Below are 72,089 nucleotides of genomic sequence, written 5' to 3'. Positions count from 1 at the left end.
GTATGGCAGTTATATCTAATATCAGCTTACAAGCATCATTTTTTTTCCCAAGATGCCACATATAGAACACTCAAAAGTATAGAGCCAAAACAGATGCTTATTTGTGTCTCTGCTCATACAAGCCTTTGAAAGCTTTGCAGGTATGTTGCTGTAGGGAACGAACCATTTCTGGTTAATTATGGAGATCAGTTTCAGAACTACACATATGCTGCCTTGAATAATATGTATCAGTCAATTGTAAAAGTTGGTCTCGGCAATCAAGTGAAGGTGACAGTGCCATGTAATGCTGATGTATTCCTGAATACAGTACCCTCAAAGGGGCAGTTTCGACCTGACATAAAAGACACCATGACGCAGATAGTTACACTTCTGAATCAAATAAATGCTCCCTTTATCGTGAACATCTACCCCTTCCTGGACCTGTCACAACAGTCAACTTTTCCTGAAGATTTTGCTTTCTTTGATGGAACCAGCCACCCTGTGCAAGATGAAGGAATCACTTACACAAATGCATTTGATGCAAGCTTTGACATGGCAGTGGCAGCACTAGCAAGTATTGGCTTTTCTAATGTACAGGTGTGGGTTGGAGAGATCGGCTGGCCGACAGACGGTGCAATCCATGCCAATGTCAGCAATGCACAGAGGTTCAACCAAGGTCTAATAAAGCATATTACAAGCAAACAGGGTACACCACTACGACCTGGCATAATGATCGAGGCCTATTTATTTGGTCTGCTTGATGAGAATCAAAAGAGTGTGCTACCAGGAAATTTTGAAAGGCATTGGGGAGTGTTTACATTTGATGGGCAAGCCAAGTATCCATTAGACCTGACAGGGCAGGGACGGAGCACTAATTTAGTCAATGGGGACAGTGTACCATACTTACCAACGCGGTGGTGTGTTGCTAATCCAGCTGGCAGTGCATCAAACTTGTTTTCAAATGCACAGTTTGCATGTTCGACTGCAGACTGTACAGCTCTTGCAGATGGTGGGTCATGCAGTACAATCGGTGCTCCAGATAATGTTTCGTATGCATTTAATAGCTATTATCAGCTGAACAACCAGGATGCCAGCAGTTGCTCTTTTAATGGGCTTGGGGTAGTCACTTTTGTGGATCCTTCAGTAGGGGACTGCAGGTTTTTGATAGGGGTTTCAGAAGCCTCGGAAAGAGTGTCATGTAGATTTTGTGTTTTATTTCTTATGGTGGCTCTCTCCTTATCTTTACTAAGACCCTTTTGAAGCTTCATTCTTTCAATGCCACATTCATGGCATCCATTTTTATTAGGGATCTTGTGCTTTCAATATTACACCGGCTTTGTCAGACTGCAGGCCGTTATTGTCTTGCCACATACTAGTTTTAGGGTGCAACTATCGTCTTGCTTGCTGGTTGGATGGCATCTACCTACATGCATTTGTGGTGCATGGCTTGGAGTCTCAGTCAACTAAAATTGGCCAGTTTGCAATCTGAGTGTTGTCACCGGAACTGCTCAGAAACAATGGCATTGCTGGCAATTTTGATGATGGAAATAAAGCTACCTCATGGTCACCTGCAAGACATGTTATATGTGTAACATGTGGTTTATACTTCCCTGGGCTGGGTTATTATTGCATGAATAACATCTGATCTTCCTCAAACTAGTAAAAGTCCATGTCTACCCCATGAAAGAGGCTCTACAGATGTGTGTTAAAATCTCATGCCATGTCTGCTTTGGAACCACTTTTGATATGTCAGACCGAGGCAAATGTTATTTCCTTGAACAAAATAGTGAAGCTTGTTGAGCCAGTTTATACATGATTGATGGAGTGAAGCTGTTTTTAAGGTCCGAACCTAATCACCTTATAACCTTTGACTATGATTCTTGTGTGCCTTAGACAGCTCAATCAAAGAAGAATTTCTCTGCAAGGTCTTGCCATTGTTGTGGGGTTGGTGTGTGTGTGAGGGAGAGAGCTGTGTTTTTTTTAAAAACTTCATAGCTTTAATTTGTTATCATTATGGTTTCTTTTTATTCTACTAATTAACTAGTAGGGCTGTGTGATTGGGTTTAGCTTAATCTTGGAGTGGAACATTTGATTTTCTATACAGGAAGATGGAACTTAAGCCATCACCAATATACTAAAACTCATGCACTTTACCACTATAGCCAAACAAGCTTGCTGTTTTTAATCCTTCCTTATGATCCCTTTTCACCTCATGCCTCTCCTTGTGTATCTTGGGGACCCTTATGAAGAAAGATATATTTTAGATGATAGGTTGCACTTAGTGACATGCTACAAACTTAGTTTGAATAATGTTATGAATTGTGAACTTGTAGTCTCTTTTCCTAGCTCCATTCCAAAGGTGTGAGGGCATGTGAAAGTGAAAATCATCACGAAATCTATTTCATGGCAAAAAAACATCAATTAATTGGATTAATTAGAGTCTTAGTCAAGACTTAATTAGCCAAAATCAGCTCAATTAATATTCCATTCAGCTCATTAGTGATTCAATTGAGCTCAAGAATCAGATTGTAAATTGACTAGTTCTTTACTACTTGAGCCCAATTGAATCACTAATGAACTGAATGGAATACTAGCTGCATGTTAATCATTTACTTTTGGATCAATCTTTGATAATTTCAACAAAAAATTAAGCTTCGTTGAGAAAGTACTTACTAATGGCGCTTAATTGTGTCTAATTAACTTAATTAGAGTGCAAAATTGGTTAGAATATTACTAATTTTATTTAATTGGATGTTGATCGAAGTCAAGTAAGTCGAAATTTGAGTAACCTCCACGCCCCGGAACCTTGCGCCGTTGCGCGTCTACCCCCTCGACCTCCCTGGAAGGCAGCCCACAACAGCTGTGTTGTTCGACAGATAACCACCGGTAAAGAAGATTGCAAAAACGCATGGCACGCTGATAAGGTTATAAGAGAGAAGGGAAAGAAGACAGAAGAACAAGAGGGAGAAGTGAGAGAAAGATTAAAAAAAGGAAAGAAAAAGAAAGCCCAGAAGAGAGAGAGAGAGAGAGAGAGACATTTAATTTAAGATAATTAGACTAACTCTAGTTTAATTTAGGTTAGCATATGAAAGTAGTTTTGCTCTAAAACTAGTTTAATTTAGAATAATGAGATTAAATTTCAACTAGTTTGTATTCAATTTAGACTTAGACTGGCTTAATTAGGTCTAAACTAGGATCAACTTAGCTTAAGTGTATGATTTAGATTATTAGATTTAATTTAGGCTAGTTTAAGATGAATTTTGGATGAGTTATAAATGTGGTTTACATAAGGTGCTTCAATTTACTCTTGATATTGATTATGTATAATTTAGTTTAGATTAAAACTTGTTTAGAAATAAAATTATGCTAATTTAGCAAGGTTTAAAATTAGCTTGATTTTGATATTAAATTAGAAATTTATTTAGGTTGATTTAATTTAGATATTAGTTGGTTAATCATATTAATTAAAATTAAGAAACTTATGAGTAATTTAGGTTAATTTGGGTTAAAGGTAAGTGAAGTAATTAAAACCAACTAAGATTAAATTAGACATCATCTAGGATATATTAATGTAGCTTAGGTTAGAATTAGATTATAACTAGGTTTAATTAAGCTCAAAATTTAGCTTAATTAGTTAAAATCAAACTTAGTTAGCATAGAATGAGGATAACTTAGGTTTAATTAGCTCAAATTTAGTTTAGATTAAATCTAATTAGCACATACTAGGTCTCATTAGGTCTAAACTAGCATTGACAAGCAGATTAGCATAGATTAGTGCTCATTATATATATAGTTAGTGCCATTGGTGGCAAGTAGTTACCCTGCCCCCCCCCCCCCCCCCCCATGTGGTTCACTCTCTCTTGTGCCAAGTACCCTTCCTTTCAAAAATTTGAAGAAGACACTCTCTTTTGCATCAATAATTGAGCACCCTTTCTTGTGCATCAATAATCGAGTATCATTCCTTTCAAAAACTCAAAGAAGACACTCTCTCTTGTGCATCAATAATCGAGTACCGTTTCTTTTCAAAATTTGAAGAACACAGTTCTTTGCTTCCACTTTTCATCACATCTACCATGGTTTAAATGGTATTAAACCATGATAAGTATCAAAGGTATCCTATCCTTTGTTGAGGCAATGTGAATATTGGACACTCACCATTACGGATAGGCACATTGGCTAATGCTCTTTTTAATTCATCACGTTCTCTTTGAGATTTCTCAATCCACTAAAAAACTATGAGAAGTTTATATAGTGGTTTAGAAAATTTGGCATAGAACATAATGAATCTCTGGTTCAACATGTCCCATAAAGCATTGTACTCCTTGGTAATTTGCTAATGATGGAAATTCTAGAATCAATTTGGCCTTCCTCTCATAAGTTGAAATACCATTCTTGGACATAATGTGGTATGGAATTACACCATGATTAACCTAGAATTAGCACTTCAAAGGATTCTTTGATTTTTTGATAATTTGCTCATAAGTTGAAATACCATTCTTAGACACAATGTGGCCAAGAATTACACTATGCTTAACCTAGAATTAGCACTTCAAAGGATCTTTAATATTTTGATATTTGCTTAACCTAGAATTAGCACTTCAAAGGATCTTTAGTATTTTGATATTTGATATAATCAACATCTTAAAAACACCTTCCTTTAGAAAGCCAAATTATCTTTCCATCGTGAATAATATCGTTAATGAAAATCTCAAGCCATTTATAAAGATAATCATTAAATATTGTGCACATCAATATTTGGAAAGCACTTGGAGAGTTAGTTAAGCTAAAAGGCAAAACCTTCTAGGCATATGTTTTCCATCCTATAGTGATTTCTTTTTTATGTTGATGTTCAAGGGGCTATGGATACTTGATTATATCTTGAGAAACCATCTAAGAAATTGTAAGCTTCTTTTTTTCTTGTGATGCTTTCCAATACATGCTCTATGTATGGAAGTGGGTAATTTACTCTTTACATAGTGACATTGACTTTCTTTAAATAAGTCCACACACACTTTGAGCTTTCCATTCTTTTTAGCACAACAATAATGGGGGATAACCAATCACCATGCTTAATTTCATAGATGAATCATGTCTCTTCAGATAGTGGCATTGACTTTCTTTAAGGACACACACACTATGAGTTTCCCATTCATTTTAGTATAACAACAATGGGAGAAACCATCTAAGAAATTGTAAGCTTCTTTTTCTCTTGTGATGCTTTCCAATACATGATCTATGTATGGAAGTGGGTAATTTACTCTTTACATAGTGACATTGACTTTCTTTAAGTCCACACATACTTTGAGCTTCCATTATTTTTAGCACAACAAGAATGGGGGATAACCAATCACTATGCTTAATTTCATAGATGAATGATGTCTCTTCACATAGTGGCATTGATTTTCTTTAAGGCCACACACACTTTGAGTTTTCCATTCATTTTAGTATACAACAATGGGAGATACTCACTCTGCAAGAAAGAAGATTGGGGATTAACTGGTTTACATGGAGTTGGACATGGATGAAGATCACCATTAAAGCTTCCTTGAGCAAGAGAATTGATTAGTGAAAATATTTAGTCATAATTAGGGAATTACAATTAATCCTATAATTGACTTCTATACTCTTGGCCATGTTCACACTCACTTCTGCCTTAGCCTCTACACTTGACCATACCCATGGCTCCCTTGTTTGCCTATTAGCCTTCTTATTTTAGTCAATATGTACATGGCCTCATTATATGACCAAGTATTTGAACCTGCTTCATTACAAACCATCCCCACCCATGAATGGTTTTGTCCTCAAAATCAAGATAATTGCCGATACCAATATCATGAGTGAAGAGGTTCAAATCTGTAATTTTGGTTTAAGCAAGTATTCTTGAGCATATAAGTCCCCAAATCCATATGTAATGCCCTCAGATTGATCTCCAAACCATAGTACATGATAATATTAGGCTTACAAGAAGTGCATATACCAATTGCATGCAAAATCGGCTCTCCCAAAGCCTTATAACAAAATGAATAACATAAATTTTCAGCAAGTGTATTTACTATTATTCCACTCATGTAGCCTCATCAAATGCATCCAAAAGAGCTTCAAAGCCTTCCAACATGAAAGAGGGTTGCCAAGTTACTTCATCTTGAGTCAATCCTTTCCATTTGATAATATATTCTTGGAAAGTTTGATTGTTGCAAAGCACCTACTCTCTCATACCTAACAATTTTTCCGGCACACACTCAACCATTCCATCCTCATTCATGGGAGGTAGCTCATCTAAGACTTGTACTTCCAGCCCAACATAAGCTTTCAAAGTGAGGATACATGAAAGACATTATGTATCCTTGTGGTAGTAGGTACTAGCAATTGATATGCCACCTCTCTAACTCTTCTCAAAACCTTATAAGGACCATAATAACGGTGAGTGTTGGTGTTTCCCTCTTGAGAGAACCATACCTTGTATTAGGTATCCTCAAGAACACATAATTGCCTCTTTTTGAACTCCAAATGTCTTCTATGTGCATCTTAATAATGCTTCATCTTTTCTTGAGACTTCTTGATATTATCTTTGCATGTTTGCAAAAGGGCTTGCATTCTTTCCACTTTATCCTTGGCATGAGGGCTCATATTATCTTGCTTAAAAGCCATAATAGGTACATGCACCTTATAGCCATACATAGCCTCAAAAGGTGACATCCCAATGCTCACATGATGGGTGCTATTGTAGGCACACTCCACCAAATGCAACCACTCATCCCATGCATGTTACATCTCTAATAGCAATAATGCCTCAAGTAAGTCTCGAGCCATTTGTTGACCCTTTTTTTTACCCATCAATGTTTGGATGGTAGGCCATGCTAGGAGTCAATTGGGTGCCCATGCTCTCAAATAGTGTACGCCAAAGAATGCCCATGAATTTTTCATCTTGATCACTCACTATTTGATGCGGCATACCAAGAAACTTGAACACAAACCACATGAATTAGCATGTGCAACCATAGATGCCAAATATTTCACCTTTTTAGGCACAAAGTGGGTACCTTTAGTCAAGTAATCAACTACCACATACACTATCCCATCTCATATTGGTAAGAGGAATTTTGGTAATGAAATCCATTTCAATATGCATCCACTTACCCTGTGGAATAGGTAGAGGTTGAAGCAAACCACATCGGGTTTATGTGTGGGGTCCTTGTTTACGTTGATAAGGCATAAGCTTGGAGACAAAGTCACGCACATTTCCCCATAGGCCTTTCCAATGAAAACTCTTTCTTATTACATTATAAGTCTTAAAGAGACCCAAATGTCCTACCATGGGAGAATAATGCATCTCAAATAAAACTTTTTTGCTTGAATGCTAAATGAGTTACACGGTACTCTCAAATGTCCTACCATGGGAGAAGAATGCATCTCAAACAAAATGTTTTGCTTGAATTCAAAATGAGGTACAAGATACACTCTCTCCTTGAAGTATAAGATCCCATATTATGCAATAAAAAATGAGGTACAAGATACACTCTCTCCTTGAAGTATAAGAGCCCATATTATGTAATTAGAAATGAGGCAAATCATCACATATACCATGTTGTAATTTTTGTACCATATGTGATGTCTCTTCATCTAACATATACTCTTCTTGGATATCAACAATCCAATCCTTATGAACTTGCGTGATTGGCTACAAAGATCATGTCCACATCCTTGAAAGTGAATTGACCACCACATTATCCTTCTGCATCCGCTTCATATAAGTGCTCGAAATCATAATTTTAAAGAGTTGCCAACCACCTTCTTTGCTTGGGAGGGAGATTGGGTAGAGACAAGAAATACTTGAGAACCCTCTCACAAAGAACTTACTTTCATAGAGATACTTTTTTATTGCACAATCATCTCTTGGTCATATACATGCACCTCATTCTCTTTGTCATCAAGTTTGCAACTTTCACATGTAATCAGCCCATGAGCTTGATACAACACATCACTAATGTCTCTTCCACATGTATCCGCCTTTATAGTAGTAAAAGGCTTAGAAAAGTCCCATCATACCAAAATAGGAGTGGAAGTAAGCATAAAAGATTTTTTTATATATATCAAAAGTGTGATTTTCATCATAAATGATTTGTATGCATAAGCAATCATCTCTTGGTCATATACATGCACCTCCATCTCTTTGTCATCAAGTTTACAGCTTTCACATGTAATCAGCCCATGAACTTGATACAACACGGCACTAATGCCACATGCATCCGCCCTTAGAGTAAAAGGCTTGGAAAAGTTCGATCATACCAAAATAGGAGTGGAAGTAAGCATACTTTTCAGCTCTTCAAAGCTCTTATGGTTGTAGTATCCTAGAAGAAAGCTTCACGCTTAAGCTTATCCATCAATGGAGCCGTAATGTGAGCATACTTCTCAATAAACCTTCTATTAAAGGAAGATTAGCCCAAGAATCCCCTCAGTTATGTGATATTAATAGGAGTTACACATTCCATCTTCTTTGGATCCACCCTTATGCCATCTTTTCCCACAATGTGACCAAGGTACTCTACTTCACTTGCTATGAATGTATTGCTCTCCTTGGAATACAATTAGTTGGCTCTCAATGCATCAAAGACCATGTGTACATGAACCAAGTTCTCCTCTTTACTCTTGCTATACATCGATATATGTTGCTAAAGAAGACCAAACCAAACTTGAAGAGGAAATGTTGAAGCACCTTATTCATCAAGGCCTGAAAAGTAGCAGGTGCATTACATAATAACATAAACGGCATAACCATAAAGTGATAGAGACCCCTTATGGTCCTAAATGCCATTTTATACTCATCACCACCACTATTCATCCTTATTTGATGATAACCAGACCTTACGTCAACCTTGGTAAAGAATCTTGACCTTTTGAACTCATCCTTAAGAGATCGTCTATCCTTGGGATTGGATAACTCTTCTTGATAAAGATCTTATTGAAGTCCCTATCATCAATGCACATTTGAAAGGTACCATCCTTCTTCTTCACCACAGAAGCACAAGAGATGCAAAAAGAATTTAGGTCCACCAAACTTATGTCCATTAATTCTTGGACTTGCTTCATCTTTCTCCACCTTTGATAATCTATATGGAGGCTTGTTTGTCAGGCCTAGCACTAGGCTCAAGCTCTATCCCATGATTAATATCCCTTTTAGGTGGTAAACACTTAGGCATTTAAAATACATCCTCATATTCCTTCAACAATTTATCCATCCCTTTATGTGTAACTGCTCTCTTCCTATCTCATCTCCAACAATTAAGAAATCAAGAGGCAAAATAGACAACAATAGGTGGCAATTTTTGAAATGAAGGAGAAGCCTTTTCTGGTCTTCTACAAGATGAGCACATGGATCTACTACTTCAAGGCTTTCCTAAGCATTGGTAAAAGTGATTTGGAGGAATTTGAAGCATCTTTGGTGATTTTCTCTCAAGGTTTCTCTCTACTTCTTACAAACCCTGGAGTCTCTCTTGCAAGCTTGGGAGATGAAGCCAAAACCATGTGATTATTGAAAGATTTGGCCAAGATTCACTTATTTCTTGCTTGCCTTGATCTCACTTACACAAACCCTAGCTATGGAGTGTGTATGCAACTATTAGGAAGGGGATTTTGAAAAAGGCATGTTCTTACAAAGTTTGTGGCTATGGTCATTGGAGAGCAAACCCTAGCCCTAGGGTTGCTTAATCAAAGGGCTTTGTAAAATTATTGGCTATCATGCTCATAATGGTGATAATCTTGTAAGATTATGCACCAGTTGCTTGATTAGCATTGGATCTGCAAAATGGCATTGAAAAGGTTTTATGTATGGAAGTTTGACATATTGGTTAGACACATGTATGTAGAAAGTACTACCTAAGAGCTACAAGATGAGCTATCAACCTCGCCAATCAGAATGCTAGATCAATCATAAATGAGAGATAGTTGACATAGTCAAAATGTGTATGGATTGAAGTTGAATGGTTTACGTGGTTCAAAAGCCTCATTAAAGAGTTTTCATTCAAGCCAAATACCTCTCATTTTCGATGTCATTTAATGGATCAACTTGAAGCGGTAAACTTTTCTTAGAAGTCAAAACAGAGGCATATAGACCTTGACTGCAACAAAAAATAGTATATATTTGGAAAATAGGTACCAAGAACTTTACAACAAACCTTAGATCTCTAAATTCTAACAAGCTTACATTGGCCATTTGGGAAATAAAAATTTGCAACCATGCCGGGAGGTAGAGCTCACAAGAATCTGGACATACTTCAAGAACCCATGGATCATGATAATGCAGAGAATGTGGATGAAGTTGTGGTTGTGAAATATATGTTGAAAATGAAGGTGAGAATGTATGCATAAATGCTTAGCATATCAATGAAGGCAATGCACATGCCAATATGGGTGATGCCAACCATGAAAATGAAGGCAATGTACATACCAATGCGGGTGTACAAAATGCAAATATTGGTCCTTCCATGACAATGATATGCAAATGGTCATGTTAATAATGCGATCTATGATGAATTCTATGATGGAGAATTTCGATCTAGGCTTCAAGAGGAGGCACTACTTCTCTGCAAGGCTTATATAAGGAGAGAGTTTGGGATGCACCAACCCAAGAAAAACATAGGAGATTATGCTAGGCCATCAAAAAGCTTAGTGTTTGGAGACATGCATGAGGTTGATTATTGGCAATAAGAAAAATCAGTCACATCTACTCTCATCCATGGGAAATTTACATCACCAAATGTATCCTTCATCTCTAGGCTATGCTAAGGGCAAAGGCATTGCCTTTGATTCTTCTTGCTATGATGGCAATCGGAGTCACAAAGGACACTTCTCAAGGTTGCATGGGGATGATGTATATCATAATAGAATGCATGAGGACAACGCACATGATAGGAGAGATGAGTTCAAAGGAGGAAAGGACAAAAGTTTTCTGGCAAATTTCAAGGGTCAAACCACCTCAAATGAGGAATTTGAAGGGTGGGTGAATAAATTGGACTTCTACGTTGAAATAAATCCAAGAAGAAAGCAAGAAAAAGTTTACTTTGATACTTTGCATTTGGAAGGATATGCCTATGCTTGGTGGAGGAACCTACAATCTCAAGGATATGACATTACAACTTGGAATACCTTCAAAAATGAAATGAGAGAGGCTTTTATCTTTCAATTGCATAAGGACAAGTTTGTGTGTGATTGGGATGACTTGGAATAAAGACTAAATAGTCTCAAGGACTACATACACAAATTTTCGAAACTCATGCTACGTGTTGATGGGTTTAGTGAGAACTTCAAGGTTGTTAAGTACATCAAGGGGCTGAGACTGACCATTGGGGCTCATGTGAAAGCAGAAAGAGGCCATGTTATTAGCAGAAATAAATGAGGAGAAGTATGCACACACTTGGTCAAATAGAGGTAGTTATCGAACTAATTTCCCCTCTAATACATATGGGAAAAGCAATGAAAGCTCTACCCCTCCCATACCCAAGTTTCCTAGGTAGTGGTGGGAAGTCAAATTTCAGATTTGGTAGTGTTTCTCACATAAGCCTTCTAGGGGTGATGGAAAGCCCCCCAATGGTGTTAACAAAAGCAAATTGGTTAAAGAGAACCATATTATGAGTTGAGGAACAAAGGACTATTCTATAAGTGTGGTGAAAAATGGCACAAAAATCATGCCTTGTAAAACGCAAAATGTAACTCTTAATATGGTGCTTTTCAAAGTCCTTGAGGAGGATATTGAAAAGAAAGGAGAGATCTTTGATGATTTTCTGAGACTTTGTGGAAGATGACCATGATCATGAGCTAGATGGGGAGTTTGCATTTGATCCTAGCGGTGCCTTGCTTAGGCTATGTAGTTATGATGAAGGTTTACCCACACCTATGTGTACTTAGGATGATCCATGCATAGAGCCCACTTTATATACCTTATCTCATGATCGTATGCTGGATGCAAGGGTGCATGTAAATTGAGACTTAAGGCATTCATTATCAATGGAAGTGTGGCTCATGTATTGGTTGGATAATGGGTGTACACATAGTTTTGTTAATAAGAAACCTGTGTAGTCTCAAATTGCAATCCACTTCTTTGGCAAATTTGCATAAGGCTCAAGTGGCAAATGGGGCTAGAATGGATTGCACAATGATATGTTCCAATGTGGACTTTTGGAGCTCTCATCACACAGGAGTACACATGCAAAGCTAATTTACTAGCACTTGACATGGACACTATTGATATCATTTTGGGGTGTGATTGGCACTCTACACTTGGTGCTATTACCATGAGTTTCCAGCAAGGTTATATGAATTTTATGCATGGTAACAAGGTGGTAATATTGTTGGGGAACCATGTGTCAAAATTAAGCTTGATCAGTGGCACTCAATTCAAGAGAGAGCTCAAGAAAATGGGGTATATCTATGTATTACAAATTTGCAAGAATGAGAACAATGTTGATAATTCTTTAAAAATGCTCATACTTAATGTCCAAGATTGGTCAAGATTGTGGGAAGCCTAGGATTTGTGAAAAAACCCAAAAAGATGCATGAAAATTTCAGCACAATTAAGGGAAAAATAGAAAATGATTGTTGGCTTATTTTTTAACAATCTAGGTCAAAGTAGGCTCAATAATGCTGACAAGAAATCTTTACTAAGCATTGGAAAGCTTGTGGAGAGCCAGGGCTAGCAAATGATTCAAGAAAATTATCATAAATCAGGGAAATTTTTGAAAATTTGAGTTTTATAGAATGGATCAAACATGATTGACAACAAACTCGGACATTAACTATTAGGTGTGTCAAATCAACTTCATCTCCGAATAATCCTTCACTGATGGAATGTGTCTTCCAACTTCCCTATATGGTCAAAAAGGAGATAAATAAGCTATTGAGAGTGGGGTGCACTAGCTCGTCTATTGCATCCTCACTCCATTGTCACACTGGAATGCTCCTCGGCAATGGGGTGAAGGTAGGGCTCTCTATGCCTAGATGGAGGCAAAAAGAGATGGTGCTTTGCGATGGTTATCTCTCACAAAAGACGGGGGATGAAGAGGAAGCTAATACAAGTAGAAAACCTACAACCAATCCTATCTAATAAGCATCATTAAACATGCAAGATTCAACAGCATAAAAGCAAGCAACAAGAGGGAAGAGGAGAGTTCACAAGTATTCTATTGCAAGGGATTGATTATGTATTGTTTATTGTCAAAAATAACTTATATACAAGAGACTAATTTTCACACTAGGCCAACCAAACTTAAAAATGGTATGGCCTCTATTACTAGTCTGAATCAAGTATGTACGTGAAGTCCTTAGACTTTCCCTATTTGACATTAAGCATAAGGCAAGGCCACTTTATATGTTCCAGTGCCATTTTACAAAAGATAAGTTCCCACTCAAGTGGGTAAGATGGAAAAGCACCCTTACGGTAAGTTAGTGGAAAAGCACCCTTACGGTAAGTTAGTGGTGAAGTTAATACTCACTCAAGTGGGTAAGATGGAAAAGCACCCTTACGGTAAGTTAGTGGAAAAGCACCCTTACGATAAGTTAGTGGTGGTAAAGTTAATACTAGGGTGCAAAGGTGTGGATAGTGATCCAAGATATGCCATTAAGTTGGCATGCGAGGTTAAGGGGTATAGTTTGGGACTGATCCATAGCTGAAGGATACAAGGCATCTTGGTGAAGCTTTGGGAAGTCCTAGTGGTAGAGGTAGCTAGCTTATCGAGGTGGCATGAAAGGTATGGGTGATGTAGAAGTTCTTTATGCAAGGCCTCCTTCTATTATAGAAATGGCTATGACTCTTCAAAATTAGATAGTTGGTAGAAGCAGTCCACACCTTGTGATTGTCGAAATTAGTGCAAAGACCACAGCTGAAGGATACAAGGCATCTTGGTGAGAAGCTTTGGGAAGTCCTTGTGGTAGCGGTAGCTAGCTTATCGAGGTGGCATGAAAGGTATGGGTGATGTAGAAGTTCTTTATGCAAGGTCTTCTTCTATTATAGAAATGGCTAGGACTCTTCAAAATTAGATAGTTGGTAGAAGTAGTCCGCACCCTATGATTGTCAAAATTAGTGCCAGGATCACCATGAAATGATTTGCATGGGTAGGTGGCAATTTGGATCTTTGTGCGACATGAAATTATACCACAAGCTTATAGCGTGATGCTTAGAGATTGGGATTCTTTGTGGCATATACATCGATGGCTAGGGTGAGGTTTTTTTGATGCTGAATCGAGGTCAAAGGCAGAGGTTGCGTGCATTGAAGCTCTTTGGAGGTACCTGCAAGGTTGAGGTTTTATAGGTGATGGGTCGTACCATGGGAGGATTATGCACACCATAATTCCCCATATGGAGATATATCTCTAGAGGATGATGGGGTTGTACCAGGGGATGCTTACGCATACCATGATCTACCCATCCAGAGATATATCTTTGGTTGGGTTAGTTTTGAACGAGGTTAGGTACTACAAGTGCATGTGTTTGTGTGTTTGTCGTGAGATGAAAGATATTTAAAAAAAAGTGATGCTCGTATTAGTAAAATATGCAAGTGATGTGCATGGGACAATGGGTAAAAGAGGTGTCCCTATACAAATACTCCTTCAACTTAAGATTTCTCCAACTCAATTGTTTTCTTTGACTCTTGTTGCTTTCTTTGACATTTTCTCAATATCCCTTTTCTTGGAGAGTCATGATCATTAGATTGTTGATGCATGCACCCCAAAGCCATGCAAGCTCTGTCATACTTCACTCCTTTCCATCGTCCATTGCCATGCTTCATGAAAATGGGCCAAGTAGCCATCAAGTTTTCAAAAAGAGCCTCAAATCCATTCAGCCATGTTCAACAAGCCATCACTCATAGTTTACCAATGTACATGCCATACTCTATGTGCTAAATTCTTTCATTCTTATGGACAACCCAACCTCATTCATACTTGCCTTATTATTTAGCCTATCAACACTCAATTCCCTATCTTAAACACTTGTTGGAAATTTCATCAAAAGGAGACTCTACATGGGCTCACCGTTTATCCAATGTCCATGCACGACACCTACAATATAGTGGTTGTTAATGCTAAATCTCTCAAGCCCCACAGAAGTTGTCCAGCTTCATTGTAGCTATGGGAAAAGTGGGTTGCAGATTTTGGATTGCCAGACAATGCCTACCATGGGATGTGACCTCTGGGGCATCTCTACGTCACTTGATTTTAGCATGGTTGTAGGTATTTTTTTCGCCTTGGAGGGAGAGAGGGTTTTCCCTTGCACATTAGGGAAACACCATGGATAAGGGCATGAAGCTTTCCTTTGTAGGTGCACTATCTTCTCACCAAGGAAACCTCCCACCACAAGGGAGGTTTTAGGGTTTTCACTTGCACATTAGGGAAACACCATGGATAAGGGTAAGAAGCTTTCCTTTGTAGGTGCACTATCTTCACCAAGGAAACCTCCCACCATAAGGCGTAGTGAATGGGCTACATACTTCTAGGATGAGATTCTCAAACCACAACGAGAGAATTGAGAATAAGAGAGGCTCCAAGTTGTTGAACACCATCTTGGGCTATAGTAGATTCCCACAAAAGTACAGATTCAACATCAGACAAGAGGTTCAGCTCAACATCAACAACACCATGGAAGTCTTGAAAATGGAGGTCAAAACTCATGCCAACGTAGTTTCATAGGTAGTCACTTACCCAACTCAAATAACAAAGGTGCAAAGAAGCCTTAGCCCTCTCACTCCATGTTGGGGGACTACCGGATGGTTGGAATGGGCCTACATCTCTTTGACCAGTGATCAAAACCACACCCCAAAATCTCATGGGATGTAGATGACACTACTTCCATTGAAGCAAGTACTAAGGTCCATGCGATTATGGCCTTCACCTCAAGAAAATCGAGGCTCAAAATATCTAAACAATCTAAGTTCTTGAAAGGTACCAAGTTTTGGATAGTAGAAGGACTCACACTGCCACCACAACTAAAGCATAAGGGAGTGGACTCGGCCAAGGTTCATGAGGCCCGCAAGGCAGGCAAATGGGTAGTGTCATCCTCGAAGAATTGCATACTCCCAAGCCAACTTTGCGTCTTCAACGTTGCTACAGGGGTTAGACTAGATTAGTAGGTTTTTTTTCCCCCTTTTATCTATTCACTCTCGGTCCTTAACTTGTGTTATGGGCTTGTAATGAATGAGTGTGCTTCTATGGGTTCCGTAACCCATATTCTGCCTCGATGGATGTCTAAATTTCTTCTTGGGGTTAGGATGCATAGTGGTTGTTTGGCAGTTTCCGTGAGAGCTTTGCACAAGATTAGCTGTTTTTATGCGATTGTTACATGGCAACCTACTCTGCTAGTGGAGTAATCTTTTTCACTATTAGTTAGTTTGGTTAAATTAGCTTGAACTTTTGTGTTAGAAAAAACCAACACACTACTCATATAGCGTTCAAGTCACAGAATGAGTCCGCTCGTCTCTGACCCCGGCTCGAAAAACAAAAACAAAACTACTAGTATAGCGATTGAGCGACTTCTCTAATACGACGAAGGAACCAAGGCGTCGACGTTTCACACACTGAAATGGGTCGGATTACGCGATGGGCGGGAGTGAACTCATGTCAGTTGAAGACCCTCCAGCCGTGCAGAAGAAGCCATTGCTGTTGAAGCGCTCAGCTGATTTCAGAAGACTCCTGGGAATTCTTCCATGCTGTAGGTAGTTTAAGCAGAGATCGAGTCCAGCGATGGGATATCCATTTGTTGTTGTGATATAATCTTTGAAGTCTTGGTGAAGAAGAAGAAAATTCTGGTGGTACATGCATATTGAATTCTGCAGAGGTGGAGACTAAGGAGGTGTTCATGCATCAGAGATGTAAGCCAGCGATGGTTGCTCACACCCTGATTTGCATTCTCTGAATCATATCTCTGTGAAGAAGCAGCAGCAGAAGGAAAACAAGGAAGGAGGTCCATCCTGTTGCTATGACTTTTGCACAGATTGATAGGGTTGTGCAGAGATGGAGACCTGTCAGGTTTTTCCATGCCCTAATTTGCTTTCTCTAAGTCATTGATTGTCTTTTAGGTGAAGTCTTGGTGTACAGACATGGTTTACAGATGGAGGCAATGGATTGGGTGCATGCCAGCCATGGTGGTTTATGCCCCACTTTGCAGTGCTGCATGAATCATCGGTAATCTTTGCTGGGAGAAGACACATCTCATTGTCCATACATGGCAGATTTCACAGAGATAGAGGCCAAGGATGGGGTTAGAATGACATGGAATGTTTGGCCAGGAAGCAATGCAGAGGCCGCGAAATGCGTGGTGCCCACAGCAATTGTGTACACACCTCTGCATCCATCTCCAAATTTGCCCATCTTGCCATATGCCCCCCTTCGCTGCAAGTCATGCCGATCAATTCTCAATCCGTACTGCAGTGTGGATTTCATTGGCAAAATCTGGATTTGCCCTTTTTGTTTCCAACGTAACCATTTCCCAGAGCACTACATGGCCATCTCCGAGAACAATCTACCAGCTGAGCTCTTTCCACAATACAGCACAGTAGAATATGTGCCAACGGAAAGCCCAGGTTCGCCAACCGTTTTCCTGTTTCTGGTGGATACTTGCATCATTGAAGAAGAATTAGGGTTCCTCAAAATGGCTCTCACCCAAGCCATTGACTTGCTACCACCCCATGCCCTTGTTGGGCTCATCACATTTGGTACCCTGGTCCATGTACATGAATTGGGGTTTTTGGAGGTTCCAAAATCTTATGTTTTCAGAGGTTCTAAAGATGTGACGAGGGATCAAATTATTGATTATCTTGGACTTGTTGATGGAGCTTACAAGGGAGCAAAGCCTGCAGGAGTGATTGCAGGAGTTCATGATGGGCTTTCGGCTAAAAACATCAGTAGATTTCTTGTACCCGCATCCGACTGTGAATTTTCTGTTAATTCTGTAAGTTTACTAGATTACTTTCTTTCATCTCTGTTGGTATTTTGATAGTTGTGTTGAATCGAGCCAATTCAATTTACTTGAAAGCATTTCTATGAAGGTCTTGGATGAGCTGCAAGGAGATCCATGGCCGGTTCAGGCGGACCAAAGAGCTACTCGCTGTACCAGCACAGCACTCACTGTTGCCGTCGGTTTGTTGGGTGCTTGTGTGCCTGGCACTGGGGGGAGGATTTTGACCTTTCTTGGTGGTCCATGCACAGAGGGCTTTGGCATGGTAAGTCTGATCTGCTCAAAGAAAGGCTGAAATGATTGGATTTTTTCTTGAAGTAGAATATAGTAGTTGCTTGTTTGGGCCTACATGGGTGCTTATTATAGCTTTGAGACACTCTTGAGGCCACTATCAATTAGGGTTAGGGCTAAGGTTGGGCCACTAGTAAGGGTTACGGTTAGGATTTTGTAAAGAATCAAATCAGCCCATGTTCTAAGTCCTAGTCCAAAAGGAGGCAATAGAGGCTGTGTGTGAATGCATTTAACACAGAACAAAGTTTAACACAACTAACACAACTTAACGTGACTTGATGCAAAGGATCAGTTGGTCTAATTTTCTTATGAATATTTCCTCATTTTACACATCTTTTACGAGGCTTTTTAGAGCAGCCAAGAGAAAGAGATTAAGTCATAAAAAGCAGCAGAATCAGGCCAAAAAGAGGGCTTGTGATTCGTTTTGCTTTGTTTGGAGTGAAGGTAGTAAGATGTTCAATTTAGCAAGATTCATTGTAAATATTTGGGCTTTGTAGTATGTAGTAGGTTAGGTTGAGGGAATAAGTCTTTTGCTGTCATGCTATTTCCTCTCTTCCTATTCTTTGTATTTTTTTTTAGCTTTGTGCTTCAAAGTAGTTCAAGAAGCATGGTTTCATACGTGCTCTTTTGATATTGGGATCAAAGCATGGTTTCTCTTTGCTATTTGACAAAGATATTTGTCAGAACCTTTAAGACCCTTGGAGAAGAAATTCTAATTTCTTAACACAAAAATTAGAGCATAACATATACTTGCACAAATTAAAAGCATAAACCTTAATAAATAAAATTAAATAAACAAAGTGAGATAGAGAATAGAGTAGAGGTTATCGTCGACACAAGATTAGGTTGAATCTTTCCTGGGATGAGTGTGGTCCTTGTATCACTCACCCATATTTATATGTATTAGAAAAAGCTTGCTTTTCAAAAAGACAACTTTCAAAAAAACAAAGTACAAGTACTTTTGAGTTTATGAGTGTAAAAGCTCTACAAAAATATAGCAAGCAATAATATAAAGTCTTGGGCCTACTAGAAATATAAAATATTATTTGGTATATTCAAAGGTATGAGGCCTTAGCTTTACAAAAATATCGATGTCTAAGTATGAAATCATATAAGATATTCACATGTCTTTCAAAATATCTCATAGTGATCTAACACATGTTTTACTTGCGATTAATACATAATCCATTACTCAATCATTGCCTTCATCCAAAATAATATTAGTTAGTGCACGCAGTTGATTAAATACATTAATCTTGACCATATTATATCAACACACACAGTTGATTAAACACATTAATCTTGGTAGACACCATACCACCGTGTATAATACATTAATCTTGGTAGATGATGTAAATAAAAGGCGCATCCAAAATAATATATCCCGAAATAAAATAATGGGCATCTCCATAGAGGTTACATTCTCTCTTACTCGGGTTGTAATTGATCTTAATTGCATGGATGGTATAGCGGATGAGATTTTGGTAAGAATGGAAAAACTTTTCTGGCATTCATTTGGCATCGTTAATGATAGACTCAAGCATAAGATGTTCTTCTAGAAACTTACTTTAGTATAGGTTACTTAATTTGTCCTTTCATTTTTATCATTATTTATTATTATTTATTATTATTTTAGAAGCATATGAGGCAAAACTATATTTTCAATAGGTTTAAGTATATTTGGATTATCAGAAATATCTTTATGTTTAAAATTACCCTCTTGCTTGAGAGAGAAGTCGTTGTCTATATATATATATATATATATATATATGTTTTAAAGATTTAAAGTTTGATTTTTAAAAATATATTTTATTTTTTTCAAAGCATTAAATAAGCAATAGATTATAAGCTTTTTAAAGCTTTATAATATAAAGCTTTTAAGCTTTTGAAGATTAAAGTTTTAAAGGTTTTGAAATTAAAGCTTTTAAAAGACCAAAACATAGGCAAGGTGTTAAGCTGGCAGCACTAGAGAGAGACCAATGAAGAGAGAAAAATAATGCAGCCGGTGAAGAGAAGAAAGAATAAAATTGGCAGGCGATTCAGCGCAAGAGGAAGACAAATTAGAACAGTTGGCAACAATAAAAATTGAAAAACAGAGAGAAAAAGCTGGTGGGTTTTAGCGCAAATAAAAAAGAAAGAGAGGAAAAATAAAGTAGAGAGCAAAAAGCAAGGAGAGCGTCGCAACAATGAACGTAAAATTTGTATACATACATACATACATATATATATATATATTGCGTAAGCATCGTAAAGTAGGGAAAATTAATGAGGCTGGCGGTGCCATTGTGTGCATCAAAGAGGGAATCTCTTAAATGAAAGAAATAAACCTTTAAATATTAAAGCTTTTAAATGATTTAAAAGCTTGAAAGCTAGCAAAATGGACTGGCAACGCATAAAGAGGAGATAGAAGAAATAATATGGCAGCGCATAAAGAGGAGACAGAAGAAATAATATGGCTCCTATTTGTGCTAATGTGGTAGCGAAGAGAGGGAGAAAGAAAGAAAGAAAGAAAGATATATTAACGTCCACGAGAGGCCAAAGTCGGCCTATGAGACAAAAAATAATACAACTGTGTTCTTCCGGTCATCGGAAGAAAAGAAAAAGAAAGAAAAGGAAAAGAAAGAAAAGAAAAAGTGTGCATGTGTCTGGATACAACTGTGAATCATCATGGATCGGTGGAGCCCATATACAAACAATATAAAGGGGGGTGGGGATATGGATGGAGTGCTAAGGCAAGATGCATCTCTATAGGCTGAAGGGGTAGTACAAGCATGCTATGCAGATCTATGTCTAACTCCATCCAGTGCCATTTGAGGGATATAAGATATCATACATCGCCGATGCTGAGGCTGTGAGTGGCGTGAACATGTATCCTGATTTTGAATGAAAGCGAGCTAGCCTCTCCTGTGTCTCCATTTGGTGTCTCATCCGGATAGCTGCTTTCTCTCGGTGACGGAGTCAGGGTGCTCTATGTCCAGTCTGTCTAGGTCTCCTCCTGGCTCTCAATTCCTTTGCTCTCTGTGCGGTCACCCCACGTGGTACATCAACTGGCACTGGCATAGCTCTCTGGAAGAAATCTGTGAGCTGGGACTATCTCGCACCCCTAGTGGGAGCGGGTGTCTGGAGGAGTCTCTCTTGAGAACTATGAAGCTCTAGTAGTAGTCTGCCAAGTTGTCGCTGGTCCGAGGTCTCCGTCAACTGATGTAGTGAAGAGTGCTCCTCAAACAATCCTGCTTATTTATCTCTGACCCCCTGGTGGGCTCTACATCTACATACAAAGTGATCCTCAGTCTCCACCTCCTCGCGGCACAATCTGCATATCCGCTCGGCTCTGGGAACCCGTGCCGCTCTCCCAGCCTCTATCTCTAGCTGATGTGATGAGACTTGTAGCTGTCCAATAGCAACGCGAGAGCTGTGTGGCATGTATACATCCATATACCGCGGTCGCTGTATAAACCCATCCCTTGAGATGCTCATAAAGTGGTCTCTGTAATACAGCATCTTCGGTGGTAGTGGGCTCTCTGGTGCTGTCCATGTCTCCTGTATGTAGCGCTGCCATATGTCCTGTCTCATCACTCTGTTCCTCTCATTGAGAGAGAGGTAACCCCGTGGAGCAGACTGATCATACTGAAAAGGTGGCAACCGCTCAATGTCTATCCCATGATGTGAGAACCACTGTAGCATGTGTGCATACCAAGATCCAGTGTGTCCAGCCTCGGCCAGCTGTCTGGATGCCTCAAAAGCTCGGCGGGATAATCTCTCCGTGGGCATCTCCCTAATCCTGTATATAAAGGAGATCGTTTGGAACAATGCCTCCACTGCCATAGGTGGTGCAGCAAACTCAGCTCGAACAATGTCGTGCGGGACGGATGGTTTGCTGCGTATCATCCTCGAGAGCATCAAGATCTGTGGTCTCTCCAGCTGTACCCATGTGGAGGCTGCAAGCCCTGGTGCCCAAACCACTGCTGCATACATCAAGGTTGGTGTCACTAATGTATCAAAGAGCCACCCCTTCGTGCAGGGTTCCTGAAAATGTGCCTGATGACAGTGATGCTCAAGGCTAGCAAGAGCTGCATACCCCCGGGTCACTCTGTCTCGGACTGCCTAAGCCATGGAGAAGCGTCCAGCTGAGCTAGTAAATGTGATGCCAAGGTAAACATAAGAGCTCACCACCTTGACGCGCCCTCCTGCTAATGTGTGGCTCCTGACTGCGGGTGAGGTGTGGAAGATCATAACCTTGGTTTTCCCAAGGTTCACTGTGAGACCCTGCTGTGCGCAGAAGTCATCAAGAGCCACAAGGTGTCTTTGAAGCCCAACTTGCGTGTCGGATACCAAGACGATGTCATCAGCATAAAGCATAACATGGACAATAATACCTGATAGCTCAACCCCAGAGCCTCCTCCCTGTGTGATGTAGTCGACCACCTCATCAATATAGAGCCCAAAGAGCGTGGGGGAGAGTGGGCACCCCTGCTTCACACCAATGGTGCTAGCAACTGTATCGGACAAGCCTCCTGGGCATCGGACTCTCCCAAAGACCTGCTCATATAGCCTGTATATGCCCCACATCATGTCTGAGGGTATGCCTAGTGTCTGTAGTCGCCGAAGGAGGCGCTCTCTGGGCACATTATCAAATGCCTTGCGGAAATCCACAAAGCAACAATAGAGCCGTTGTCTCCGTGCCTTGGCCTGGTCAATCAGGCACCTCAATGTAAAAATGTGGTCGAGAAGGCTCGTCGGAAGCCTGCCTGGCTTGCTGCTCTCAATCCCCCATCCTCTGCATGAGTGCTTAGCTTTGCCTCCAAAACTGCCCCGTATAGTTTGGCCAATATATGGCCAATCATGATGGTCCTGTAGTTCCCGGGGTCTAGTACATCTCCCGCTTTATGGATCGGCACAATAGTGTGCATCGTCCACTCAGCCGGAAACCCCTCTGACAGAGCTCTGTTGAAGAGATGAGCAAGAAATGGTGCCAATGTATCAATAGCATAGATGAGATGCTCTCCCTGTAATCCTGTATGATCTGTCGCCCGTCCATGTTGGAGTTGGCATATGGCCCTCCTAACCATAGGTGGGGTGAAGAAGGTGGAGACTGGGGGGCATGGCTCTGTGGGCTGTGGTATAGGGGACTGTGCAGGCACATCATAGAGTCTCTCTGCATATGTCTGCCAGGTCTAAGGATCGGTAATAGGTGTGGGAGGACGGGGCTCTCTGAGTCTCCTCCAAGCAGCAGCAGCATCTCTGCTCATGAGCATGTGATATGTGTCCCAGTATTGAGCCTCCTCATAAGCTCGCCGCTTACGGCGGGTGAGAGTATGCATCCTCCTGTTGCCTGTCTCTGGGTGATCTCCCCGCGGGCCCTCTGCACTTGGAGACTGCGGTAAAGGTTTCTGCACTCATCATCATACCATCGGTTCTGGGGCATGTTCCCAGATGTAGGTGGCTGTCCTGTCTGTATGTGGTATGGGAAACTCCTCGCGGCTGCGGAGTGCAATACATGTGAGAGCTGGGAGGTGAGCATAGCCATGGGTGCCGATGGGTCTAAGGCAAATACCTGATCATGAACATGATAGTCATACACATCGGCTAGGTCTTGAGTGAAGTGGAAAATAGTGCGTGGTGGCTGTATGATGGGTGGGTGGGTCTCCAGTAAGCTCCTAAAAGTGAGGGATAGATATGTATGATCCGCCCCAATGGGGCATGGTGGTGAATGGGAGAGTTAATTAGGGTTAGAGTTCATGTGGGAGACATACACAGAGAAACAAGGGAGAGAGAGAGAGAGAGAGTTGTGGGGATAAGTCAACTCAATAGCATTGAGTGTGTGACTCCCCTATCACACATGTATATTGCACTAGTACACATAGTGCACTTAGTACATCAAAAGTACTAAGTGTACTATGTACTATAACTTATGGGCTTGTACACACTATAAGGGTGGGCATAATGCCTTTACCCCAACAACCTCCCACTTAAAGGCAAAGTGCCCTTAAATGAAGGAAAAGAAAAAATCAGCATGTACATGATAATATACAAGGCCATATCAAGGCTGAAACTGGCCTCATCCAATGCCCATCAAGTGTCTGCAATGAGCAAACCGCTCCGGAGGCAAACTCTTTGTCAACAGATCAGCCGGGTTGTCATCCGTATGAATCTCAACAAGCTGAATTTGCTTGTTCTCTATCACCTCTTTGATGAAGTGATACTTCACATCCACATGCTTCGTCTTTGCATGAAAGACAGGGTTCTTTGCCAACTGGATGGCACTCTGACTGTCACAATGCAACAATGGAATATCCCCTGTATAGCCCAAATCAACCACTAACCGAGATAGCCATAATGCCTCCTTGCAAGCCTCTGTGGTTGCAATATACTCGGCCTCTGTAGTAGATAAGGCAATGCACTTCTGCATCCTGGATATCCATGACACAGCACCTCCTGTGAATGTAAACACATAACCGGTAGTAGACTTCCGGTTATCTGGATGACCGGCATAATCCGAATCCGTGTAACCATGCACTAATGCATCCTGGTTGCCAAAACAAATGCACATATCCTGTGTGCCCTTCAGGTATCTCATGACACCTTTCACTGCTTCCCAATGCTTCTTGCCAGGGTTGGCCATGTATCTAGAAACCACTCCCACTGCAAATGCAATGTCTGGCCTAGTAGCAACCATGGCATACATGAGACTGCCACAAGCTGAAGCATACGGAATCTTGGCCATATCAGCCCTGCCACTATCTGACTGTGGGCTGTCCATAGCACTGAGTTTCACATATGGAGGCAAAGGAGTACTAGTCTTCTTCCCCCCGTCCATATTGAACCTCTGCAAGACTTTGCCAATGTATTCCTTCTGAGACAAATACAACACATGCTGATTTCTGTCCCGAAGTATCCGCATACCCAAAATGTGATTTGCATCACCCAAATCCTTCATATTAAAGGTTTGATGCAGCCTCTTCTTCAAGGCATCCATCTCTTTACGAGATTTCCCGGCAATCAACATATCATCAACATACAAGATGAGGATCAATAGACTGCCATCCAAACCTTTCTTGGTGTATAAGCAAGTGATCTATGTCACTCCTCCTGAAGTCCTGGGATTTCATGAATGTATCAAACTTATGATACCATTCCCTTGGTGCCTGTTTGAGCCCATAAAGACTCTTTTTCAGCTTGCATACAAGCTTCTCCTTTCCACTTACTGCATAACCCTCTGGCTGTTGCATATATATCTCCTCATGGAGATCACCGTGAAGAAAAGCAGTCTTCACATCCATCTGAATCAAATCCAGATCATCATGCGCAACCAAAGCTAACACAGCTCTAAGTGTGGTCATTTTGACCACTGGAGAGAAGATCTCATCAAAGTCCACACCATATTCTTGCTTGAAGCCCTTAGCCACTAACCTGGCTTTGTATCTTGGCTTTGCATCTGGTGCAACTTTGAGCCTGTAAACCCACTTGCATGGCAAAACCTTCTTGCCTGCAGGCAAATGCACCAACTTCCATGTTCCATTTTTGTGCAGAGAATCCATCTCTGACTTCATGGCACGCTCCCAAAGAGCCTTGTCTGCCCTCTGTAAAGCCTCCTTATAACATGAGGGCTCCCCACAGTCAGTGAGCATCAAGTAGTCAACCCCTGGAACAAACCTGTCAGGGGCTCTGGAGGGTCTAGTGGACCTCCGTACCCAATGACCATCATTTGCAGGTTGCTGTCCAGCCTGCATATCACCTATTGGTGGCTCCTGTTCCATGCCATAAGGCTGAAAAATCATGCCCGGTATCTCCTCTAACTGTGGGATATCCATAGGGATATCTTCTGCCATCTCTGGCTGTCCATTTGGACCATTTTCAGCACCATTTAAGGGCTGGTTTTGGTGCTGTAATGGCTGATTTACAGCCCTTGGTTGTTGTCCATGATGTCCATCATCATCAAAGATGACTCTGCTAGGCTCCTGTTGCCTTGCAGGCTCCTTATACATGCATGTTTCATCAAAAATGACATCATTGCTGCGTATAATCTTTCTATTCACGGGATCCCAAAGTCTATACCCCATTTCACCATATCCTAGGAATATGCATTTGTGAGACTTAGGATCAAGTTTGGTGTGCATTTCCCTGCGTATGTGCATGTACGCAATGCAACCAAACACTTTCAAGTGCTTGTATGACGGAGGCTTCCCTGTCCATACTTCCTCTGGCACTTTCCTACCAAGCCTCGTGTTAGGTGACCTGTTTATAAGATGAACGGCTGTCATAATAGCTTCAGCCCAAAAACCATGAGGTAACGCAGCATGTGACAACATAGAACGGACCTTCTCTTGAATGGTCCTGTTCATCCTCTCTGCTGTCCCGTTTTGTGGAGGATCATAAGGAGTAGACAGCTCCCTCTTGATGCCTTTAGCATCACAAAAGTCCTGAAACTGTTTGGACATATACTCTCCACCATTGTCGGAACGCAAAGCCTTCAGTGTTTTGCCAGTTTGATTCTCAATATGAGCAACAAACTTTTGAAACACTGAGAATGTATCACTCTTCAAACGAAGAGGATAAACCCACACCTTGCGTGTGGCATCATCTATAAAAGACACAAAATATTTTGCCCCTCCCAAAGAAAGCTGAGGCATCTCACATACATCTGTATGCACAAGCTCTAACTGAGCATCTTTCTGTCCAAGAGCTTTCTTGTGGGGGCACTGGAGTTGCCTGCCATATATACAATGCTCACAAAACTGAAAACTTGAAAACTTTAGAGAAGGCAAGTAACCAAAACGAGACAATTGCTCCATTCCCTTGACACTCATGTGTCCCAACCGGCTATGCCACATAGAGATTTCCGGCAGCTCGGTTGCATTTACATTAGCATGGTGACAAACACCTGCATGCATGAAGTAAAGAGTGTCCACCTTAGAGCCTCTGGCAACAACCAGTGAGCCCTTACAAATCTTCCACTTTCCACGACCAAATGTGGTAACATAATCAGCATCATCAAGCTGTCCAGTAGAAAGCAGGTTCTTCTTGATCTCAGGTACATGCCTGACATCATGGAGCATAAGTTGTGAGCCATCTGAAAACACAAGCCTCACATCACCTCTGCCAAGAATCTTGCATGCATGGTTATCACCCAAATAAACTACTCCTTCATTGCCAACAGTATACCTGACAAACAAGTCTCTGCAACCTGTGACATGAAAGGAGGCACCTGAATCAATGATCCATGAGTGCATACCATGACCATCTGCTGTAAGAAGTGAATGGGCATCAAGTGAAGACGTGAATAGGACCTCATCCTCACTGTCACCTGCATGTGACACATTGATTTCTTCAATCTTGACTCCACCTTTGCCCTTTGGCTTTACATCTTTGGCTTCATCTTTGTCTTTGTCTTTGCCTTTTCCTTTTTCCTTTCGATCATTTTTCCATTTGTAGCATTGCTTTTTGATGTGTCCCTTCTTGCCACAATAATGGCATTCCAAGTCCTTTTTGGAGCGGGACTTGCTCCTTCCCCGTTCTTGGCTTTTACCCCTTTGCTGGGATCTCCCACGTGCATTCATTGCATTGGACTTTCCAACGGAATTGTTCTTCCTGTTCATCTCTTTTTGAAGAAGAGCACTCTCAACATCTGCATACGACAGCATAGCATTCGAATTGCTAGTGGCTGTCCTGAATGTGTCCCAACTCTCTGGCAAAGTGCATAAGAGAAAAGTGGCTTTGAACTTATCGTCCATTGCCAACTTTTGATTTATAACTTGGCTGACAATACCATTAAACTCATTTAGATGGGCTGCCATAGATGCCCCTTCCTTCATCTGAAGACCTATGAGTTTCTTCAACCAATACACTTTGCTTGAGGCACTTTGCTGGGCATACAAGTCCTGCAATCTCTGCCACATTCCCCAAGCTGTCTTCTCTTCACGAATGCTGAAAAGTAAAGAGTCTGACACAGACAACATGATAGTAGATCTTGCCAGCTCATCCATATCTTCCCACTCTTCAGCAGTAAGAGAAGCGGGCTTTACACCCCTTTCTTTGATAGGCTTGTGCTGCTTCTTCTGGAGCAACACATTATAGCACTGGGTTTGCCAAATATCATAGTTATGTGAGCCTTCAAGCTTCTTGATGTGAAGCAATGAAGAGCTCTCACTTGTGGTTGACATAGTAATATGCAACTTGTCAATGCCTGACTCCCTGCAAAATGTGCAAACATTGCACCAAAAGCACACAAAGTGCTCACAGTTGTTCTCCCAAGCTTTATCTCCCACTGCGGAAGCACAAATGCAACTCTACTCCCACTGTATGTGATGAAATCACCAAAATCTGGTTGCTGCAGATTTAGGATAGCACCTTAAATGTGCTATGTTCCCCTTCCAAAGTACTGTACAACAGTACCAAGTGCTCACCTGTGATGTACCAAACCTGTACCGGCAAGTACAGCAGCTGAAATTGAACCTTTTGCTCACTCAAATCAATGTGCAGCCATGCCAAAACTTGTACAAAGCTGTACCAAATCTGTACCAGTAGGTACAATAGCAATAAATGCTCTCCTGGCTGTCCAAATGAGTGAAAATCAGACTTTTACAGTCCCGAACACTGCATACAACAATCCCGAACAGAAATTGGGCAAAAGCCCCTTGACTGCAAGCTGATTTCTCAGGATTCAAGGCATAAAAGTCTTGCCTGCTGCTTTGCCAAGCTTAACAAGCATAAAATCTTGAAAAGCCCCTTGATTTAAGATCAATTGCTGATCATACATGGTACATTGACGCACATGAAGGCATCCAGAGTCTTCGCGATGCTTCCCCCTGGCCACATAAACATCCAGTACATAAAAGCCCCTTGATTTACAGGCACACTGAGTGCTTGTCAGGCATCAACACATTGCCCAAAGCATCAAATGCGATTGCCTGCATGCAAATCAATTCAATCGGCACAAAAGCCCCTTGATTTGCACTGCAATTTGCTGCAATTTTGCCCGAATGTGCGATTTCTCACATCATACAGCATGTATGAATGCTTAATTGCACAATTACATCAAAAGCCCCAAATTTCAACATCCAATTTCCTGCAAATTGATCCTGATTGTGACCAATGTCACCCAATTTTGCCAATTTTGCTCAAAAATTGAGCAATTCGGCACTTGTACCTGCTCAATTGATTGAATTGATAAGAAATTCCCAAAGAATTGAAGCAAATACCTCGTAATTTCTGATTGCAAGAAAAAGGGGGGGTCGTGCTGATGATGCTGCTGCTGTGCAGGTGGGCAATAGTTGAGGAGCTCTGGTTGTATTGCTAAAGGCGACCAAGATGCTGCTGCGCCTGCTGCTGTGCAGGTACGGATGGATGGGCAGCCCTCTGCGCTGCATGGTTTGGGCAGCGTGGCTGCTGCTGCCTACGCCCAGATGATGGTCACGGGCCTGTGGACAGCGCTAAAGTAAAGCCCAGCAACGAATAGCACACTTTGGTGTTGCGCACATGGCTGAGAGAGAACCACCAGAGAACGCGTCCTGCCTTTCGTTCTTCACCATCGCTCGTAGGCGTGTTCGATGGACGCCCGCCTGCATTCGCCTAATAGCCTTACGCTCCTTATCGCTAGCTGTGCGTGCTGGCCTCCTCGCTACCCGTCTGCCTTTCTTCTTCGCTCGTTGCTGTGCTTGATTGGCTGCGCCTGAGTGGCTGGGCAGTCCTCGTGGCTGCTGGCAGCCCATGCTACTGGCTGGGGCTGGCTGGGCAGCCCACGCTGGCTGGGCTGCCTACGCCCAGCTGGTGGGCAGCAGTTGAGCAGCCCACGCCTGTTGGCTGGGCAGAGAAAGGCGACCAAAAAAGGCAAGGCGACCTTCAGATCAGAATTCAGCACGACCAGAATTCAGCTCAGATCAGAATTCAGCATAACAGTACGACTGCTCCACTGCTGAGTTAAGCTTAAGGCTCTGATACCAGTTGAATGGGAGAGTTAATTAGGGTTAGAGTTCATGTGGGAGACATACACAGAGAAACAAGGGAGAGAGAGAGAGAGAGAGTTGTGGGGATAAGTCAACTCAATAGCATTGAGTGTGTGACTCCCCTATCACACATGTATATTGCACTAGTACACATAGTGCACTTAGTACATTAAAAGTACTAAGTGTACTATGTACTATAACTTATGGGCTTGTACACACTATAAGGGTGGGTATAATGCCTTTACCCCAACAGGTGGTAAGGTAAAGTGAGACACCATATCTGCTGCCTCTCGGGATGCCATCACATAGTCCACTGTACTGCTGTCACCCCCCACTGGAAAGCAAGTCAACCCACCTGAATCTGGCCACTGAGTCATCCCGTTATAAATAACGAGATGGTGTCGGGCCCCAAGCTCCAGCAAATGTTGCCCATATCCAGTGCTGTCAGCTCCTCCGTCAGCGGAGATCCGAGTGGTCCCTGTATCCTCTGTAGCTAGCGGCTCTAGTCTCAAGGGATCCTCAAAGTCATAAATCTCGCACTGTCTGCTCTGAGTCCGTGCATTGAAGTCCCCCATCAAGAAGACTTCTCCCAGTGTCGAATAGTGTAAGATCTCCTCAGATAAGACAGAGTATGGAGACTCACTAGCCTCTCCTCCACCCGGCTCCTCGGTGGTGGCAAACCGCGACCCCTTTGGAGGAAAGTAGCAAGGGCGATATAAATCCATCTGGTCTCCGAGAGGCGTAAGCTAATCCACATGTATCTCGCCTCCGAGTCTCGTGCTACGACTCGAACATGCTCATGTAACCCATGTCTGAAAAGCACTGCAATACCTCCTGAACCTCGGGAGGTGGCCTGTCTCATCCCCTGTCGGTGAGCTGACTCCCACTGATAACCCTCAACCCATGGTAAGCCCCTCTCCGGGTTCTCATGTGTCTCTGTCATCAAGATGATATCCCGGCCCTCCATCACCTCCTCAAGTCTCCCTGGATGTGTCCATAGGGCTCCATTACAGTTCCAGACTGCAATGTGTCTCTCTTTGTCTTCATGTTGTTTCCTTCGTATCTCATAGGCCAGATAGCGCTATTCGACCCTCTTCCCATCAATGTAGATGTTACCATCTCTATAAGTGCCTTCTTCCCTTCTTTGCGTGCCGCCTTGATCTTCGGCATGCATAATCTTCTGTGCTCGAGCTGCATCCATGTGAGGTCATCATCGAAGTAGATGGGGTCCCCTGGCAAGCTCCTCAAGATAGCACGTCTTCTCCTAAAGCTCATCTTACTCTCCTCGTCCGGGAACTGTAGCACTAAGGCCTTGCCTTTGGTGGAGTCCTTTGGGGTTGTCCTCCATACTCTAGTGAATGGGAGCGGCTCATCCTCCTTTAGTCCCAGCTTGGTACATAGGTTCCCCCTGTCAAATCCCCACGGATCCCCTCGTGATCGATCTTGGTTCGAAACTCGAATCGTGCAAACAAACGAACAACAAACAAGCAAGGGGGTGCAGGCCTGACTCACCTCCCAACCATGACAGCCGTGGGCAAGCCCACAGTCTTGGCTGTCCCCTCCGAGCCACGAGCTGAGCTAACTAGGATGACGTACCGACCAATCTCCTCCTCGTGACGTCCCATACCGCCACGAAGCTGCCCCCGTGGGCCTCGAGATCGCTGCCGGCCTCGGCTGCATAAAGCAGGTGCATGTCTGCACTAGATCCAGGCTCCAAGACCATAGAGCTCTCACAAACTCGCGAGACTCTCTATAATACAATAACTAACCTTGGCCACCCTTTTATAGGCTCTTGGCCGGTCATCGGGCGTCCACACTTGGCCGCCCGCCCGTCCATACTTGTCCCTAACTCAGCTCGTCAATCAGCCTGCCTAGTTCCAAGCTTTCCCAAGCCTCGAAACTAGTCTTGCATGCGTATAGCACACGGTAGATACCCACTGTGCACATGACATACTCCCCTTCCTCTAAGAGCTCACTCCTGAGCTCACTAAAAAGCCAGGGTAATCTCTCTGAAGAGAAGTCAATGTCTCCCATGTAGCGTCCTCCTCAACACGATCCTTCCACTTGATCTTGTATTCCGTGATAAGCGTATGACGCAATCTTCGTTCACGAAAGCCAAGAATCTTTTCAGGTTCGTGCGGAACAAAGGTCATGTCCTGGACATCTATAATTTCTTGAGGAGTAACTAACTGATCTGCTCCACCCAGTACTTCCTTAAGTCTACTGACATGAAATACAGGATGAACTTTCACATGAGAAGGCAAATCCAATTCATATGCAACTGAACCAATCCGTCGTGTAACACGAAATGGTCCACAGTATCTAGGGGATAATTTCGGAGATCTACCTGTCCGTAAAGTCTCGGAATCTTTCGGAACTCGCAAATACACCATCGTTCCTTCAGAGAACTCTCTAGGTGAACGATGTCTATTAGAATAAAACCTGTCTCGGTCTTGAGCACTTCTAATAGATTCCTTCGCAACTTGTAACATTTCCTGCATATCTTGCAAAAAATTACGTGCTGCATCATGCTGAAGTCTTGAGAATCCTACTGTAACAGGTGATCTTGGTTGAAAACCGTACATAAGCATGAAAGGACTAAACCCTGTACTCGTATGCTTAGTACTGTTATAAGCAAATTCTAACATAGGAAGATAATCCTCCCATGAACTTTGTCTTTTGGATACATATGCTCGAAGCATATCCTCCAAAATCTGATTCACTCTTTCAGTCTGGCCATCAGATTGAGGATGATCAGAGGAACTCAAATTCAAAGTTGTTTCCAACTTCTCGAAAACAAGTTTCCAAAAGTCACTCGTAAACTTAGAGTCCCTATCACTGACTATGTCCTGCGCGGTAACCCGTACAGTCTAAACAATTGCTCGATAAACTGCCGAGCTAATTGCGTAGCTGTAATATTCTTCCAGGTCGGTAAAAATCTAGCCATTTTTGTCAAGCGATTTACCACAACCCAAATAGAATCGTGGCCTTGATGTGTTCTTGGCAATCCGGTAATAAAATCCATGGAAATACTTTCCCATTTATTACCTGGCATTTGCAAAGGATGCAACAACCCAGCCTGTCTAAAGCGTTCAGCTTTATTTGCCTGACAAATCTGACACTTGAGAACATAATCTTCTACATACCCTTTCATCTTCGGCCAATAAAAAGTGTGTTTTACTAAAGATAGCGTCCTGTGTACCCCAGGGTGTCCAGCAGAAGGGGCGTTGTGACACTCCCTCAGAATCTTGGACCTAATGTCCGGGATCTGTGGTACACAAATTTTGTCATTACGGAATAGTAAACCATTCCGAATCATCCACTGACCTCCTGCAGCCTGAATGGTAGACTGCGCAGTCACCGAGTCTTGGTCAATCAATGAGCTCCCGTCCTGGATCTTCTGCCAAAATGGACCAAAATAACTATCAGTCCTGCAAAGCCCTCTCAATGAGTGAAATAAGTCAGTAGAAATCTCGGTGAACGACAAAGTATTCACCTCTCTAATCCGACTAAGCGCATCTGCAATATTATTCATGGACCCTTTCCGATAACGGATCTCAAAATCAAAATCTTGCATTAACTCTGCCCAACGAGCTTTCCTGCCTCTCAAATCATCCGCATCACACACATACTTGATTGACTGATGATCAGTCAATACCACAAACTTGGAGCCATATAAATAATGTCTCCAAACCTTGAGAGCATGAATCACAGCATAAAGCTCCTTCTCAAGGGTTGGCCAACGAGATTGAGTGTCGTTTAGCTTTTTACTTTCAAAAGCAACCGGTCTACCATCTTGAAATAAAGCAGCCCCGATAGCATAGTCACTGGCATCAGTTTCAAGAACATAAGGCCGACTAGGATCAGGCAATGCTAAGATAGGTGCTTCCTTGACTTTATCTTTCAAAAGTCTGAAGGCCATATCCAAATCGTTATTCCAAGTGATAGGCTGATTGGACTTACGTCCACGACCTTTCAATAAGTCGGTCATCGGTAGCGTGAGCTGAGAGTACTCCCGTACAGATTTCCTAAGAAAAACAACAAAACCGAGAAAAGAACGAAGTTGTTTCACTGTTCGCGGTATAGGCCAGTCCAAAACCTTCTGAACTCGGTCATAGTCAATGCTCAATCCATCTCTAGTGATCTTGTGTCCCAAGTAAATGATGTCGGTCATAAAGAACTCACATTTACTCAATTTAGCATATAGTCGATTTTGTCTTAAAATAGATAAGACAATCGTGAGGTGTCTGACATGATCCTCAAGAGTACGACTATAAATCAAAATATCATCCAAGAACACCACCACAAATTTCCCCAAATGTTCACGAAAAAGATCGTTCATCATTTGTTGGAAAGTGGCTGGAGCATTGGTTAACCCAAAAGATAATACGAGAAACTCGTAATGGCCATACCTAGTCCGAAAGGCGGTTCTTTCGACATGCCTTTCATGAATACGTATCTGGTGATAGCCAGTACGTAAATCTATCTTCGTGAAATATTTCGCTCCTGCTAACCGGTCAATTAGGTCATCTGATCTAGGGAGAGGATAACGGTTCTTAATTGTCAGCTTGTTCAATCTTTTGTAATCTATACACATTCTCCAAGTATTGTCCTTCTTTCTCCTAAGCAACACAGGTGCACCCCAAGGTGATTTACTTGGACGGATTTGGCCCATCCTCAAATAATCTGCGAGTTGTTTAGCCAACTCATCTTCCTCAGCTTGGCTCATCCTATAAGGTGGAATACTCACAGGATGAGCACCAGGGATCAAGTCAATACGATGATCTATTGCCCGTTCAGGTGGTAAACCTGATGGCAGTTCCTTAGGAAATACATCTTGAAATGAATCAAGTATCTTCTGTAATTCTTTGCTTTCAAACACACTTAATTCATTCACATCCATGGAAGGGATGAGAAAAGAAGAAAGTGGAATCAAGACACAATGGAAAGCGGTGTACAAAGAAGAATTCATTATATTTCCAAAATCAATTGTATTTACAAGAGGTCCCTGAGAGGGATGAATACAATCACCTAAAATACTATACTTGGTGTCCCTATGCTGAAAAGAAAAAATATGACTAGACCAATCTATCTGGACGTCAAGAGTCTTAAACCATTCAATCCCTAATAACAAGTCTACATTTTCCAGATGCATAACATAGCATTCCAGAGTATCTTTGTAGTCTTGAATCTGGATTGGAAGCATCTCCACCTTGCGATCCCAAACTTGTCTGCCCGCTGACGTACCTCATAGGTATGGTCGCTGAGTGTAGTATCAAGACTCAATTTCTGCACAAGTTTGTAGTTAATAAAGTTATGCGAACTGCCAGGGTCTAACAGAATGTGAATTTTATGGCCATTCACTTCTCCATAAACTCGGAGAAGATCATGCATGCCAAATACTTTAGAATTGAACAGACAATCAGAACAAGTACTAGGGCGAGAAAGTACAGTAATTGACGTACCTGTCAAAGACAATTGGTTAGCTGCCTTTGGCTTGGGTCCTGCGTTTGACTTGGTACCCTTTTTCTTTGGACACTCGTTACGCATGTGTCCTTTTTCTTCGCAGATAAAACAACGTCCTTCCTTCTTGAGCTTCAGAGCCTTAAGGAGTCGTTTCTTCTTCGCTGGTGTCGAACTGGAATTCTTCGAAGGTTGGTCCGAAGAGTTGCCTTCATTCGTGTTAGCCATAGGTGCGGAGAACTTTCTTTTATGCTTGTTCCCCTGCTCGGTAACGGGTTTCGACTTGGAAGAGACCATCGTATCATCATAGATACGAGCTGAATGAATGGCCTCGTCCAATGTTTTGCATTTGTTATTTTTAACCTGTAATCGGTACGAGTCTGGTAAACCAGCTACGAAAAACCCCAAAAGAGTAGTGGGATCCATCTTTGTAGCTTTCATCTGCAAGTCACGGAACTTCTGGAGGTAGACCTCATAAGTGAGGTGCTGCGAGGTCATGGTCAAAGCTGAAAACCGGGCTACAACATCATAATCATCCTCTTTCTTGAGGAATTCTTTCTTGAAAATGTCTTCGAATTGTGCCCAAGTCGTTGGCTTTGGGTTCAGTTCCTTCCACCAAAGCAAAGCTTTGCCGGACAGGAAACCTGCTGCTAACTGTATCTTCTTTCCATCATTATATGGATGAAACTGAAAGTGAACTTGCCACTTATGTAGCCAAGTGTCCACGATCTCCTTGGTTCTCTGCTTTTGCTTGCCCCCGAACGGTTCCGGAGTAATATTGGGGCCTAAAGCTGAAGCCAAGGTATCCATTCACGAAAAAGTAGAGAGAGTAGTGGTCAAGAGAGCGATGGAGTTCTGCAAAGCCTGCATCTGGGCGGCGATTTGTGCCTGACGTTCCGACGAAGAAGCTTCGAGAGCTACTTTGAACTCTTGGAAATCTGATTTTGACACAAACTCGTCAAAAAGATCGGCATCAGTGCCTTCCGTAGCCGGCAAGCCTTCGCGTTCCACGAGGGGCTCCAACTCTGATTCTTGGGTCGACATCGTGAAGAGGGTACGTGGAGAGAAAATTCGATCTTTGCACAACAAAAGTGCGAGCGAACTTGAGAGCTTGAGAGCTTGAAAACTTGAGAACTTGAGAACTCGAGAGATGTGTGCCAAGAAGCCCACGAGAGGGGTTTATAAAGGTTTCCCAAAAGCCAAAAAAAATCTCGAAAGCTAGGTTTAGCTTTTGCTTTAGCTTTTGTGTTTTTTTTTTTGGAATAAATATATATATATATATATATATTTTAATATATATATATATATGGATATATATATTCTCTAGTCTTAAAAAAAAATTAAAACCTTGGAAACCGTAAAGATGGGAAGACTTTTAAACCTTTAAAAAAAAAAAATTTAAACTCTCCTAAAAAACCAAAAACGAAAGCACTAAGAAAAGAATGCTTTCCTTGCGTTGTTTTTTTTTTTCCCAACCCCCTGGATTAGCCGGCGTTTGTTGACTGTTGACGTGGAGAGCTGGCCGATTCTGCTGTCGTCATGGCTGCCGGCGCCAGATCTGACTGCGTGTGCGCCTGCGCCAGCCCTGCATAGGTGGGATCACCCGTCCACGTGCGCCTGGGCGTTGCCTGGGTTGGCCGCGCAGGCCTGGCCTGGGCGCTGCCTGGCTGGGGCGCCTGCGTAGGCCTGGGCTGGCCCGGGCGCCTGCCCGCCTGGCCTAGGCGCCTACATGGGCCTGGCCGCCTGGCCACACAGGCCCATGCGCCCGCCTGCATACGAACCTGCTCGCCTGCCACGTCAACAGAACTCGCCAGCAATTCTCTTGCTCTCTCTCTCTCGTTCAATCAACTAAAAGCAAACTTGCTTTTTCGTTTTTCAGTTTCTCTCCCTGCAGGTTATACAACTGCACAACAAACATGCCTTTTCTTTGCAAAAGCAATCAGCCCTATTAAAACTACCATCTCCCATCATCAACATGGGTTTCTTTAATGAAGAAAAAGCACATACCAAAACTGAAAACCGCAGTATGCACAGAAAAAACAGCAAGGTTTTTTAACACATACCATACTTCGACCTCATCTTCTCTACCTACCGACTTGCTCGTTCACGGGGTATGCTCTGATACCACTGTCAAATCCCCACGGATCCCCTCGTGATCGATCTTGGTTCGAAACTCGAATCCTGCAAACAAACGAACAACAAACAAGCAAGGGGGTGCAGGCCTGACTCACCTCCCAACCATGACAGCCGTGGGCAAGCCCACAGTCTTGGCTGTCCCCTCCGAGCCACGAGCTGAGCTAACTAGGATGACGTACCGACCAATCTCCTCCTCGTGACGTCCCATACCGCCACGAAGCTGCCCCCGTGGGCCTCGAGATCGCTGTCGGCCTCGGCTGCATAAAGCAGGTGCACGTCTGCACTAGATCCAGGCTCCAAGACCATAGAGCTCTCACAAACTCGCGAGACTCTCTATAATACAATAACTAACCTTGGCCACCCTTTTATAGGCTCTTGGCCTTGCATCGGGCGTCCACACTTGGCCGCCCGCCCGTCCATACTTGGGTGCCCGCCCGTTAGTATATCCCTAACTCAGCTCGTCAATCAGCCTGCCTAGTTCCAAGCTTCCCCAAGCCTCGAAGCTAGTCTTGCATGCGTATAGCACACGGTAGATACCCACTGTGCACATGACACCGCCTGTCAATCTCGGGCGTGATTTTGTCATCTACAGACCCTCCCATTGTAGAGGGAGGGAATGTTTGAGAGGAGCAGGTAAATATGTGGGAGAGAGAGAGAAGAAATGGTGAGATGAAATAGGGTGGGGGGTTCAAGTCCCCATTAGGGCCCTAGGGATGGTGACCGGGGTTCACAGGTAGGGAGGGGGGGAGAGCAGAAAAATGAGGATGAACGAAGGGAGAGAGGGAAAGAGGGAGAGAGAGAGAGATGGAGGGGACAAAGGGCGGGGTGCAGGCGGGCAAGAGGGCACACAGGTGAGGAGGAGGGGAGGGAGAGATGCGCAGGAGAGAGAGACGGGGGGGAGGGCAGAGAGAGAGCAAAGGGCAGGCAACGTGGGGGGGGGGGGGGGGGGAGGGCACAGGGAGGCAGCAGTAGGGGGGGGCGAAGGGCAGGCAGCGGGAGAGCGCAGGGGGGCGCAGGCAGGCAGCGGGAGGGGGGGGGCGCAGGTAGACAGGCAGCGGGAGAGAGAGAGGAATTTGTCAGTAACGTGTAGGGAAAGATAAGATTTTTCTTCAAAAGTTTTAAAGGAAAATTAGAGACTTGATTCAACACTGGCTATTATAGATTCTTTGGTTTGGGGTGCTTATAAAAATCTGAAATTAAGGAAGTGATCTTTAGCTTATGCTCTTTCCATCCATATGGCTTGATGGTTTAGCTCTTAAGGGTGGTATTTGGTAAGTGGTAAGTGGTTTTTGGGAGAAAGGTGACAAGGATTTATAGCCGTTGGTCTAGATATCCATCCAATGGTTCATAACATTCCCATAAACCATTCAACCCTTTTGTCTAAAGATTTTCATAGATTTGCTTTCTTTGTCCTTTGGGTTTTTGTGAGCTTCTCTCTTTTTCTAAGTACTTGTACCCTTGCTACAGGCTTTTGCAAGCCTTTCTTTTTCCCGTGATAATTCTCCTTTGAGTTGTTGAAGCTTTAGTAATTCCCAAAAATTAAACCTTTGGCCTTCTTTGCAACAAATAAATTGCGTAAACCTTGATTTTGAATTTTTCTTCAAAAATCCTTCTTCTTGAGTGGTTTCCAAAGCTCTGAGATCACTATCAGGACCTTTAAGATCCTTGGAGAAGGAATTTAATTTCTCAACTAAAAAATTAGAGCATAACTAATACTTGCACAAATTAAAAGCATAAACCTTAATAAACAAAATTAAATAAACAATGTGAGATAGAGAATAGAGTAGAGGTCACTGTCGATACAAGACTGGGTTGAATTTTCCATGAGATAAGTGTGACCCTTGTACCACCTACCTATATTTATATGTATTAGAAAAAGCTTGCTTTTAAAAAAGATAACTTTTAAAAAACAAAGCATAAGTGCTTTTGAGTTTATGAGTGTAAAAGCTCTACAAAAATATAGCAAGCAATAATATGAAGTCTTTGACCTACCAAAAGTATCTTGAATTCGACTAAGCGCATCTGCAACACTATTCATGGACCCTTTCCGATAACGGATCTCAAATTCAAAATCTTGCATTAACTCAGCCCAACGAGCTTTCCTACCTCTCAAATCATCCGCATCACACACATACTTGATTGACTGATGATCAATCAATACCACAAACTTGGAGCCATATAAATAATGTCTCCAAACCTTGAGAGCATGAATCACAGCATAAAGCTCTTTCTCAAGGGTTGGCCAACGAGATTAAGTGTCGTCTAGCTTTTTACTTTCAAAAGCAACCGGTCTACCATCTTGAAATAGAGCAGCCCCGATAGCATAGTCACTGGCATCAGTTTTAAGAACATAAGGCCGACTAGGATCAGGTAATGCTAAGATAGGTGCTTACTTGACTTTATCTTTCAAAAGTCTGAAGGCCATATCTAGATCTTTATTCCAAATGATAGACTGATTTAACTTATGTCCACGACCTTTCAACAAGTCGGTCATCGGTAGTGTGAGCTGAGAGTACTCCCGCACAGATTTCCGAAGAAAAACAACAAAACCGAGAAAAGAACGAAGTTCTTTCACTGTTCGCGGTATAGGCCAGTCCAGAACCTTCTGAACTCGGTCATAGTCAATGCTCAATCTATCTCGAGTGATCTTGTGTCCCAAGTAAATGATGTCGGTCATAAAGAACTCACATTTACTTAATTTAGCATATAGTCGATTCTGTCTTAAAATAGATAAGACAATCGTGAGGTGTCTAACATGATCCTCAAGAGTACGACTATATATCAAAATGTCATCCAGGAACACCACCACAAATTTTCCCAAATGTTCACGAAAAAGATCGTTCATCATTTGCTGGAAAGTGGCTGGAGCATTGGTTAACCCAAAAGGTAATACGAGAAACTCGTAATGGCCATACCTAGTCTGAAAGGCGGTTCTTTCGACCTGCCTTTCATGAAACTGTATCTGGCGATAGCCGGTACGTAAATCTATCTTCGTGAAATATTTTACTTCTTCTAACCGGTCAATCAGGTCATCTGATCTAGGGAGAGGATAACGGTTCTTAATTGTCAACTTGTTCAATCTCTTGTAATCTATACACATTCTCCAGGTGTTGTCCTTCTTTCTCCTAAGCAACACAGGAGCATCCCAAGGTGATTTACTTGGACGGATCTAGCCCATCCTCAAATAATCTTCGAGTTGTTTAGCCAACTCATCTTCCTCAGCTTGGCTCATCCTATAAGGTGGAATACTCACAGGATGAGCACCAGGGATCAAGTCAATACGATGATCTACGGCCCGTTCAGGTGGTAAACCTGATGGCAGTTCCTTAGGAAATACATCTTGAAACGAATCAAGTATCTTCTGTAATTCTTTGCTTTCAAACACACTTAATTCATTTACATCCATGGAAGGGATGAGAAAGAAAGAAAGTGGAATCAATACACAATGGAAAGCGGTATACAAAGAAGAATCCATTATATTTTCAAAATCAACTGTATTTACAAGAGGTCCCTGGGAGGGATGAATACAATCACCTAAAATACTATACTGGGTGTCCCTATACTGAAAAGAAAAAATATGACTAGACCAATCTATCTAGACTTGAAGAGTCTTAAATCACTCAATCCCTAATAACAAGTCTACATTTTCTAGGTGCATAACATAGCATTCTAGAGTATCTTTGTAGTCCTGAATCTGGATTGGAAGCATCTCCACCTTTCGATCCCAAACTTGCCTTCCCGCAGGTAGGCGTACCTCATAGGTATGATCGCTAGGTGTCGTATCAAGACTCAATTTCTGCACAAGTTTGTAGTTAACAAAGTTGTGTGAGCTGCGAGGGTCTAGAAGAATGTGAATTTTATGGCCATTCACTTCTCCATAAACTCGGAGAAGATCATGCAAGCCAAATACTTTAGAATTGAACAGACAATCAGAACATGTACTAGGGCGAGAAAGTACAGTAATTGACGTACCTGTCAAAGACAACTGGTTAGGTGCCTTTGGCTTGGGTCCTGCGTTGGTCTTTGCACCCTTTTGCTTTGGGCACTCGTTATGCATGTGTCCTTTTTCTTCGCAGATAAAACAACGTCCTTCCTTCTTGAGCTTAAAAGCCCTAAGGAGTCGTTTCTTTTTCGCTGGTGTTGAACTTGAATTCTTCAAAGGTTGGTCCGAAGACTTTTCTTCAGTCGTGTTAGCCATAGGTGCGGAGAACTTTCGTTTATGCTTGTTCCCCTGCTTGGTAACGGGTTTCGACTTGGAAGAGACCATTCTCTCTGCTGAAACTGTTTATACAGTTCAAAACCATCTTTCCTCTTCTTTGCAAGGCAAACAACCCTTTCTAGACCACAATCGCTATCATGACGGGTTCTTATGATGAAAAAAACAACATACTGAATCTGAAAACAGCAGTATGCATCGAAAAAACAGCAAGCTTTTTTGAACACATACCTTTCTTCGACCTCATCTCCTCTACCTACCGACTTGCTCGTTCAGGAGGCATGCTTTGATACCACTGTCAAATCCTCACCGGATCTCCTCGTGAACGTTCCTGGTTCGAGACTCGAAACCTGCAAACAAATAAACAAACAACAAGGGGGTGCAGGCCTGACTCACCTCCCAACCATGACAGCCGTGGGCAAGCCCACAGTCTTGGCTGTCCCCACCGAGCCACGAGCTGAGCTAACTAGGTTGCCTTACCGACCAATCTCCTCCTCGCGACGTCCCATACCGCCACGAAGCCACCCTCGCGGGCCTCGAGATTGCTACCGGCCTCGACTGCGTAAAGCAGGTGCAAGTCTGCACTAGATCCAGGCTCCAAGACCATAGAGCTCTCACAAACTCGCGAGACTCTCTATATGACTAATGACTAACCTTGGCCACCCTTTTATAGGCTCTTGGTCGGTCATCGGGCGTCCACACTTGGGCGCCCGCCCGTCCATACTTGGGTGCCCGCCCGTTAGTCTATCCCTAACTCAGCTCGCCAATCTGCCTGCCTAGCTCCAAGCAACCCCAAACCTCGAAGCTAGTCTTGTGTGCGTGTAGCACACGGTAGATACACACTGTGCACATGACATTTCTCCAGAGAAGCAAAGGAAATACCAGTTAGAAAACAGATGCTTTTTCTGTCATATCATAGGGCATGGTAAGAAAGATTGCCACAAATGGCAAGCGGAGCAATTCTCCAAAGCACCTTCTGCCACAGTTGCCACAACATCTCCAGCTCCTCCAGCCCCGCCTACTACCACAAATGCGGTTCAGCTTTTACCTTCTATGCATCCTATGCCATCCGTGGTATTTGATGCTAAGAAGAAGGGTGAGAGCGATGCTGCACAGAAAAGCCTCATGCGAGCTTATGGCTCTGGCAAGGGCCGACAGTTTGTAGTCTTGTTTGACATGGGTAGTTTTGAGGACGCCATCTCTCCCCAATTGGTTAACAAGATGAGCTGCACATTAGTACCATATCATTTGGATGTGGACGGGTTCACACCTGGCCTCCACACCCACATATCTCAAGAGGCACAACAGTTTGCCTTTGAAGTTCCGAAGGCCTCATTCCAACGAGATTTCATTGTCTCGCCTCTTTTGGGGTGTGACATGATCTTAGGAATCCAATGGTTTCGTCAATATGAGCCTATTCCCGATTGGGGGTAGGACACTTTTACTATCTGTAAAGGTTTTCCTGAGCCCGTCATGATTCTTCTCATCCCATTGATTTCGCACCTCCAGGCCCGACGAGCTATCCGCAAGGGAGCAGAAGGAGCACTACTTTATGTTCGTGCTTAGACAGTCTCTATCTCATCGGTAGCACCTATCTCATCTCTAGACATTAGGACATTATGCGGATGATCTTCCACCCAGTCTCCCTCCATCACGTCCTGAGGACCATCATATCGATTTGGTTCCTGGATCAAAACCTCCTAGCAGGTTCCCTTATGGTCTTTCCAAGACTTTAGAGGGCGAGCTAAAAAGACAGTTATTTGAGCTCTTGCGAGCCGGATTCGTTCGGCCTTCTTTCTCCCCATTTGCTACACCCATCCTATTTGTCCAAAAGAAGGACAAGTCTGCACGCCTTTGTGCAGACTACGGGCATTGAATAAACTCACCATTAAGAATAAGTTTCCCATGCCAAGAATTGAGTACATTTTGGAGTGTTTAGACGGTGCAAAATTTTTCACTAAGATCGACCTCAAGAGTTGTTACCATCAAGTCCTCATTTTCGAAGTTGACATTCCAAAAATAGCTTTCCGGATAGAGCGTGGTCACTACGAGTTTGTAGTCATGCCTTTTGGGCTTACAAATGCACCCGCAACCTTCAATAAAATGATGTCCAAGATTTTTGCGGTCCTCATTGGTAAGTGTGTCTTCATCTTTCTTGATGACATACTTGTATTCTCAGCCACTGTGGAGCAGCATGAGAAGGATGTGGAGAAAGTCTTGCAACTTTTGCGAGATAATGGGCTCTACATTAACGCCAAAAAGTCTATCTTCGGCATTAAAGAGGTTCAATACTTGGGCTATATTATTGGTTCCGATGGGATTCGATTGGACTTCTCAAAGGTTCAAGAGATCTTAGATTGGGACATTCCTCAGACCGCCCAAGAGATCCGTTCTTTCGTAGGTCTTTGTCAAGCCTACATCACCCATGTTCATCAGTTTTCCAACCTTGCAGCACCTCTCACCGACTTGCTCAAGGGGGTGAAGACTCGTAAACAAAAAGTCAGTCATAGACAAGGTGCTTGATGCATTCTGTGCACTCTAGAAAGCTGCCTCAAAAGTGCCCGTTTTGAAGTTAGCTTCTTGGGATGAACCTTTTGAGGTCATTACCGATGCAAGCAATGTAGCCATAGGTGCAATTCTCCAGCAGGACAATAGACCCGTAGCCTACTACAGTAGAAAATTGGATGTCGCCGAAAAGAATTATTCGGTTTATGACAAAGCTTTTGGGTGTGATCACAACGCTCAAACATTGGAAGCCTTTCCTTTATGGATAGGTCTTCACAGTAAAAACAGACCACCAAGCACTTAAGTGGCTTCAAACTATGCCAAGTGCCCAGTGGAGTGATCGGCAAGCTAGGTGGAGTCAACTCTTCCAACAATTTAGAGGAATGATTGAGTACATCCCTGGTAAGCATAATCCAGTCTCGCAGATGCTCTTAGTCAAAAGGCTAGCATCTAGGCAGTGCAGGAGTCTACCATTCTCGAAATCACGGGGAAGGACTTAGATAGCATAAAGATCAGTATGTCGACTCCCCTGAGCTTGGTACTCAGTACAATTTGGCCCCCACTTCTGGGCCTGGCCATTATTCATTCGGCCAGCTCTGTAGCCAGCGGACCTGTATCCCTTGTCCATATAAATAGCTGAGCATGTAGTCCTTTCATTCATTCATATCATAATCAGCATTGAAGCACTCAACGCTTGGAGCCCTCAGCACAAAGAGCATAAGCGATTCCTGAATTCAGCACCTCATCCTTCAGTGTTTTCCTCATCAGCATATAGGAGCATCAACGCTTGAGCAATTCAGCCTCCCTTCAATAAAACGCAGCATCTACAGCATTCAGCCTTCAGTCCCCTTTGCGTTTTCAGCATTCCTACAGTTTTCACCACCCTCATATGCATCATTTTGCTACAGCCACTTGGTGAAGGTAAAACTCAGCATTCATACTCATTTTCAGCTTTCATACATAGTCTAGAACAATCCCAATCAGCCCCTTCTCTCTACCCCAGATTTGTAGCCTTCCTACATCAATTGGGAAGAGTGCATAGGCTCGAGATTGGTCATCATTGGTGCTTCTACAGCCGTGTACAACCCGACTCTTGGTCCTCCGAGATCTTGCGTTTGGCTTATCGTCAGTCCACAGTCAGTCTCTTCAAAGAAATAAAGCAAATACTATTCCGGTAACGGGATAGGGGGCCCTTCAGTGGGTAATTCGGGACCCCATATGGTGTACAGTTTCTATCTCTCTCTCTCTCAAATCTCTTAAAGTTTGAAGTCTTAAAGTGGATTGCTAAACTCGCGAAAATCAGGATACACAAGACGGTGTGAGCATTTGTGTGACAAGATTCTCAAATTACGAATACTTCCACTGCATGTTACAAGGAGGTATAGTTAATTTTCAATCATAATTTTTTTCCCCATGTATTGGGAAGTTTTAGATTGTCCGTCAACCTCAAACACAACAAAGGATATGGATCTTTCACAAGCATCATCAAGAGTTTATTATTCACTATACAAAGCAATAAATACAATGGGTGACAAAAGACGAGAAGTATGGGAAAAAGATTTGAAAATTCTAGGCTAGGAAGCTAGGAAGGATCAATGCAAATAATAATTGATCAAATGTAGTAATCAGGATCTTAATTAAGAAAAGATTTGATGAGTTTAACGTAAATGCCATCAATCTACTCATCAAATTTACTCTGTTGAAGTGAGAGCCAAAGTACTAAAGATGTTGAGTGCATATACACACCATGTGTCTAGTACAACTCATGTGACTAGCACAACTTATGTGACTAGCATACAACATGTGTCTAGTTCATGTGAGCCCATGACATCATCTTTATTACATTGCTCGTGATCTCGTTGATCTCCGCATCTTCTCTCCAATTGAACCCAGAAATAACCACAGGTCTTTGAGATCCTCGCACACATCGAACAAACATAAGGACTATGCTTCCTCTCAAACATACAACATCCATAGCTCGAATACCAACTGTAAGGACCATCTATCTAAATGCAAGTGAATTAGAGTGAACATAGCAATGGAAGGCTAATATAAAGTCCACTTAGCTAAATAAAACACTATCACGTGCACACTTTTCCAGGTGTGACGTGGACATGCTTCTAACCATCGACGAGCTTAGAGGTTGAGTACGTGGCTAGATTCATGTGTTTGTAAGGGCTATTTTGCTAGTTCATCGTAATATTTTCTCCAGGCACCCAATGAATAGCCAAGTGTGAACAAAGTTATTTGGTTATTGTGTGAACACACTTAGTTGGACATGGTTGGTAGCCAACATACCAACATTAGACACTATAAATAGAAGTCTAGGTTCTTAGTTATATTTACTCGTCATTCATTGATAATTTATTCATCATCCATTAATCCGTCAAGCATCATTGAGTCTATAGAATACTTGTGCCTATGTGCTAGGATTTTCCAGAGATAGAAAGTAGAGTGCAGTGGAATCACACATACATCACACACAGGAGTCCTAAACTACTGCACTGTATTGTGTACAATAAATAAGTAATACAACTGAAATTCAAGTACAAGATGTGGCTGAGAATGAAGACGTCAAATCAGAGTCCTATGACCTACTATACACTCTTGGTTAGCACTTCGAAGTTCGCCTACAAAGAAACGCTTTGTGAAGTCCAACACTGAGGAAAGTAGATGTATATGATGATTTGGCTATCCACGTATACATATGCACCAATGCTCCTAGTCGGGTCTAAAATCATTAGATAAAACTCAGGTCTACATTCTCAGTCAAGCATGTGTGCTTAGGCAGCCTGCCTTTGCATACTTTGGCATCCTTTGTGCTCTCAAGCCCAAGGCATCCGAAGCTCAGCCTCTTCCCAGAGTTCTCAGAGCACCATCCCTTAGTCTTGGGCCGGTGTATTCTCTCCAAAGATAGCTTCACAGTCGCCTATAGCTTATGCACAGTTCTGCCCAGCGTATGGTCACTTTGTCCTTGTGTTTGGGGTCTGTCAGTCAGTTTTTCCGCTCAGTCTTGTGGACATAGTTCAACTTGTATTCAGTTCTCCAAAAGAAATAAAGCAAATACTCTTGCTTGCAAGGGGGGCCCTTCAGTGGGTAATTGGGACCCCATATGGTGTTGTCTCGACTACATCTTTCAATTCATGTATGCTGTGTAAAGGATTGCTAAAGACTCACTAAACTCAGGTACAAAGTCATCCTTCCCTTCCTAGCAACCTTTTCGCCGAAAACCTTGCCTTATGTCTTTGAATCCGCTCCAAATCTGATGTAGAGATCTGTGCATTTGTTCCACTTTGTCCACTTGCCTTCTTGCCATGTCTCTAAACACAAACATGAACCCTTGGGTTTGCCGGACACCAACCAGCTTTTGGGGGTCTTGATAGGTGCTACATTTCTCTCCTTGGACTTTTGCACTTCCTCTGGGACACCAACAGCACTTAGCTTAGCTGAGCCTGATGCTTTGATACCAATGTCACATGCGGAACCTTTGGGAGTCTTCGTTCAGCCCTAAGCACTGCATAGGAACACTTGGTGCAAGAACAATCAGCATAGATAGAGAATAGAGTGAGAGAGATGGCTGTATATTCCGTATATTCATAGAGTACAAAAAGGGTACAATGTCTGTGGCCTTTGGCCTACCCAAAAGGATAACAAAAAGCCTAATCTATGACCAGTCTCCACTTGGAGAGAGAGAACCAACAATGTGCACAGTTCCAAGGACACTCGTAAATATATAAGCTGCCGACTGGAAATACATGACCTCATAAATCTGACCGACAGGATTTTGGTCCACCTTTTAGCCCTCCTCAAGCCTCTGACAGCTGTTACTACCCCAAGGCCTAATGTTTTTAGTTGCTGCAAATCAGGGATTAGCTTGGGATTAGCATGTCCATGTGCATGCACGTGACAGGTGGAGACCAGCAGAAGGCGGAGGAGGGGGCGGCGGTCAGAATGCGCAAGGTTGGAGGGGTTTGTGAAGAAGGGGAGGCACCCGGAGAGGGAAGCGATGAGGAGGAGGTTGCGGGGCTGGCGAAGGGGAGTAGGCAGGAAGGAGGAAGGCGGGGGAAGGAGGTGGGAAGAAGGAAGGGGAGCAGGTGGCGGCGATGAACGAAGGAAGGGGAAAGGGGGGAGGGGTGGGGTGTCAGGTGACCCGCAAGCGAGCTCCAGCTCGTTTGTTCAGAAGATCAAGTGTGCAAAATTCTGTTTGTCAAATCAAGTAAAATTATTAGGTTTTAGTGGGGCAAATCCTGCTACATGTTCTCAGTTACGTGCAAATGAATGATCAATATGAAACACAATGGCTGTTGCGTTGGTGATGTGTCTGGAAGAGTTCATATTTTATCCATTTTTGGTTTTTGACAGATAGTGGCAAAAGACTTGTCTGAACCTATTCGTTCACACAAGGACTTGGATAAAAATGCTGCTCCTCATTATGAACAAGCTGTGAAGTTTTATGAGACACTTTCAAGGCAATTAGTAACCCAAGGGCATGTTTTGGATCTCTTTGCTTGTTCTCTGGACCAAGTAAGTATTTTAGATGCTTTTTGTGGGCTTTGATGTGAAACTATTCTAAGAAGCTTGGATCCACAAGTCTTTCTCACTCTCAATCTTGACTGGTCACTTTGATCTTCGGTGTCGATTGGATTTCTGAGAACAGCACCCCCCCCCCTTCCCTTAAAAAAAAAATCCAACACACACACACACACACACACGCACGCATGCACACACACATCTCTCTCTCTCTCTCTCTCTCTCTCTCTCTCTTTGTTGGTCCCATGGGTCATATTTGGCCCCCAGTGGACAATGGACGATAATACAGTCTTCTTCTTCTTCTTCTCTCTCTCTCTCTCTCTCTCTCTCAGATCTTAGCTTTCAGTTTTCAGTTTTAGTTTACTGTTGCCTTTTCTAATCTCACCCATGACAAGATTTCATGGACACTATGTACATCATTTTGGTCTCACAGGTATGTGTGTGTGTGTACACATATATAGATGTTGGGATCTAGCTTGCCATTGTGAGGTTGCTAGGAGGGCACCCCAAATGGGACTATTGGTTCGCCCTGTATCTGTTCTCATAATGGTCTGATGTGTATGGAGTGTTGGCTCAGGATTGTGTGCTTGGCGATGACTAGTAAGTGAAGGTTCTTCTTCTGTAGAAAAGTAGTTTGCAATGTGATGTTGGCCAGGTGACAGTTGCATGAGTGTGCGTCTAAACTGCGTGACCTTTGACACAAAAAAGAAAGGCATATCTCTGGTCTGCGTAGTCATTGAATAGAGATAGAAAGAAAGATATACTGATGTCTGCAAAAAACCAAATGGTCTATGAGACCAAAAGTGTTACATGTATTCATGAAGCTGTAGATATGAAAAAAGTGACCTAACTAAAAGAAAATAAAATTCATGAGAATCTAAGGTATCAAAATGTCTTTGATGTATCCATGGAGTAAATGTGGGATGTAATGAAAGTAACAAAAGTTGTCTAACTGAAAAAAGAGGGGGGACTCGGTCTCTAGAGGTCAAACCTCTATGTCACATACACCATGTCCTAGGGTGCCATGTGGACATTCTCCTTCATCTAGGACAGAGGATCCATTTTCTGATGGGCCTTGAGCATGTTGCGAGCCCTAGTCCGAGGGACGAGTCCCTAAGCACCATCTAGGTTATTAAGGTTTGGTCTTGTCATGCCTATGGCACAAGTCTTTTGTAACCCTCTTTGCAAGGTGTAATGGTTGTACAAGACCATTGGTCGTATGTCTGAGAAGGCCAAGTCATTGTTAAGTAAGTCCCAAGCAATTAGGTTTGGCCATGTGGAAAAGCCATGCACTTACATGGTTACTAATGATGTTCTTTTTAGGGGCTAGGGGCTGTGGAAAGCCCATGGGCACCCTTCAAGGTGGACCAGATTGGGACAATAGACCAAAAGGAGGGGCTAAGTAGGGCATCTATCTAAAGTGAAGTTTTACATCTATCTAATTCATCCGTATTAGCGGACATGCAGATTTCACATTGTGAAGTTTTCGTTCGAGTTGCGGCCAGTTGATATTGTGCTTATTCTTTCTATCTTTAGCGGTGCATTTTGAAAGAGTGCACAGAGCGGAAGCAGAGTGGCACTAGAATGTGCTGAACAGAGAGTGAAAGAGAGAGAGAGAGATATGGAGCAAACTATGCGGAATATACTGAACCAAAACAGTCCCAAGCAAGAGACACTGTTAGTCTCATAAGTGAGGGAGCAAAATATGTACAAGACTGAATGAAAAATGAGAGGCCAGCACCCACTATTTATAGTGGGGAAGTGCTGGCCGACTGGAGCTCATAAACAGGCCAACTGGAGCTGTTGGACATGGCCGACTGGAAAAATGCCAGAATGGCTGGGAAAAATCCCAGAAAAATAGGAAAAAGGGGTGGCCAGCCCACAAGCAAGGGCCATACAAAAGGGGACCAAATGGGCACCATAAAAGAGCAAAAATTGGGGATGAAAGTGCTAACAACAACTCCATTCTGTGATGGAGTATATGCTGTAGTAAGCTGTCTCCGAATGCCATGTGTCTTGCAATATTGCTGAAACTCCTGGGATGTGAACTCATCCCCTCCATCGGTCCTGAGAGCCTTGACCGAGTGACCGGTCTCTTTTTCCACCTCGGCTTTCCAATCACAGAAGTGATGAAAAGTCTCATCCTTGGTCTTCAGAAAGAAAACCCAAGTATATCTGGTAAAATCATCCACCATCACGAGCATGTACAACGCCTTACTCAAAGACGCGGTATTGAATGAATGTGATGGCATGTGAGTCAGGATGTGAATGAATGATAAGGGATGTGAATGAATGTGATAGCTTGTGAATCGGGATGTGAATGAATGATAAGGGATGTGAATGAATGTGATAGCCTGTGAATCGGGATCTGAATGAATGATAAGGGATGTGAATGAATGTGATAGCTTGTGAATCGGGATGTGAATGAATGATAAGGGATGTGAATGAATGTGATGGCATGTGAATCGGGATGAGAATGAATGGTATGGGATGTGATAAGGGATGTGAATGAATGTGATGGCATGTGAATCGGGATGAGAATGAATGGTATGGGATGTGAATAGATGTGATGTGAGTGAATGTGATGTGGTGTGAATGAGATGTGATGTGAGTGAATGTGATGTCGTCTGAATAAGATATATGTGAGTGAATGTGATGTGGTCTGAATGAGATGTGATGTGAGTGAATGTGATGTGGTCTGAATGGATGAGATGTGAATAAATTGATGTGATGAGATGTGGATATGGGTAAATGCGAGTGGATGAGATCTGATAAGGGTAAATGCGAGTGGATGAGATCTGATAAGGATATTTGAGGAAAGAAGTGATGAAATGAAAAATGATGTGATGAGATGTGGATATGGGTAAATGCGAGTGGATGAGATCTAATGAGGATATTTGAGGAAAGAAGTGATGAGATGAGAGCAAGTGATGTCGAAGATCTGTGTGTCGCCTCCTTCGGAAAGACGGCTCGGTGTTGCTTCCCCTATAAACGAGAGGAACAAGCAGAAGACGGAGCCTTGATGGTTGGTAATCCATCAACCAACCCATCCTTCGAAGCTCGCTGCAGAAGCTGATAGCTCAAATGGCCAAACCGAGCGTGCCAAAGAACAGAAGAAGCACCAGAAGAAAGCAAAGCGGTCAATTTGTAGAGGCCACTATCTTGGACTCCCTGAGCCAAGATGCTACTAGTTGTCTTATCACGAATGGTAATCTCATAACGAGAAAAGATCACCTCCACACCCTAAGCTGTAAGAGCACTCATTGACAAAAGGTTAAAAGCTAAATCTGGAATATACAGAACGTCAGAGAAGTACCTCTTGTCCTTGTCAGAACGGAAGATGGGGATAGTGCCATGACCATGCACTGGCACAGAAGAAGAATCACCCAGAGTGATCTCGCTTGATCTGGCAGTGAAGTCCTCGAACCAATCTCGATGGGGTGTCATATGAGCAGTAGCACAACAATCCAAGATCGTGACTGAGAAGTCACAAGAGCAAGTATATGTCGAGTACCTGCTAAGAGAAGAATTCCATCATCCTTCTTGGGTTGAGACACCGCCGTTGAGGAAGAGAGTTCTTTGCTGCTTCATCACACTTCTTCTTGTGACATTGGGGTGACTTGTGACCCTTCTTGCCACAATAATGACATTCAATGTCCTTATTCTTTTGAAGATTTGTTGTCTTTATCCTTATCGGAATCCTTGGAGTTCTTGTCAGAACCCCCTTTTCCTTTGTTTTGTTGAGTCTTCCCTTTATCTCGTGCTGCCAAAGCTCCATCAGGGCCACCGGAGGTGCCAGTCCGCTCCTCAAAGCGAGACTCAATCTGCATAACGGAGGGGAGAACTTCCTCCCAAGTAACTGGAACAGGACGAGGAGAAGAAACCAGAGACTGAAAGTATGCATCAAACCTCTCTGGAAGTTTGGAGAGCAGCCGAATAGCCATATCCTCTATGGAGATGTCCTTGCCACAAACAGCAAGCTCGTCCCGGAGATCTTTCATCTTCGAGATGAAAGCAGATAAAGATGGAAACGCAGAAACTGATAAGTTCATAAGTTGCTTTTCCAATGCCAAAATCCGACCCGAAGACTTAATCTCATAGAGATCTGCAAAAGCCTTCCAAACTTCATGTGCAGCATTTGCTGTATGCACATGAGAGAGAACAGCATCGTGACAGTTCAACATCAGGAAGGAGAAAACACGTCGATCATTCGACTGCCAAATATCAATCTGTGCCTGAGTCACACCACCGGAAGCGAGGGTGGGAGGGGTGGCATTGGCCGGTTTAACAAGCCAATCCCAGAGATCCATGCCACGTAAGGCCGATTTCACCTTCACCTTCCATAGGGTGTAGTTGGAACCATCCAATTTGGCAGACTCAGCAAACATATGAAGAGAAGTGGGAGCAGCCATCACAAAAGCTTGGGCTCAATCTCAAGAAATGCATAAACTCTGAAGAAAAGGTGTCCTCCACAGAGTGCCACCAAAGCCTGCAACACCACAAGCCCCCTCTGCAAAGGGAAAGGGCCATTGGAGAGGAAAACGCAGCAGTGAACAAGTGCTGTCCTGTAGAAAACAGGCCGCTTGCAGTCCAATCTCCAAGTGGGCAATGAAACGCTGATCAACAAGAGCCAGATGGCTGAATTGGTGAAGCTAATCTGAAGGAAAAGTGACCAGCAGGGTGCTGTTCAGAAAACGCAGCAGCAAAAGCTATGAATCTGGAAGAAAACGCAGAGGAGTAGGTGCTGAAAACAGGGCTGAATCTGGGGCAGCAGAAAGGTTGCTAAACTGGGAGCGATGATACCATGAAAGAGTGCATAGAGCGGAAGCAGAGTGGCACTAGAATGTGCTGAACAGAGAGTGCAAGAGAGAGAGAAAGAGATATGGAGCAAACTATGCTGAATATACTGAACCAAAACAGTCCCAAGCAAGAGACACTGTTAGTCTCATAAGTGAGGGATCAAAATATGTACAAGACTGAATGAAAAATGAGAGGCCAGCACCCACTATTTATAGTGGGGAAGTGCTGGCTGACTGGAGCTCATAAACAGGCCGATTGGAGCTGTTGGACACGGCCGACTGGAAAAATGCCAGAATGGCTGGGAAAAATCCCAGAAAAATAGTAAAAAGAGGTGGCCAGTGCACAAGCAAGGGCCATACAAAAGGGGACCAAATGGGCACCATAAAAGAGCAGAAACTGGGGATGAAAGTGCTAACACATTTGCCCTATCAACTACTTATTTGCTGGACTAATTCTTTCTATTTGCTACTTCCCTTAGTGCTAGGCTTCATTATGGCTGAGTCTGCCCTGCATCTCCGGAGGTTTGACAGAAACTCAGTACGAAGGGCTGTGTGTGAATATATGCTCTTATGTGTGTGTGTGTGTGTGTGTGGAGTGCGGTGTGAGAGCATATCTTGATACAGAGTTCTACACCCACTATTGGGCACTGATGACGTTAGTGGGGATGTCGTAGTATCTAGTCCATACTATGCATAATGGAGTTGATAGTTCTATAGTCTTGTGGGTTGACTACCATGAGTATATAACATGCACTTTCCTAAAAGGTGAATTTGGGCATGTTCCTAGATTCATCTAGGTATATAATTTAGCCGTATTAGCGGACATGCAGATTTCACATTGTGAAGTTTTCGTCCGAGTTGCGGCCAGTTGATATTGTGCTTATTCTGTTTTCGTCCGAGTTGTGGCCAGTTGATATTGTGCTTATTCTTTCTATCTTTAGTGGTGCATTTGCCCTATCAACTACTTATTTGTTGTACTAATTCTTGCTATTTGCTACTTCCCTTAGTGCTAGGCTTCATTATGGCTGAGTCTGCCCTGCATTCTCGGAGGTTTGACAGAAACTCAGTACGAAGGGCTTTGTGTGAATATTTGCTCTTATGTGTGTGTGTGTGTGTGTGTGTGTGTGGAGTGCGTGTGTGAGATCATATCTTGATACAGAGTTCTACACCCACCATTGGGCATTGATGACGTTAGTGGGGATGTTGTAGTATCTAGTCCATACTATGCATAATGGAGTTGATAGTTATATAGTCTTGTGGGTTGACTACCATGAGTATATAACATGCACTTTCCTAAAAGGTGAATTTGGGCATGTTCGTGGATTCATCTAGGTATGTATCTATCTAAAGTGACTTAAGGGCACACCTTTTGAGGCAACCTGTGCCAACCCTAGCCCTTTGGATGCCTATATATAGGACTGACTTGAGGCCAAAGAAGTCATCTCGATAGCCATCATCTTGTGGAGTTGTACTCTCAGCATCAATGGCAAGCAAGGGAGATGAACGCACCATACAAGAGGGCGACCAGGTCAGCATTGTGCACATTAGTTCTCAGCCCATTAACGCACATTATTCAGCAGCTTCATCAGAAAAACACAGCCCTGCAGCTGCTGCAAATTAATGTACAGATTGTGGTCTGCTCCAAAATATACCGGCCAGGGAGCAGCCAGAGTCTCCTGTGTCTCTACAGCAATCCTTTAGTGTTTTCCCCGCCATGAATACCTACATGGCTATGACGCAATCTATGCTTCAGTCCACACTTCAATGACTACTTCCAGCTTTGCAGCCCAAGCACAAAGGAGATCCGGAGGACAAACGGTACCAACGTGCCATGGAGATGGAGCTGCTGTAGGGTTCCCTCACAACTAAGGCCAAGTGTCATTGGCTTCCCTTGTGATCAAGGAGTTGCTCTCTTGGCTCAGGCACAAGAGGCTGAAGGATGACGCCTCATGGAGATGGAGGTGTTGCGAGCTTCCGTCTCATGACCTACTGTCAACGAGAGGCCGAGAAGGCCAAGAAGGATGAGGATTGATGCTGCGCGCCTTAGTACCATGAAGGAAGGCTTCTCATGAACACCACCGCCGCCTAGGCCACCGGCACTCCCGGAGAAGATAGAGTTCAGTAAGTATGATGGGGTAAGCTTGATGCAAATGTTGTTCATTCATGGCTTCATCAGTTTATTTCTTATTTTGTTGCTATTCATTGATCCGACCGAAAAAAGGTCATGTTGGCCGTTGTAGTAAAACAACCTTAGACTAAACTAAACTGCACTTAATAATACTAAAGAAATAGACAAAGGTGTCAATGCAATGCAATGCAACTATATTAAATGAATGCGCTTACAATGAGATCTAAACAAATCTATGATGCTGTCCTAAAGAATATCCTTCTCGGGATGAGAGAGAGATGCTGAATGTTGATGATGAAAGACTGATCCTTTCTCCAATGCTGAGGTCCACCCTTAAATGCCGGCTTTCCTCTATGTAGGAGGTAGGAAGATGAACTGTATGCTGCTGAATATGCTGATCTGCTGTCTTCCCTTTGCTTCCCTAGGAAGGAAACATAGAATATGCTGGAACTATCAGATGATTTATGACTGAAATGATGCGATGCCCTTTTATATGGGTAAATGCTACTGGTCGGGTACTTGTACTGCAGGCGGTTGCTGCTAATATGCCCACCACTGAGATATATGCTGAGTCAGCTGAACCTTCTGCTGTCGGCTGGTGTGTGGGACCTCACGACTGCCATAAATGCCAACAAATGCTGTCGGCTGGTTGACTAGACCTTGTCGGCTGCTGACCACAGTCCATGACCATGATGCTTATGTGCCCTAAGTGCTCATGGAGACCTATGTGCTGATCAATGTTGCCAGGTGTTTCTGAAACGGCAGGTATGAAACGGGTTTCATACGTTTTGAAACGTTTCATAAAAGGTAAGAAATGGGTACAAAAAGGTTTCATACAAAATAGAAAAAGCATGTATATTTTTAACTTGAAATATACAAAAGAAAAAACTGTTGACATAACTTATAAGAGACCACATTGAATTCATTTCAATAAAAACAAAATACATGTAAGATATGATGATATCACAAATCACGTGGGTGATGACTAAATAGAAATCACTAAACAAAAATCAAAAGGATCACCACATGGGTGATGAGTCATGACTCAAAATCCAAGATCAAAATAAATAACATGTCCAAAGTTCAAACTAAATAACATGTCCAAATAAAATGATGCTGGCAGCTGCTAGCTGTTATCTGCATCCTCATCCTCATGCTCATCCTCATCTGCATCTTCTGCCTCTGCAGCCTCACTCTCAGGGTCATTGTTGATAGCCGAGTCCTCAAATGCCTCCTCCTCTAGAGGTGCAGATGCACCACTAGTACTAGCCTCTCGAGAAGATCGTATAGTGCGACCGGAGCCATGATCTCCTCATAGAGCATAGAATAGATGTCTCTCTCCTCCTGAGGAATGTTCGGAATCTCCTTGCACTTTATGATATCAATCTTATCTGGATTCACTTGGCGAGGCTCAATGGGATGACCCTTTTGCTCTAGCAATCGAAGATTGCAATGATAAAAGACAAGCCTCTCCAATTGTGCTGTGGAGATGTGAAAAAGAGCCCATGTACTCCAGTTCCTCTCACAAGGCCCTGAACTGCAATCCTGGGAGATTTCTCAATGCAATCTGTCTCTACATTGTACAAAAAAGAATGTTAAGTTAGAGTCAAAAAGAGAGTAGCATTTGAATGTAGATTTTGAAAGAATAGGAGACAAAGAAGATTCAAGAATCAAGAACCTTACCAAGTTGGGTGTCCCAATACCGTATTTCTTCCACCAAGACATTGGCTCCAACTGTGTCTCCCTGAGCAATGCAGTAGCTCGCCCAAACATATGGCTACCGTTGCGGTAAATGAGAAGCTCATCCTCGAGCTTTCTCATAAGCTGTATATCACCTCCCAGTCCCACCAACTTGGTAATGTACTCCGTCCATCCTGACTCTAGCTCCTCATTCCTCCAAAGGAGATGCAAAATGTGAGCAACAGCATGGATTGGCCTATGAAACCAATCCCAACGCCGATTCCAGACCTCCTTAATATCTTGAACTCTACATGTGATATACATAAGAGATCAAGATTTATAAAATAGCTTATAGGAAGACTCAAAAGAAAGACTCAAAGACTAAAGTTAAAGCCCAAGGGTGCACACCTGTCAGGCGACAAGGTAGTGCAATCATTGAGAGCTTCACCAATTCTTTCCATGAACTCATAAAGCAGCCCAATGGTAATCCCCTCCATGTCTGTGAGCCGAAGGACACTATACATGGGCTGAAGTGCCTTCACAAGTCCCTCTGCATCCTGCCACCAAGTATCTCTCATGACCATACGAGAGAATGCTATAGACTTGGGCTCGTCCTTGTCCTCCCATGCTGTCCATTCACGACACACAACAGTGCGCAATAAGCCATGTTGCACTCTCACTAGTCTCTCCACCACAATAAACATATATGCAAACCGAGTTTTGGAGGGCTTTAGAAGCTCAAGATCACTATTGGCCCTGTACATGCTCAAAACCTTTGGCCTCTTTGTGACAAAGTTCACCATGCTAGATGCAGCTGAAAATACATGGCTCACCCAATCAAGCTTCCCCACATCCTCAATCATCAAGTCAAGGCTGTGTGCTGCACAAGGTGTCCACACAATCTTGGGGAACTCCTCCTCTAACATCTTGCCCATGGATACACAATTGGACCCATTGTCCGTGATCACCTGCACAATGTTATCGGGGCCAATTTCAGTGATTGCCTGGCTTATGTGGGACATAATGAACTCCCTTGCAACGACTGTCCCTGGTACCGATGCATCTATAGCACGAATGAACATTGTGCCTTTGTAGGAGGACACAAGAATGTTGTACACATTTCTCTTCCGCACATCTGTCCATCCATCACCAAGCAAAGTATAGCCATACTTTGCCCAAGTGGCCTTGAGAGGCTCCATCTCCATCTCCACAGCCAGTTGGTCCTTGCGAAGCTCAGTAGTGCGCAATGTTTCATAAGAGGGGCCATCCCACTCACACCGTGTCCAGCACCTTCTTTTGTTCACCCAGTAACTTCTTGATGCTGTCCTCCACTGTCTTGATGTATGCCTCCAGCTCTTGTAGGTTCATTGTGGCTATTTCCCCCTAGTTGTTGCCTTGGGGGCTTGAGCAAGGGCAGGTGGGAAAACGGATGTGAACTCACACGGCAGTGCGGGCAGAGAAGGCGCAGCACGACACCCAGGACAGCATAGAGCAAGGGCGGCAGGAAAACGGAGGCGAACTCACACGGCAGCACGGGCAGAGAAGGCGCAGCACAACACCCAGGACATCACAGAGCAAGGGCGGCGGGAAAACGGAGGCAAACTCACACGGTAGCGCGGTGCACAGAGCAAGGGCGGCGGGCAGCACAGAGCAGCGCGGGCGGGAGAGACCACCAGCGCGGAGCGCGAGCAGGGAGGGGGGGGTTTGCGCGACGTCATGCCATGAGCGCAGAGAGAGAGAGAGAGAGAGAGAGAGAGAGAGAGAGAGAGAGATTTTATTAATGTCTTCCAAAAGACCGAACTCGGCCTATGAGACAAATCAGTGTACCTGTGTGGGGTATCCTTTGTCATCCCAACAAAATGAAAAAGTACTGAACTAAAAAGCTGAATCTGGGTGTGCAATAAGTACAATGAGTGGGGGAGGGGATGGAGCTCTACTACTTGGAGAATGCAAAGCTATATGCATGGAGTATACAATCATGATATGCAACCTAGCTAGCTCCATCCTGTACCATACTGGGGGTATAAAATGGTATACATCAATGAAGGGGGTGTCCACAGCTCCCTGAAGAACATGCCTGGGTCTGCTCTGAAGCGAGCCAGTCGTTACGCACCCTCTCTGTGAAACTGAGCTCTGATCTCTGTCATCTCTCTCTGGTATAGGCGTGGTGTCCGCCAAGCCAGGTGTCCTCTGTCTCCTGCGGGCTCTGAGTGTCTCTGCTCTCTGGAGAGTAATTCCCTGCTGTGTAGGGGCTGGGAGTGGGATGGATCTCTGAAAAAATGTAGTAATCTGTGTCTGTCGTCCCCCCCTTTGGAGTTGTCTGAGCCTGTAATGATGTCTCTCTGTGACGCTGTATGTCTAGAATGAATCTCCCCAGTATGCGCTGGTCTGCTGCCTCAAAGATCTGGCGTAGGGAATGTGGCTCTCTGAATAAAATGGGATATCTCTCTTTGATGGCTGTATATGCTCTGCATCTGCATACATAATGCTCCTCACTCTCCACCTCCTCTCTGCACAATCTGCATACCCTCTCCTCTCGGGGGATCCGTGCTGCTTTGCCAGTCTCGATCTCCAATCGATGTGATGAAACTCTAAGCTGACCAATAGCCACTCGGGAGCCGTGGTGTAAAATTTAAAAAGCCCTCCATGTATCTAGGCCTCTCTATAAATCCATCATCATGTAATGACATAGGAGGATCCTGATGGAGGAAAGTAACATAGGGCTATGTATATAACCGTGTCCTGTGAGAGCTGTAAGTTGATCCACATGTATCTGGCCTCTGGATCCCGTGCTACCACTCTCAGTCTCCCCTGTAGCTCCCGTTTGAATAGAATTGCTACTCCCCCCGACCCTCTCAAGGTACCCTGGCGTGTGGTCCTCCTGTATGCTGACTCCCACTAGAATCCCTCTACTTGAGGTAGCCCTCTCTCTGGGCTCTGATGTGTGTCTATCAGAAGTGTTGTCATTGATCTCCCCTTCTTCCTTCTCGATGTTCTTGACGGCTACCAGTTCCACTTTCAATGCACTCACCTCCTCCTTGAGTGCTGTGTTCTCTTGTTCAAGGTCCGTGACCCGTGCTTCGAGGGCCATGATGTGCCGGTGTAGTTTGTTCTCCACCTCATTGAGGTTGGAATCAGATGTCTTCTTGTTCTCCTTGATTAGTGCCTTCATTGCCGTCTCGAGGGCCTCGAGTTTCTCTTGGAGACTCGGGGCCATTCCTCGAAATTACTCTGCAGCCCTTCCCATAGGCTCATAGGCATTCAATATCACTATATATATATATATGGACTAGATTGGTAGCATTGAATGTCATGATATAAGCTATCGAGCACTTAGGGAGGAGAGAGAGAGAGAGAGTTATGTTGCTGCCTTGGGGGCCTGAGCAAGGGTGGGTGGAAAGTGGAGTCCTACGGGATAGCGCCAGCTTGGCAGTGACGCAGAAGCGAAGTGGGCGGCAGTAGCGAATAGAGAGGGCAGCTACGCACAGAGGCGTGAAGCGAACAGGGGACAGTGAAGCGAAACAGCGAAGAGAGAGATTGTGCAATGGTGGGTGGCGAAAGGGGGCGAAGACAGAGAAGCGAACAGAATGTGGGGCGGGCGAGAGGGCGGCGAACAGCGAAGCAAGCCCACAGGCGAGAGAGAGAGAGAGAGAGAGACCTGTAGTCCTGCGCCTCCCCTCCTGCAACCATCTGCAGCTCGCCAATAGCTAAGGGAGGAGAGAAAACATGTGCAGCCCGACTGTTTTTCCACCAGTCCCAGAGGCGTGTAGCTGCAGCTCGATTTTCTCCAAAAAAACTATAGGTCCCAATAATAGCTTAGGGGCCATGATTCCTTTCAAAAAAAAGAGGGGGGGGGGGTTTCTTTTATTTTAAAAGGTTTTAAAATAAAACCTTTGTCCCCTCCCCCACATGGGGTAATGAAAAGAGACCTTAAAAATTCCTAGAGTCACCTTTGACCCCAAAAGTTGTACTAATATGTCCATGAAGTTATTGCCCCAAACTGATGCCTTTGTCCCCTCCCCCACATGGGGTAATGAAAAGAGACCTTAAAAATTCCTAGAGTCACCTTTGACCCCAAAAGTTGTACTAATATGTCCATGAAGTTATTGCCCCAAACTGATGCCGTCCATACTGTCCACCATGTTCCTGTGCACACTTGCATAATGTCGAGAAAAACACAGGGCCGTAACATACCCCCCTCTTGAAAAATGGCAAGCGTCCTCGATTGCACTCAACGGCACAGTAAAGCTTCCAATGAGCAAAGACGCCTCATATGACAAAAGTACTTGCCCACGATTGTGCCAATATGATGAAACAGTCATCCTGCACAATATGGCCACACTGTCATGTCAGAGTGACAAACAACTCTTGCTTGTTCCTTCAAAACCTGCAGCAAAAGTCTAAAACCAAGTGGAAACACATAACCTGTGTTACCATGCGTCATTCCACATATGACACACATATGCATTCTCAAGCAATATGCTCCTCAAGATGCTTTACCCACTCTAAAGTAACAGTCTAAGGGATGCTCGCAAGCCTTATGCCCATGGCTATCCCGTAGGACCCACAACTGATGGTACATCATGAGCATATGAAAGCACTCAATCCATACAAACAATACATCCACTATGTACTTTCCACATATGTACTTTCGTATGGCTATCCCGTAGGACCCACAACTAGTGGTACACCATGAACATAGTAAAGTACTTGGTGTATCATACGAACATACATGCCTCACACAACACAATGCGGAGTATTCCGAATGTATTCTCAAGGGTACCAGGATCCAATGGCACTAGAATACAATAATACCTCAGAAAGTGTAGGAAGTAGAGTTCGATCCATATATCCATGAACCAAACCAACTCTAGGACTGCTCGCAAGACTTATGTCCTCCATAGTCTCAAAATGTTAGCTCGGGTTGCTGCAAACTTTGAGCTCAACCAAACCATACCTCACACAACACAATCCGAACATACATGCCTCACACGATACGAACATACATGCCTCACACAACACAATCCGGAGTATTCCCAATGTATTCTCAAGGGTACCAGGATCCAATGGCACTAGAATACAATAATACCTCTGAAAGTGTAGGTAGTAGAGTTCGATCCATATATCCATGAACCAAACCAACTCTAGGACTGCTCGCAAGACTTAAGCCCTCCATAGTCTCGAAATGTTAGCTCAGGTTGCTACAGACTTTGAGCTCAACCAAACCATGCCATTCCAAAGGAGACTAGCTCCACAAAATAGCATCCATCTCAATATCCAATTGACCAACCCTGTGGTCAAGAACAGCCAGAACCATATGACAAAGATCGATGTCCCAATCTTCCTCAGTCATACATTAGCTCCAAAGGCAAAAACCATCTCTGTTAACCATAGGTGTAGAGAGAGTCATCCATAGTTGCAGTTATAGTTCATGGTGCGGCCGCTCAACTTTACCATCTCATGTGACTAGTACACAATATCATAGAAGTCCCATAAGCAAATGTACTGTCAGCTGTCAGTACCTTCGGGTGAGACAAAGTTGCACCAAGTGACCTCTAGATGACATCCAAGCTTGTCTGTAACAAGGGAGCGGAGTCGTACCCCCTCTTGAGCATCAGGCAATGCTCCAGACCTATGCTCTACTGAACCTGAATGAGCCGTAGCAAGAGTCGGCTCCAACTCAAAGGCATCAAGATAAAGCTGCAATACCTGAGGTGAATCTGCTAAGTCACCCTCCTCCATCCACTTCGCATCCATCGGTGAATAGTTCTTGAACTTCACAAGACGACGACGGGAAACTTTACCTCATACCTTTCTTTCCTTGTGTGCTAGTATCTGCTCGAGAATAAGAACCTCATCAAGTTCTTCCGGTTGAGCCTCATCTGATACATCCATAGGCACCCAAAGCCTGCTTGCACTCCATCCAAGTGGTAAGCACAAGTCCCCGATGACGCATAGTAGATCACCACTGCTAAACATAGAAAGAAGCTGCCTTCCGAACCCATGAAGCATAGTAGATCACTACTGCTAAACACTTCAACTGCTTCTTGTTCCTGGCCGAGATGACATCCAAGCCTATTTGTAACAAGGGAGCGGAGTTGTATCCCCTCTTGAGCATCAGGCAATGCTCCAGACCTATGCTCTGCTGAACTTGAATGAGCCATAGCAAGAGTCGGCTCCAGCTCAAAGGCATCAAGATAAAGCTGCAATACCTGAGGTGAATCTGCTAAGTCACTCTCCTCCATCCACTTCGCATCCATCGGTGAATAGTTCTTGAACTTCACAAGACGACGACGGGAAACTTTACCTCATACCTTTATTTCCTTGTGTGCCAGTATCTGCTCAAGAATGAGAACCTCATCAAGTTCCTCCACTTCCGGTTGAGCCTCATCTGATACATCCACAGGCACCCAAAGCCTGCTTGCACTCCACCCAAGTGGTAAGCACAAGTCCCCGATGAAGCATAGTAGATCACCACTGCTAAACATAGAAAGAAGCTGCCTTCCGAACCCATGAAGCATAGTAGATCACTACTGCTAAACACTTCAACTGCTTCTTGTTCCTGGCTGACTACTTCTTGTCCTTGGTGTCTTTTCTCGAAAGCTTCATCTTTAGCTTTTCTCTTCACCTCATACAGGCAAAGACACACAGTCCTGCATTGCCTCTTGCACTTCCTTTTCATTTTCCACATGTTGAAGCTTTTGATGTGACTCTCATGAGACAACCACGAGCTCGCCCCCTTAGGAAAGTTGGCGATTGTCCTGGCTAGAGCAACCACGGGCTCGCCTCCTTGAGAAAGTCGACGATGCCCCGGCAACGGAACCTTGAAACCGGCCTTCAGTAGACCAAAGGGCGGTGCAAAACAAACTGGCACACAAAACACTTCAACACCTTTGAAGACCTAGAAAAGGAAAAGAAATAGGGGGAGCTAGAGTACTCTTGCAAATAGTACACGAACACCGATTGGCCCCAAAACGCAGTGGCGTCCCTTGCAATATTTCTTTAATAGATTATAAGAGCTTTCATTACAATAAGGCTGGAAACTCAGCTGTCATAGTAGAACTCCTGAAGCCTGGAAAGACCCTGCATCATGGCTTCTTGTTCAATCAGCATCCACAAACAATTCCAACTATTGTTCACATCAAAAGGCTCTTTCACATGAGTCCTGTACACAGAAGCTTTCTCCCTCGGTCAAAGCTGCCACAACCATCCATAGCCTCTCACCCTATGGACAGCATCACACCCTGACACATCCATTGCTCCTGCATCACAACAAAGACTCCAAACTGTTTCCCAAAAGAGAACTCACATCACAGCACAACATACCATACAGTCGACACACTTGTTCCATCCCTCTCTGCCTTCCAAGGGTACTATCCATCTCAGTTATGGATTCCCGACCCCTGTCCAATCAGCAGCAAGGCTGTACCAAACATGTATCCATTCCTGTATCCACTGCCTGCATGTGACCCATCTCCTAGAGAAACCAAAAAAAAACATGTTTCCATGAATCCAAATGGCAAAGACATGTTCCCTGATGAAACCAAGGACTTGTTTCCACTTGAAACCAAAGACCTATATCCCATACAACATAGGCCTGTTTCCCCAAAACTAAAGTCCTATTTCCTCTCGAGAACCAATGTTCTGTTTCCATGAGAAACCCACAGATACATCATCCAAGCACGGTGCCTAAACCAGGGCTGTTTTCCCACAGCAAACAGCTTGTGCTTTTTCCAAAACCAAAAGAGAGAAAGAAGCCTCTCGGTTGTTAGCCCTGTGCCTCCTGTCCTGCAGCCGCCTGTGCGATTCCTGCAACCACCTGGAAAACCTTGTGGACGCATGTGTGCACACTTGCTTGGGACTGAGGTAGTGGTCTTATGTATTTTGCAAGTGGTAAGCGACCTCAAACTCAATTTACAACTTAAATTTTATTATACTAAGGTTTATGAGCTCAGGTGTTTCACATACACATAAATTTGGGCGGAGAGTTTATAAAGTGTCCACATACACTTAAATTTGGGCAGACAGTTTATAGAGTGTTCACATCATTTGGACCAATTTTTAATGAAACTTGGCCATTACTCAAAAGGTGGACACTCTACATGCAAATTGCAATATTAGCTCCACGAGTTGCTAATCTGGGAGAGAGAAGCCAAGACCAGCTAGGCACCTACTTCTAGCAGTTTCTGGTGTGCAGGACACTCTAGGGTTTTGACAGGTGTCTGTTTGCATTCTGGCCAGCACTGTTGGAGCTGGTTGACTGCTTCCAGGGCTGCATAAAGGCTGATCACTTGCTCCTATGGAGGTTGCAGACCACATGCGCTTTCTTTCTCTCTCTTCTAGTGCAGGCGACTGCTTGTGGTTCATCTATGGGGCTGGTCAACTGGCGGATAGGGGGTGGTTTCTGATGCTCCAAAGGCCTTGAACTCGAGGCAATCAACAAGACACCCTTCTCTACGCTTGGGGTGACCTGTCTGGCAATATTTTGGGCTGAAAATAGGGCTGTACAGTCTAATTCAGCAGGGTTCTTCGCAATGAAATCGAAGGCAAACAGTGTTTATACCTACGTGAGGCCTATGGTTCTCAGGGTGGAACCTTCAGGTGGCCAGAGCTCAGGTTTTCACTGCTGGTTATTTGGGACAGCTCTACTGCTAGAGGGTGTGATCACGTACTAGTAGAGTATGGCTATGCTCGAAGGACTCTTGGAAGACTGAGATTGAAGTCTCAGGCATTTGTTTTACTTGTTTTCATCATATTCTGGATGTATCTGGTGCCAGCCGGTAGAGTGCTTACTCTTTGGCACCACTTCTCTTGTACTGCCTATGCATTTTGCCATGATGCTATGTATGGATTAAGATTTTCTATGCACACGTTTTGGGATTCTGACAAATGCCCGGGTGAGAAAAAGACTCTAGATTCTAGTTGGACTTGGTTGGTGGCTCCCTCACCTATAAATAGACCCCCATTCCTATGTATTTTCATATTGGAGTAACTATATGCTAGTGTAATTTTTAGTTTATTATATTTATATTATTGTGAAGCTTTGGAGCTTTATTAATCCTCTTCTTCTCTTGGAGATTACTCTCTTTTACTTGGTGGCCAAGCTTTTTCTTTAAGGGCTTCACATTTCCCTAAAGAATCAAGCCAAAAACCAAGGGTAAACTTAAACAATGGTGTTTTTTATAAATGGTAATCTACTTCCCAACCCCTCTAATACTTGGGAAGCATTTTAATCTATGGGGTTTTCTTTTAAAACCATGTTTTCCAGGGTATGGAGGCGCTGCATATATGTCACCGTCTGGAAAAGTGCATCTACCAGCATGGTGGTTGCCCCGAACTTTGCCAAGATAATAGGGTGTGGTACTGATTGTTTGCTTTGGATCATGCAGGAAGACGTCATGATCTGAATCCTCTTAATCCTCCTCTAGAAGGGGCTCCATACATCACTGCATGGATTACCAAGGTGGCGAAGAGCCATCCCTTAGTGCCAGGTTCCTGGAATTGTATCTGAAAACACTGTTTCTCAGGGAGGGCCAGGGCTGCATAGCCTCTTGTCAGTCCAGGGCTGCATAGCCTCTTGTCAGTCCAGCCTGGGCTGCAGGGCACATGTTGAACATCGTGCCAGTGAAAGTGACTCCCAGATAGAAAGTTGGTAATAATTGTGTCTGTTTTAGAGAAAAGAGAAACCATCCATCACGCATCGAGCTGTGAGCACAACCCCCCCCCCCCCCCCCCCCCCCCCTGCCCTCTGCACATTGCACCTCTCCCCCCTCCTGCCCGCCATCGCCCTCTCCACCCCCTTTGCTTGCGCGCTGCCCCCTTCCGCCTCCTGCCTGTCCTCTCCATCCCTCTCACTTGCGCGCTGCCCCCCTTCCATCCTTTTGAGGCTGTTTTCTGTTCACTAATAGAAGGATCTTTTTTCTAGAAAAAAAAAAGTGGCTCCTAGATATATGTAAGATGTGACTATATCCATGGGATCTCCCAGGTAGGTGAAATGATGTCTGGATGCCACTGGGTGAGAGGTGTTAAAGATCATCACCTTGGTCTTCCCGAAGTTAACCACAGGATCCCGCTGCTCACAGAACAGGAGCGCAATGCATCCAAGTGCCCCTGGAGTCCCTTGGCTGAATCAGAGAGAGAGACCATTGAATGCTTTTTGAAGGCAAAGAGTGTCAACAGATGAACCATATGACATGGCATGATGATGTCACATGTGGCATTGGGGTCTGTTTATTTATTTTTAAATTTGGAGGTGGTTGTTTTCATTCCATTTAAGTGCTTGACCCATTGCACCTTAGAGTGAATTTTTTGACTTGGACAGGTTGGAGTAGCAGAAATCAAGGTTGCTATAGAGAGATCAGGTGGACTTATTGTACTGGCAGAGAGCTTTGGTCATCCAGTTTTCAGAGAGTCATTCACGCGTGTTTTTGAAACTGGTGATTCTGGGCTGGGCCTATCCTTTAAGTAGGCTCTCTCTGCTTCTTTGAGTGTCTCTGGTCAATAAGTCTTAATAATAAGGGTGTATGTATGCATGCTGTTATTTAATGCTGGTTTCACACTAACAGCCCCCCGTGGGCCTCGCCCAAAATGGCTGACCATCAGCCAGATTGCCCGTCCAACGCCTTGACTGGGTGTCCTGGCGGGGAGTCTGGGTTGACATGTATGTATAGAAGGGTATTCAAATTTCAGTGGTGTACCAATAGAAGTCAACTTTGGTTTTTCTTCTGGCAGTGGCATTTTTGAGGTGAACTGTTCGCGAGATTTGAAGGTCCAGGGTATCATTGGACCTTGTGCTTCATTAGAAAAGGTTTGTGGCCCCTATAACTTACATTTAGAGTGGAATTGCAACCTCATGAGTATTCTTCATGCCTTTCTGCTGCATTATTGTGGTGCAGAAAGGCTTGTCTAGCTCTGATACTGTCATAGGACAAGGCAACACGACAGCGTGGAAGATGAGTGGACTGGACAGAAACACCTCGTTGTCCCTTTTCTTTGAAGTTGTTCCAAAGGAATTATCAGATGCAGTTTCCCCAGGCGCACAACAATTTTTCTTTCAATTTTTAACCTAGTGAGCATACTCAAAGCTGTTTTGCTCCAAGTCTGCTGTTCAGAGTTTTAGTGGCTTTGATAGCGTTGGTATTTGAATCTCCAACTCTCATTCTTTTGGTATTTGTCTATTTAAAGCTATCAGCATAGTGATGGCAAGATGCGAATGCGCTCAACAACCATAGCCAGACGGTGGGTTGATGGTGCACAAAATACGGAGGTATGAAGGGACATGTACCATGGAGTCCTTAGCTTATAAGAAAAAGATGATTTAATTTCAATAGGAGTCAAAGGCAGCTTTTTCTGATTTGTTGTTGTCATGAAGTATACAGGAACTTGTTTCAGGTTTTGACCAAGAAACCTCAGCAGTAATCATGGCGCGCTTAGCTTCTTTGAAGATGGAAATGGAGGTACCGACATTTTTTTGTACTGGCGTTTGTAATCCCAGTGCCATGTCATCATGCCATGCAGTAGGGTTACTTCCAACCAATGCTCTCCAACATTGTTGTCATTGGCGTTGAATGCATGGCTGGTAAGTTGGAATGCAAATGTCTCAATGGGAATGGCAATGACTTGTCCGAGGCAAAAACATGACAATGGGGTTGGGACCTTGCCAATGCCAAGTTTTGACGGCCATGCTTCACACTAACTCATTAATTATAACTCTTAAGACATGTTTACCCCTTCAGCATTAGCCCAACCTCATCATTAAGTGCCAGCTTAGTTGTGTCTTATGGAGACAACAGTGCTCTTTCATGAATGATGCAGGAGGAGTTTGATGCAACAAGATGGTTGGATAGAGCATTGATTCGTGTGGCCTCGAGGTTCGGCGACTATAGGAAAGATGACCCATCCTCGTTTAGCTTGTCGTCTAGATTGGCGATCTTCCCCCAGTTCATGTTTAACCTTCGGCGATCACAATTCGTTCAGGTATATTACCTTGTTGACAAGTTAAAATCCCTATTGAAGACAATCTTGCTATTACAATTTGTACTAAGGTTCTTAACCTACTACTTATGGCAGGTATTCAATAACAGCCCAGATGAAACAGCATACTACCGTATGCTGCTGAACAGAGAGAATGTTTTGAACTCCGTTGTGATGATACAACCATCCCTTATATCTTATTCGTTCAATTCACCACCGGAACCCGCCTTGCTTGATGTAGCTGCCATCGCTGCAGATCGCATCCTTCTTCTCGACACATACTTCACTATTGTCATCTTCCATGGCATGAGTATCGTCCAATGGCGTAATGAGGGATATCAAAACCAGCCGGAACATCAGGTGCTGTGTTTGTGCATACAAGTTTGGCAGTTCAGAATGTGGATAGCTCATATTGTCAGTTAGTGACTGGTGTATGCACAACAGGTGTTCGCTCAGCTGCTTCAGGCCCCTCGTGATGATGCAGATGCTACAATCAGGGAGCGTTTTCCAGTTCCCCGCTTGGTAGTTTGTGATCAGCATAGCTCGCAGGTACTACACCAACCATGTGCTCTGATTCTTGTGATCTCTTTGCATGCATGTGCGTGCTTAATCTTATCTTTGATCAAGTTTAACAGTTAGTCTTCCTTGAAGTCTAGTGCTATCACTCTTTGTTGTACACATGTAGGCCCGATTTCTGCTCGCAAAGCTGAATCCATCTGCTACACACAAATCCAACTATGGAGTGGCACGTGGAGGTGACATCATCTTTACAGATGATGTAAGCTTTCAAGTGTTCATGGAGCACCTCCAAAAACTGGCAGTGCAATCTTAGAAGGTAACCTTTTTGTGCAATCAAGCCCACAATCCTCCAACGTCACTAACATAGAATAGAGAGTGCCTTGGTGGTAAGCCAGATGATGCCACACCATTGAGCTTTTGTGTTTTTTCAGAGGTCCTTTTACCACAATCCTGTGTCCTTGTTAAAAACCTTTGGTAGAAGAATGTATTCTTGCAGGACTTAACCTTTTAGAGTAGATTTTTTCACTACCGCAGATGCACGGCAGAACAGCCTACATAGCAAAATTACAAAGGCTACTAAGCCGCTTTATTTTGACATACAAATGGTTAAGGGTGAATGTTACAGCTCATTGTCAGGATGTAATCGAAAGTCCTTGCTTTGAGTCATGGTGATAATATTTTGGTCATAGGAACTTGAATTTGCTTTTGCAGGGCTTTTTTGTGGAGGTTTTGTTAGCATTAGCTGGATATAGATCGCATGCTCATTGCCACATTTCGATAACTAATGCAGGGTGAGGTTTCAGCAGGCATCTCTCTCTCTCTCTCTCTCTCTCTCTCTCTCTCTCCCCGCGGGTGCCCGCCCACCCACCACCGACCCACCCGGCCTGCCCCGGGTGTTCTGCAGAGATCCTGACCCGCTCCAGATTAGAGACATGGAGCTGCACTGACACAAGCAATGGATGTGGAAGTCGTGTATCTGCCTATGAGATGAGAATGTAGGATTCGCTCTTTTGGGAATTTCTTTTGTTTTGGATACACACGAGTTTTTTGTACATATGGGTCTGCACAGTACTCCTTTGGGTTAGGTTCTTTCTTTTGATTGACATTTATTCCACTCATGGAACATATGTACTATCTTTTGGTCAAATAGAACCTTTGGGTATTTCCTAGACGTTAAGAAAATCTCTCTCTCTCTCTCTCTCTCTCTCTCTCTCTCAAAGTGCATGATCATAAACATTTTTAATTCCATGTATTTTGTATTTCTAAAAGCTCGATATGATGAGAAGTATGAAATGCAGTCGAAGTCATGCATGAAGAGGGATGTTGATGTAGATGTTATGGTATGTTTGTTGTGAGTGGCACTATGCAATCATGGATGAAAATTTGTTGTTATGAACAGCTATTGCATTTGAAGTTCATTGAAATAGATAATTATTACAATCTCTTGTTGGTTTGTTGTTATGAACAGCTATTGCATTTGAAGTTCATCGAAATAGATAATTATTTCAACCTAATTAGTACAATCTCTTGTTGGGGTCTTGTGTATGATGTGACATTTGCATTGTTGAGTAGGGCTTTTGGTTCACTAACTATTCTCTTATTGAAAGGTGTTAACCACTTCAAAGATTAACATGGTTTCATATGCTCGACCTACCGTAAGACGCTTTGTCATCTTACTTTTGTGTAATGAAAGCCGCCATCTTTTGTAAGATGGTGTTGGACTTTATAAAGCAACCTTGCCTTGAGCTTAATGGCAAATAGGAAAGTTATTGATTTCAAGTACTTGCTTATGACTAGAACTAGTGGCTTGGGACTAATTTTAAGTTTTGCCCGGCTTAGCGTGGAAGCTAGTCGTTTGTATGTGAGTCAATTCTTTCCCTTGCAATCGAATACTTGTGAGCTCTCCTAATACTCTACTCTTGCTTGATTGAGTAGGTTTGAGTGTAGGCTTGTCTCTCTCATTAGCTTCTTTTTCACCCATCCCTTGTGA

The 72,089-nt window shown here is 43.4% G+C and overlaps 2 protein-coding genes across 7 annotated transcripts in view; both read left to right on the top strand.

The window, feature by feature from the left end:
* LOC147622026 (glucan endo-1,3-beta-glucosidase 8-like) overlaps window positions 1-1,904 on the top strand; it is a 7,602-nt gene extending 5,698 nt beyond the window's left edge. The window contains exon 2 of the mRNA XM_086823100.1: window positions 141-1,904. Coding sequence (XP_086679226.1) covers window positions 141-1,239 — 1,099 coding nt within the window. The 3' untranslated portion in view covers window positions 1,240-1,904. The remainder of the gene's footprint in view (window positions 1-140) is intronic.
* A 14,481-nt stretch (window positions 1,905-16,385) lies between these two features.
* Window positions 16,386-71,281, top strand: LOC147622025 (protein transport protein SEC23 E-like). Of its 6 annotated transcripts, none has more exons than XM_086823091.1 (13): window positions 16,386-17,911; window positions 18,009-18,182; window positions 48,833-48,994; window positions 67,929-68,071; window positions 68,339-68,414; window positions 68,503-68,675; window positions 68,792-68,873; window positions 68,986-69,063; window positions 69,425-69,583; window positions 69,677-69,940; window positions 70,025-70,129; window positions 70,266-70,415; window positions 70,890-71,281. In XM_086823091.1, exons 1-12 carry the CDS (start codon window positions 17,186-17,188, stop codon window positions 70,410-70,412), a joined length of 2,289 nt encoding a protein of 762 aa, XP_086679217.1. In that variant the 5' UTR covers window positions 16,386-17,185; the 3' UTR covers window positions 70,413-70,415; window positions 70,890-71,281. The 6 variants fall into 6 exon arrangements, with proteins under 6 accessions (XP_086679217.1, XP_086679214.1, XP_086679216.1 ...); XM_086823088.1 differs by having other exon boundaries at window positions 69,422-69,583; XM_086823090.1 differs by having other exon boundaries at window positions 70,811-70,947.
* The last annotated feature ends 808 nt before the right edge of the window (window positions 71,282-72,089 follow it).

This window comes from Cibotium barometz, chromosome 29 (assembly GCF_041138505.1).
Source record: "Cibotium barometz isolate CiBa-2024 chromosome 29, ASM4113850v1, whole genome shotgun sequence".
Taxonomy (NCBI): domain Eukaryota; kingdom Viridiplantae; phylum Streptophyta; class Polypodiopsida; order Cyatheales; family Cibotiaceae; genus Cibotium; species Cibotium barometz.
The sequence above is the reverse complement of the archived record's forward strand: the minus strand, read 5'-3'. Positions and strand labels throughout refer to the sequence as shown.

What these genes read in the sequence shown, in the direction of transcription:
- LOC147622025 (XM_086823088.1), top strand. Translation starts at nt 17,186, where the DNA reads ATGGCAGATTTCACAGAGATAGAGGCCAAGGATGGGGTTAGAATGACA. An exon ending in CTTGTGCTTCATTAGAAAAG is followed by an intron (nt 68,415 to 68,502) that starts GTTTGTGGCCCC and finishes ATTGTGGTGCAG; the next exon opens with AAAGGCTTGTCTAGCTCTGA. An exon ending in TTCTTTCAATTTTTAACCTA is followed by an intron (nt 68,676 to 68,791) that starts GTGAGCATACTC and finishes GTCTATTTAAAG; the next exon opens with CTATCAGCATAGTGATGGCA.